This window comes from Enhydra lutris, unplaced genomic scaffold (assembly GCF_002288905.1).
Source record: "Enhydra lutris kenyoni isolate GAN:26980312 unplaced genomic scaffold, ASM228890v2 scaffoldscaffold19, whole genome shotgun sequence".
NCBI lineage: Eukaryota > Metazoa > Chordata > Mammalia > Carnivora > Mustelidae > Enhydra > Enhydra lutris.
In genome coordinates, this window is record NW_019154103.1 from 318,557 (window position 1) to 390,645 (window position 72,089).

Sequence of the window (72,089 nt, forward strand, 5' to 3'; positions counted from 1 at the left end):
AAAATGTGTTTACTGGCAGGCACCAGGCTGGCTTAGTTGGTAGAACATGTGACTCTTGATTTGGGGATTGTGAGTTCGAGTCCCACCTTCAGGATAGATGTAAAAATAAGATCTTTAAAAAATGTATTTCTTGGGGCACCTGTGTGGCTCAGTGGGTTAAAGCCTCTGCCTTCAGCTAGGGTCATGATCCCAGGGTCCTGGTATCGAGCCCCACATCGGGCTCTCTGCTCTGCAGGGAGCCTGCTTCCTCCTCTCTCTCTCTCTCTCTCTCTCTCTCTGCCTGCCTCTCTGCCTACTTGTGATCTCTGTCTGTCAAATAAATTAAAAAATCTTAAAAAAAAATGTATTTCTTGGGATGGCTTCCCACTCCTCTTGATTTTGCGTGCTTGTAGTACTGCATCCGTCTGGAGGCGAATCCTTTTCCTTCTGTACGCTGGCAACAGAGAGTGGAGCAGCCAACACACAAAACTACTATTTGCGCATGGCTAAAGACAGTGGTGATTTTTATAGCATTCTGGGCATTTCACATCATATGAAGTAGGAATTGGAGCTCTGCACCAGGGGGGTCCTCTCTGTGCTTCCTCTCTCTCTTCTGGGGATGGGTAGAGGAGGTCCTTGGCGGGGGTGTGTTTCTACGGGGAGGATGCCATTGCACCAAAGGCCAAGTACACTTATCTTCATGATCACTGAGTAATGCATAGAGCTGCTGAATCATTATACTGTACACCTGACACTAATATAACACTGTGTGTTCATTATACTTTAGTAAAAAACATTAGGTCTGTGAACAATTTCAATAACTTGAAACAAATCTTAAGACTAGAGTAAATGAGGGCCGCCTGGGTGGCTCAGTGGGTTAAAGCCTCTGCCTTCCGCTCAGGTCCTGATCTCAGGGTCCTGGGATCAAGCCCTGCATCGGGTTCTCTCTGCTCGGCGGGGAGCCTGCTTCCCCCTCTCTCTCTGCCTGCCTCTCTACTTGTGATCTCTCTCTGTCAAATAAATAAATAAAATCTTAAAAAAAAAAAAAAGACTAAAGTAAATGAAAAATCCAGATAGAAAATTATACATAGTATTTTAACAATTTTTAAATATACTAGACAGGTAAATAGTATGACTGGAAGGAAACACAGTAAAAAAAAGTCGATTGGTTATTTCTAGGTGGTGGGACTGTGGGTGGTTTCTATTTTGTTATTTCTATTGTACTTTCCTGTTTTCCTAATTATTCACATTGTGCAACTTCCAAATTGCTAAGTTGTGACACCTGAGGAGCACAATTAGTGTAAAAGACTACGAATGGAACAGTTTATATTATCTGAAACAATTATTTGAACAGACACTGAGAATTTTATTCTTTTTAAAGATTTATTTATTTATTTGAGAGAGTGAAAATGAACTGTGGTGAGGGACAGAGGGAGAAGCAGACTCCCCGCTGAGCAGAAAGCCTGATGCAGGGTTTAATCCCAGGACCCTGGGATCATGACCTGAGCCGAAGGCAGATGCTTAATGACTGAGCCACCGAGGCACCCCTGTAATTTTTATTTTTATTTTTTATTTTTTAAGATTTTATTTGTTTATTCGACACAGAGAGAGAGAGACAGCAAGAGAGGGAATACAAGCAGGGAGAGTGGGAGAGGGAGAAGCAGACTTCCCACTGAGCAGGGAGCCCGATGTGGGGCTCGATCCCAGGACCCTGGGTCCATGACCCGAGCTGAAGGCAGATGCTTAACGACTGAGCCACCCAAGTGCCCCTGTAATTTTTATTTTTATGTTTTAATTTTTTTAAAGGTCCTGGAGCTTTTTAAATTTTTTTCAGCATTACTGAGGTATAACTGACAAGTAATAAACTAAGAATTTTAAATAAGCATGATAAATATATTAAGGAGAAACAAACTTATTGATAAGATCAAGCAAGAAAAATAATTAAAAACAAAAACAAAAACGAACCCAGGGTAAGTATGCAATTGATGAAATAAAGGACAAACAGACGGAATAGACAGCAGAATGGATACAGCTGAAGAATGGAGTGAGCTTGGATATCAGTTTGAAAGAGTCTCCCAAAAGCAGCTGGAAAGGGCAAAATTCTAGTTCAAGGAATTTTATATATTGAGCAGGAGAGAGACAGACCCCAGAAATAAGCAAAATGAGGGGTGCCTGGGTGGCTCAGTCAAGAGTCCAACTCTTGATTTTGGCTCAGGTTGTGATCTCAGGGTCCTGGGATGCAGCCCCACATGGCGCTCCCCACTCAGTGGGGAGTCTGTTTGTCTCTCTTGCCCTCTACCCCTTCCCCTGCACACTCGCTCTCTCTCTCTAAAATAAATAAATAAATCTTTTAAAAATGAATACATTAGTTAATTACTTCTATAGTATGCTAGAAGGTAAGAGATACTGGGGCGGAGGGAATAGAAGAAGAGGTAAGAAGGGTGGGAATGATGGGTATAGTGTGGAAAGGGACCCATAGATTACAGTTTTAAATAATGAATGAAGACTGGAAGAGTGGTACAGTTGGATATTTAGGGGAGGAGAAGTCCAAGCAGAAGAACAATTAGGGCAAAGGCCAGTTTGCTGCCTAGTCCTTTCAGTACTACCTGCTACAAGGCCTGACTCAGATGCTACATTCTTGGTGGAATCAAACCTAATCTCAGTATTTTAAAGTAGTTTCTCCTCACAGCTTTACAGTTTTAGGCTTTACATTTATGGAGGTCAGTGATCCATTTTGAGTAAATGGTTTTATGTGGCATGTGGTTAGAGGCTTATTTTTAATTTTTTTATTCTTTTTTAATTTAATTTTAATTTTTTTTCCTATGTCTATCCAATTGTCCCAGCACTGTTTATTGATGGGGTATCCACTGAATTTCCTTAGTATCTTTAGGTGAGAATGGGTACAACTACTTTGAAAAACAATTTGGCAGTATCTTAAATATCTTCTAGCAATGTACCCAAGAGAAACAAAAGTATACGGCTATTCAAGGACCTGTATCTGAATGATCACAGCAGCTTTACCAGCAATAGCCAAAAACTGGAATGTCCATCAACAGGTAAATGAAAAAACAAACTGTGGCATGGCTATGCAGTAGAATACTACTCAGCAACAAAAAGGGATGAACTAAGGATACATGCAACAATGTGGACACGCCTCAAATCATTATGGACGTGAAAGCAAAATGAGTATGCCAAAAATGAGTATGACTCCATGTATATAAAATTGTAAAAAAATGCCAACAAATCTAGAGTGACATAAAGTGTAGCAGCGTTTGCCTAGAGTTGGTGGTGGGACTGGAAGTAGGAATAACTCAGGGACATAAGGAAAATTGGGGAGTGATGAATACACTCCCTATCTTGACCTTGGGGACGATTTCATAGATGTAGACAGGCCAAAATGTGCCAAATTGCACCTTCTCCTCCCCAAATTTTACCTTTTAAATTCATCTCTTCTATATCTTCTGTTGCATCTGTAACATACTGATTTGGGTGAGTTAGAGGTGACCTCTTTTGGAGGATATACAGTAGCCATCTTTGTATCCATATCCAGTGTTTAACACGGTTCCTGACCATGCTGTGTTCAGCAAGGCTTTGCTGGGACGAAACAAATACAAATAAATCAATGGCTCTGCTTTAAAAAAAAAAAAAAACAAACTGTAGTCCATTAGACAGACATAGGACTATTTTAAAGATGTTAACATTTAAAAAATATATTTTATTTATTTATTTGACAGAGATCACAAGTAGGCAGAGAGGCAGGCAGAGAGAGAGAGAAGGAGGCAGGCTCCCTGCGGAGCAGAGAGCCCAATGCGGGGCTCGATTCCAGGACCCTGGGATCACGACCTGAGCCGAAGGCAGAGGCTTTAACCCACTGAGTCACCCAGGGGCCCCAAAGATGTTAACTTTTTAATGCAATTTTAATTAAAAAATTATCATGGCTTTTTAAAACTTCATTCAGACTATATCACAGGGAAAAAATGAGTAACCCAGGAAGTTTTGGAGAAGAAGAGTGGTTGGGCAATGGGGATTATCTTACCGGGTATGACTAAGTAGCTGCAGTAACCCAAATAACAGGGATCTCACGTAAGAGTAAAGCGATGGTGCAAATTATAATGTCCACAAGCAAGCCACAAACTGTGAATAAGGGCTTAGTATAGGACTCAAATGTGGTACCACAGGTTAGAGGGAAAATGAAGGAATCATTCAGTAACTGGTAATGGACAGCTTGATAACTTTCTTGGGGTGGAAAAAAGAAAAGTTAGACATTTAGCCCATATACCAAAGGAAAATTTCTGTAAATAAAACTGGTGTTTCTTTAGAAGTAAGGAGAGGAGGGCAAGGATATCTCACTTAGGGAGGGTGTTTCAAAATCCAAGTACTTTCTCCTCCTAGCATCCCCCAGCTGCAATCTTTTTTTTTTCTTCCTCTTTTTTTTTAAATTTAATTTCTTTTCAGTGTCAGCTGCAATCTTTTAACTGAAAGTCAATGCAAATATTGAAACCCCTTCTAGGGCACCTGGGTGGCTCAGTGGGTTAAGCCACTGACTTCGGCTCAGGTCATGATCTCGGGGTCCTGGGATCGAGTCCCGCATCGGGCTCTCTGCTCGGCAGGGAGCCTGCTTCTCTCTCTCTCTCTCTCTCTCTCTCTCTCTCTCTCTGCCTGCCTCTCTGTCTACTTGTGATCTCTCTCTGTCAAATAAATAAATAAAATCTTTAAAAAAAAAAACCCCTTCTAATGAAGGAAAATACAGGAGTTATTTACTGGATCTTGGAATGGGCAAGGACTTTCAAGTATCAGAGAATGGAATGAATCATAAGGAAAAGAGTGGACAGATTTTGCTACATAAAGGTTGTACACAAATATTTAAGCAGAAGCAAAGGGAAAAGACCAAATGGGGAAAATAATTGCAACAAATGTGACCAGCAAAGAGTCAATAAAATGAAAAATTATCCTTATGAATTGATTTTTTTTAGAAGACAGAAAAACATTTGAAAACTGTTTCATCTTGTCTATAATTACTTTAACTGCTGGTAATTAAAGAAACTCAAGTTAGGCAAATACTATTGTTCCCCCAAATGGGCAAAAAAGTAAAGTAAGGCTGGCAAGGAATGAGGAAATCCTCCAAATGTCTATAGTGTTGTTTGCCCTGTGATTCCACTTCTGGGAACCCATCCCAAAGAAATAATCATTTATATAAAAAGTCCTTCCTCCAAACAATCCCTCCCCAGGAATGTGAGCTCTGTAAAGGCAAGGATCCTATCAGTTTTATTTATTGTTGTATCCCAATGATAAAACAGAGCCAGGCACAGAGAAAGCACCCCCCAAATGTTTGGTGAATAAATGTTTTCCATTTCTAAATGTTTTATTATGAAGTATTTTTGATAGATGAAAAGATATATGCTTAAAAAATACAGAACTCCGGGGCCCGTGGGTGGTTCAGTCAGTTGAGCATCTGCCTTTGGCTCAGGTCATGATCTAAGGGTCCTGGGATTGAGCCCTGCATTGGGCTCCTTGCTCAGTGGGGAGTCTGCTTCTCCCTCTCCTTCTCCCTCTGACTGCCACTCCCCCTGCTTGTGCTTTCTCTATCAAATAAATAAAATTGAAGAAGAAGGAGGAAGAGGAGAAGAAGTAGTTCTCAAGTAACAGAACCATAACCTCATGAGGTATTTCCAGGGTAGTCAAAAAAGGGCTTATAATGCACGCACAGAAGTGGGAACGTGCACACGTGCACGCACACATACACACACACACACACACACACCGTTGTACAGAACTTGCAACTTTCTACTTTCCTTTTTTTTTAAGATTTTATTTATTTATTTAACAGACAGAGATTACAAGTAGGCAGAGAGGCAGGCAGAAGGGGCGGGGGGAAGCAGGCTCTCCACTGAGCAGAGAGCCCGACGCGGGGCTCGATCCCAGGACACTGGGATCATGACCCTAGATGAAGGCAGAGGCTTAACCTGTTGAGCCACCCAGGCACCCTCCACTTTCCTTTTTATCCAGGATATTTCTTCAGCAAGCCAGTGGGCACTACCACTAGGGACAATATGCTTCCCAAGCAAGGCTGAAGTGTATGGATTAAAACTCCCCCAGTCCTGAGCAGGGCATGAAAGGACACAGGCAGGGACTTAAAAGAGCCACGGAACTTTTGGGAGTGGTAGATAGGTTCACTATCCTGATCACAATGATGGTTATATACATATGTCCAGATTTATCAAGTTGTACACTTTAAATATGTGCATTGTATTAGATAGCCACTATTCCTCAATAAAGCTGTTTGTTTGCTTTTCAATTCTCCCAACCCCTGACAAAATTTAGAATTGCTCAAAATGAATTCTATCAAAACCACAATGAAAGGCAAAGCAAAAATCTAAAAAGAAGAGCAAGCTAGGAAATAATTGGGGAGATTTACAACCTGCATTTTCCTTAGGTTTGATACCTTAAGCCTGGTGAACACAGCTCCTCAGAGAAGACTGGTCCATATCTTCTTTCCAGACCCTGATTATGAGGCACTCAGACACTTACCTTGTAGGTCACCAGCTTGGCAGTGCTGCCCAGTTTCATTGAGATTTCAGATGCTGCCACAATCTGCTTCCCAATTTGTTCTTCTGGAGCAGCCACTATTTTTTGCCCCCCAATAGGTCGGCACTTTTGCTTTATTTTTTCCTGGATTCTGTGCCTTAAAAGAGGAAAGTATTGCCTTGAGGTTCCAAGATTCCTCCCCTGCTCCAGACAAACCGCACTAACCTTGCTAGTAAACGCTTACTCATCTCAGAAGTTGTTCTGAAATTCCTACCTTCAACCCTGAGCCACTGTTGTCTGTCCTGTTCAGACTGTCAGAAATCCATTCATTGGTGTTCTGTTAAATTAACTTAAGGCAGAGTCACCTACTGTTTCTAACATCTGAGCCTAATGTCATTCATGACAAGAAAAGTGAGGGGTGACCAACATGTAGGATCTAAAGTATCTGATGGTTTCAATAAACATACCAGCCATGGAAAGTAAAAATTTGTGAACAAAGGTAATTTTAAAGACTTGTTACCATCTACTAGGTAACAAATTGTCTCAAAACTCATTGGCTTGAAACAGCATTTTATCATGTTTGTGACCTCAGGGAGTCAGAAATTCACAAGGGGCATGTTGGGGTTGCTAGGTCTCTGCAGTACAATATCCAAGGACTCAGCTAAAAATATCTGAAGGCTAGGGTGACCCAGGGCTGGGAATAGGTATCATTTGGAAATACATTTATTTACATCTCTAGCAGCTGATGCTAGCTGTCAGCTGGGACTGTCAGAACACCAATATGTGGCCTGAACTCATCACAACATGGCTGGCCAGTCTCCCCCAAGAGAACCAATGGAAGCTTTATTGCCTTCTATCATCTAACCTAGGAAGTTACAAAATAGTATCATTTCCATTGTAGTGACAAGTCCCCCAGTTTCAAGGAGAGGGAACTGTGTTCCTTTGTTGGGGCTGCCATAACAAAGTACCACTGACTAGGTAGCTTAAACAACAGAAATTCATTGTCTCACAGTTAGAGACAGCTAATACCTGATACCTTGTGGACAGCTAGATGTCCACAAGGTATCAACAGGGTTGGTTCTTTCTCAGGTTTGAGAGGAAGGATCTGTTCTAGGCCTCTCTCCTTGGCCTGTAGATGGCCATCTTCTTCCTGTGTCTCTTCATGACCCCCCTTTTTTACACAAGTCATACTGGTTTAGGGCTGAACCTAATAATTTTAACTTGATGACCTATGTAAGAACTCTATGTCCAAATAAGGTCACATTCTGAGGTGCTAGGACTTCAATATATGAATTTTGAGGGAGCCACAATTTAATTCATAAAAAGAACATAGACTCTCAGGGTGCCTGGGTGGCTCAGTGGGTTAAGCCTCTGCCTTTGACTCAGGCCATGATCTCAGGGTCCTGGGATCGAGCCATGCATCGGGCTCTCTGCTTCGCGGGGAGCCTGCTTCCCTCTCTCTCTGTGTCTGCCTCTCTGCCTACTTGTGATCTCTGTCTATCAAATAAATAAATATTTTTTTAAAAAAACATAGACTCTCAACTCTCAATGGACAGAGTGTCAAAGTCACCACATAAAAAGTGTGTGATGGAGATATTATTACTACAATCTTTGGAAAATATAAGCTATTACATCATGATATAAAATGTTTAGGGGTACCTGGGTCGCTCAGTGGGTTAAGCCTCTGCTTTAGGCTCAGGTCATGATCCCAGGGTCCTGGGATTGAGCCCCGCATCGGGCTCTCTGCTCCGCAGGGAGCCTGCTTCCTCCCTCTCTCTCTGCCTGCCTCTCTGCCTACTTGTGATCTCTGTCTGTCAAATAAATAAATAAAATCTTTTTAAAAAATTAAAAAAAAAATTAAATGTTTAATAATTAGACTCTACAATAACTTACATTATTCATTTCAGATAAGTCAGCACACCACATAATAAAACATATAATTTTGGTAGAAAACTATTTTCATGTGTATCGTATTTTTATGGTGGTCAGAGAGCTCAAATACTACGTGTTGGTTCCAAACAAGACACCTGGAAAATCTATGGCTGACTTTTCCAAGGCAATGAAAGGATGTGGTTCAAAAGCTGGTGCTTCCAATAGAATTTCCAGCAGAGTATTATTTCTGGCCCAAGGATTTGCTCTACTTTAAGCTCCTTTCCTGATTTGCTTATTTGTAGTAGACACTCACTATTAGTGCCTGTAGTTCTTCCTTGAGCAATCTTGTCCTCACTCAGAGGAATTTGTGTCTGTTAATTTTATTTTGTAGGCAAAGTAAATTTAAACATTTATTTTTATCAAGTTTTAGGAAAAACATATTATTAAGTACCTGCTATAACAATAAATCTTATCATGCTTCATTTGTTGCCATTACTATTACTACTCGACTTACAGCACAAAAAAATAGATGCAGCTCCTGCCAAACCCATTAGCAATTTTCTTTTTTTTTTTTTTTTAAGATTTTTTTCATTTTTAAGTAATCTCTACACCCAACATGGGGCTCGAACTCACAACTCCAAAATCAAGAGTTGCGTGTTTTCCTGACTGAGCCAGCCAGGCACTCCAGCTAAAGGGTAACACTCTTTTTGGCCCAATGCACGTCAGCAAATGTTCTCCAACAATAACCACTGAATAAGGATTACACAAAAGCCAGTCTCAAAAACTTAAACATTTCTTTTAAAAGTGGGTAGACACTGGGGTGCTTGGTTGGCTCAGCTGGTTAGGCATCTGCCTTCAGCTCAGGACATGATCCCAGGGTCCTGGCATCGAGCCCTACACCAAGCTCCCTGCTCATTGAGAATCCTGCTTCTCCCTCTCTCTCGGCCTCTCTCCCTGCTTGTGCTCTCTCTCTCTCTCTCTCTCAAATAAAAAAATCTTAAAAAAAAAAGTGGGTAGACACCTAGTTATTCCATAAGCTACTGAGCTAACCCCCAAATTGCTTTTTCACAGTATTGTCTACTCTTGCCACTTTGCTTTACTCGGTCAGCTTCTCTCTTCCTGCCTACTTGGGCAGCACACATCACAGGGCCCACCCAGACCTACTGAATGAGAATCTCTCGAGGTTTCCCAGGTAATTCTGGTCATCAGCTAGGTCTGCTAACTACAGATTAGCGTGATCAAATTCAAGTTTGTTAAGCTTAGCCTAAAAAGTTGTCAGCCCTGTTCAACTCTACAGTCGCATACCTTCTTACTCCCCACCTTATGATTTACCCATTAACAATACTCAAGCGGCGGGGCGCCAGGGTGGCTCAATGGGTTAAAGTCTCTGCCTTCGGCTCAGGTCATGATCCCAGGGTCCTGGGATGGAGCCCCTCATCAGGCTCTCTGCTCGGCAAGGAGCCTGCTTCCCTCCCTCTCTCTCTGCCTGACTCTCTGCCTACTTGTGATCTCTGTCTGTCAAATAAGTAAATAAAATCTTAAAAAAAAAAAAAAAAACAACACTCAAGGGGCACCTGGGTGGTTCAGTTGGCTCAGTATCCAACTCTTGGTTTCAGCCCCAGTTATGATCTCAGGGTTGTGAGATTGAGCTCCCCCCCACTCCCTACTCAGGCTCCATGTTCAGCACAGAGTCTGCTTGAGTTTCTCTCCCTCACTCTCCCCTTCTACCCCTCACTCCCCTCAAAAGAGAAAATCTAAAAAAAAAAACCAAAACCCCCAAAATCATACTCAGTATGTTGTTTCCCCCCACCTCAGGCCCTTCCCAGGCTGAAAACCCTCCACCCACTTTGATTGCCAAACAATCTATTTTGCCTCCAAAATCCAGCTCCAGGGTCTGCTTCCATGAAGCCGTCCCTGACTACCTCACCTTCACTCCCACCCAGGATTAATCCTTCTCTCCTCTGTGTTCTAACTGCACCATGTTCAAGCAGTAATTAGCACACCGTGTAGAATACACTTGCTCACCTCTCTTCCCTGCCAGAGTATGATCTGCTTTAAGGCAGCATCTGTGCCATTTCCCCCTTAGTGCTCTAGCATCTAAGCCTGGGCTGAATTGAATCAGAATCAAGTGGTTTATGGGAGTCAGCAAAGGAGTCCTTTGTCAAACAGGTTAAACCTCCTTTGTACAAACTGCTTGATCTCACCATGTTCTGTCAGGCTGCTGTGTGTTTGCTCCTCTCCTGGCTCTGGCATGATCAAGGATATTTATTTTCAGTATTAACACAGTACACACAGTTTCTTTCTCTCAGCAAGAAAGCAGGGCCCTATAAAGAGGAAAACAGACTTCACCTGCTGTGCCGACAAACTTGAAGGGCATTAGTATTCAAGGAAAAACCTCCCAAACCAGGGCCCTCCTGGTTTCTCCTGGCGCAGGTGCTTTTGCTCCCTCCTTTCCCCTCATATTTCACGCCCTTGTTTCCCAGCCCAGACAACAGGGATCGACGTTTGCTTTATGTTGCCTGTCTTCCGTCTGTTATTTGGGTCTTTGCTTGTCATTTTGACCAAGATTGCAGCTGTGGCCCATTACTGACCCTCCCATTTAAATGCCATCAGTTTCCAGCCAACAAAAGCTTCACAGATTATATAAGAACTCAGTCACACCAAGAAGTTTGGCTTTGCTCATCCAGAAGCTGGGGATTTGCTGTTGCCTCACAGTCAGAGGACTGAAGTCTTTGCCTCTAACGCTGGCTGGTCTCTGGGAGGATGGCAAGAGGAACTCTCAGATAACAGACAGGATGATACGGCAGGGGTTCTCTGACTCAACGGGGCATCTGAGTTTCTGGGTTAGGGGCTTGTTAGAAGCCGATTCCTGATTCAGTGGTCAGGAATGGTGATCCAGGGGAGAGGCATCGCCTGAACACTGCATTTCTAAAAAGTTCCCAGGTGATGCTGATGCTGGTCCAGGGACCACATTTTGAGAACCACTGTGGTAGAATGTGTCTAGAGAGGGGGACCAAGCCATCAATCTGACTTGTTAAATCTAGAATAGATTGATCAGCATATGACTGGAAGAGATTTTAAAGCTCTGGCTGCCCAAGCTTCATCCCATTATAAATCAGAATCTTTGAAAATGGGACAGAACTATCAGTATTTTTTAAAACTTTCCAAGTGCTCCCCAACGTGTAGGCAGATTTGAGAACCAGTGATGTAGACCTGCAGTTCTCAGACCCAGGTACAAATTGAAGTCCTATGGGAGCTTTTAAACCAGGTTCCTGCCAGGACCTTACCCTGAACCAATTAAATTGGAATATCTGGGTGTGAGGCCTGGGCGGGCTGCCTTCATTCCTTTATCCCTTCCTTCCCCCTTGCCCTCCTGTTCAGTTTTCCAGATATTTCCAAAGTTCAGCAGTCTTAGGGATTACTTTTTTTTTTTTTTAGCTTTTCAGTGATAATTGTGATTTTTTAAAAATATTTTATTTATTTATTTGAGAGAGTGAGAGAGGGAATACAAGCAGGGGTAGTAGAAGAAGTAGGTTTCCTGATGAGCAGAGAGCACGATGTGGGGCTCAATCCCAGGACCCTGGGAATCATGAACTGAGCCAAAAGCAGATGATTAACAACTGAGCCACCCAGGCACCCCCAGTCTTGGGGATCACTAATCTGGACTTCAATGTATCTGTATTATAAACTGTCATTTTTGCTGCAGTTGATAAATCCCTTGGTTTTGTTTTTTAAAGAATCGTTTATTTGAGAGAGAGGGAAAGAGTGCGGGCACACACTTGAGTTGGGGGAGGGAGAGAATCTCAAGCAGACTCTGCACTGGGCACAGAGCCCCACTCAGGCTCTATCCCATAACCCACAAGATCACCACCTAAGCTGAAACCAAGAGTCAGATGCTTAACCAACCAAGCCACTTAGTCACCCCAATATCCCTTGTTTTAAACAATGGAAATTGAGATGATGATTTTTATTTTTTTGAAACTAGGGAAGACTGGGTACCTGGGTGGCTCAGTTGGTTGGGTGACTGCCTTCGGCTCAGGTCATGATCCTGGAGTCCCAGGATGGAGTCCCACATCGGGCTCCTAGCTCCATGGGGAGTCTGCTTCTCCCTCTGACCTTCTCCCCTCTCACACTCTCTCGCTCTCTCTTTCTCAAATAAGTAAAATCTTAAAAAAAAAAAAAAAAAAAAAAGAAACTAGGGAAGACTGATCCAAGTGGGGGTGGGTTCAGGGGAACAAATTAATCTTCAGGGTTAACCCCCTAGCAACAGGGCCATACCTTCTCTAAAAAATTACCTTGGGTATTTACCCTAAAGATACAAATGTAGTGATCCAAAGGGGCACCTGCACCCCAATGTTTATGGCAGCAATGTCCACAATAGCCAAACTATGGAAAGAATCTAGATGTCCATCAACAGATGAATGGATAAAGGAATTGTGATATATATATATATATATATGGAATACTATGCAGCCATCAAAACCCCCCGAAATCTTGCCATTCTCAACAATCTGGATGGAACTAGAGGATATTATGCTAAGCGAAATTAGTCAATCAGAGAAAGACATTTATCACATGATCTCTTTGATATAAGGAATTTGAGAGGCAGGGCAGGGAGTTGTGGGGGGTAGGGAGGGAAAAAATGAAACAAGATGGGATTGGGAGGGAGACAATCCATAAGAGATTCTTAATCTCATGAAACAAACTGAGGGTTGCTGGAGCGGGGGAGGGATAGGGTGGCTGGGTTATGGACATTGGGGAAGGTATGTGCTATGGAGAGTGCTGTGAATTGTGTAAGCTTGATGACTCACAGACCAGTAGCCCTGGGGCAAATAATACATTATATGTTAATTTTTAAAAATATATCTATTATGGGCATAAAAAAATTATCTCGGATGGCTCTTCTCAGGGCCCACCTGGACCTGCAGCCTTGGGAGCACCTAGGAGTTTATTAGAAATGCACATTCTCGGGCCTATACCAGAAATCCTGGGGGTTGGGCTCTTGAATCTGGATCTTGGCAAGCCCACCAGGTGATTTTGAGGCATGTGAAGGTTTGAGCACCTCTAACCAGCAAGGCAGCAGTGGGGAAATTAACATCTTGATCTTCCATTTCTGATGTTGATCATTTTTTTTTTTGACACACCACACTACCTGTCAAAAGACAACAGTAACAACGGCAGCAGCAGTGCCAGAAACCCCCTGACCCAGTGCCATGTGTCTCAGTGTGTGATGAAACCATCACACCTCTACCAAGCCCTGGTTATGGGCTTCCATCCCTGACCTTTCTGTTTGGCCTTACCATGTGGTTTTGTGTCCTTGGTAGGATGGCCATGGATAATCCCCAAACTCTGAGACCCATCTGCATTTAGTAGATGGCTGCCACTCCAATTTGATTAAAGCAACTTAGAGGGCTCTTTGGGGCTCTTGTTTGCCTGCCTTCTGCTCTCCATTTCCTCACCAGATGGGGTCACACAATCTCTAAGTTTTATGCAGACCAACAACATATGAGGCTGTGCATCCAGGGAGATGAGGGAGGCACTGCTAGATTGAACCCATCAGTATTTTACCAGAAGTCACAGCCTTCCTCTCAGCCTGAACAACAACAAAACAGGAAGCAGGTTTTTTTTTTTTTTTTTTTTTTGGTCTTGGTCATCAACTTTTATCAAGTGTTAGCAAGACCCTCAGGCAGCATGAGTCCTCATGGCCTGTCTGGGATGGAAGCAGACCACATAAGAAATTTGTGGTGACACCTGTAACCTAAGCAGTCCCTTTGCTGCTGTTCTCAACAAGGAAGGGAACCTACTTTTATTGAGCACATACTAATTCTCAGGATTTCACATATGTAATTTTACTTGATCCCAACAACATTGTAAAGTGAAGCAGTATTATTCCTACTTACAGAAATACAAATATATAGGAAACAAGAGAGATTGTTGTTCCTTAAACCCCACAGCTAGTAAACTGAGATCGGAACTCTCATTGTTACCCCACTCTGCCCAAATGGGGTGCCTTCACTATCTGCACCACACTTAAATGTTAGTCCTTGCTTGTTTTTACCACTGTGTTACACTTCCTGATATATATGTTGAAAATAAATACAATTTTTAAGAGTATAAATGTGTGCTGGTTCATGAGTTGATTCTTGGGATGCTCTGTAAAAATCAAAAGCATGAGCAAAGAAGAATTCATCAAGGGAAATATAGCTGTAATGGCATCAGAAATCACTCTTTCCTAGTACCTTCTTGGATCTGTTTCTCCCTTGCTCTCCCAGCTCTCCTGCTGTCCACCTTCCTGCCTACCCCAAAAAGGACTTTCATAAACCCTGCAGCTAGGCCAGGTAGGTCTAATACCATGCCCAGGCTCTTCCCACACTGTGCTCTTCACTGCTGACTAATTCCACACCCTTCTCCCACACTCCATCCTCATTCCCACCTGTGTGGGAACAATCCATTTAACACAGGAGAGTGCCTGCTTCCCCACTGCCTGGCCAGGATCGAGCACTGTATTCTTTTAAAGTTTTCATCATGAATATAAGAAAAATAAAAATCTCATTTTAAATGGCATGTCCTCAATTACAGTTGAGGTCGAACACACATATTCACTTGATCTTAGCCAAAGGCCGAGAAGTGATGAACACACATATTCAAAAAACATTCCTTTGTGAATTGTCCTTTCTTTACCCAACTTCTTTTTGGGAGTGGTTCTTTTTTTTTTTTTTTTTTAAGATTTTATTTACTTATTTGACAGACAGAGATCACAAGTAGGTGAAGAGGCAGGCAGAGAGGAGGAAGCAGGCTCCCCGTTGAGCAGAAACCCTGATGTGGGGCTTGATTCCAAGATCCTGGATCATGACCTGAGTTGAAGGCAGAGGCTTCAACCCACTGAGCCACCCAGGTGCCCCAGGGAGTGGTTCTTATTGATAGGTAAGAATCTTTATTTAGTATTTTTTTTAAAGATTTATTTGTTTATTTGGGAGAGAAAGAGAGCGGGAGAGAGAGTGTGTGTTACCAGGGGGGCAGCGCAGAGGGAGAGTGCCCCTTTTAGTGCCCCTCATGTGCTATTTCATGTAGATCCTACAAGAAGGAAAGATATTTCCTCCACCCCTTGTTTTTCTTTAAACCAGCTGGCTCAGTCAGTAGAGCATATGACTCTTGATCCCGAGGTCCTGAGTTCAAACCCCACATAGAGCTTACTTTAAAAAAAAAAAAAAAAAAAAAAAAGCAGGGGTATGTGCCTGAGTGGCTTAGTCAGTTAAGCATCCAACTCTTGATTTCAGCTCAGGTCATGATCTCATGATATGAGATCGAGCACCGTGTCAGGCTCTGAGCTGCATGTGGAGCCTGCTTGAGATTCTCTCTCTTCCTCTCCCTCTGCACCCACCCACCACCCTCTTTTTATCACTCCTTCTAAAAAATAAATAAAATAAAAATAAAAATAATAACTGGGACAGAAGATTAATCTGCAGCTCTTGCAACTGGGCCTTTCATTACTGCAGCTGAGACTTAAAGAGAGGAGGACTTTGGGGTTAATGTGGGGGAAATAGGCTGGATGCTGCCAAGATTAACATTAGGGATGGGTGGGGGCTGAGAACAGTTGTAGGGGAGTGTTCTTCCCTACCTCACCCTCCAGACCTCACTCTGGACTAGCTGGAGGGAGTGAAAAGACAGAGGAAGTAGGGATCTGGGCCAAGGAAGGGGAAGGAAAGAAGGGAAATTTTAAGTCAAGCAATTGGGAGGGAATTCCTATAGCAAATTCCAGGGTCAGAGGAGGGAGGGTTTGGCCTCTTGTGCACATGTGTGTTGGGTGGACAAGGGGTGGGGGGGTAAGGGGGGGTGGTGGTTAAGTGACCTAGGTAACTGAGCAAAGTCAGACTTGTAAGGCCACTGCAAAGCCTGCTTTGGCAAGTAATGTGTATACCATCTGTCTCTCCATGCCAGTGGAAGCACTAATAAATGTTACATGTTGAAACTTTTGCATAACTTATACATAAAAATTCCATATGCCAATTGACTGAACTACATGAACACATCTGTCAAAAACAGGTCTCATAGGTACAATTTAGGACATTCCGAAGCAACTTTATAGCTGTTTCAACCTCCAAATGGTATGAATTAACTCTCATAAGCCAGGTCTATTCTGAGTAAAGGACTGGGCTAACCAACCAACTAATTCAAGTCTGAAACACTCTTTGGCCTTCATTATAGAAAGTATCACTAGCAAGGTCTTTTCTCCCCCCCAAAATTATACTGTTGATTAACTCAGTGTTTGATGCTACATTGTTGACATATGTTAATATGGCCAAAATGATAAAATGCTTCATTATGGGCTTGGAAAGAACAATATTTTACATTTCTACAAGATTGTTTCTCCAATAATATCTGTAATTTCCAATGTACTCTGACAACCGGGAGGTGATTAGATCTCAGGTGCCAAGTATATTTTATTTTGTAAAAGTCATTATATAAGAACTCCTGAGATAATGTAAACTTAGTTTACAACCATTCTCTCACTCAATGGGAGATGCATGAAGGAGGAATGCAATCTCCCTTTAGGACAAAGCTTAGAGGTACACTTCATGTGCTCGGTCTCAGAACTCATATTAACTCTAAGGACTGGAACATTTCCTTCTTCTTTTTACCTCATATGGACTTTTTGTTTCAGTTCTCACTTTTACGAAAATATCTTTAGAAAAGCAAGTATAAGTAATGAATGAATGGATGGAATGAATGTATGAATGAACAAGAAAAATGAATCAGCACCTTCAAATGTCTCGAAATGATGGAATAACTGGAAGAGCCCAAGAGAACGAAGGGTGGCAGGTGTGAGTGAAAATCACACCTCAGTCTCAGAAAACTAGAAATGGAAGAATTCAATCTATTAGCAGGATGTATGAGGAAAGGCTTAGAGATTTCACTTTATTACTTGATAGGCATCAGCAAGCTATTCAGGCTGAATTACTTTGCTAATAGGTGAATACTGTCCAAGACAGAGGAAGAAAGAGCCTTTGACTCTGGCTTGGATACTATGTTCAGCTACACACCTAATTTTAACAACAAATGGGAGTGGATTCAAACAGGGCAAGGAGAGGGTTTTGGAGGGGAGGGGGTGGGGGTTGCGTGAGCCTGGTGGTGGGTATTTTGAGGGGCACGTATTGCATGGAGCACTGGGTATGGTGCATAAACAATGAATTCTGGAACAATGAAAATAAATAAAATTAAATTAAAAAAGACATAGGGACTGCCCCTAAAGAATGTCTAATGCAATAGGGGAACTGAGTCAAAAGAATGCCCGTTCAAGAATCCTGTGGTCAAGTTCAGTCTCAGAAAGGAAAAGCTTCAAGAAGCTGTTCAGTATAGAGGGAGTAAAATTTCAGTTATCAAATATTTGAGGATCTGTTATATGAAAGATTAAGTCTATTTGGTATGGAAACAATAGAACCAATAAGTAAACTTCACTAGAAGCAGAGTTCACCTCAACATGAGGGGGGGGAAGCTGATCTTTAGGCCCCCTGTTAGTATATCCACTCCTAATGGGTGCTGTCTAGGGAGCAAAAGTTTGTTCTTAGAGAGGGTGAGGTGTCAAGAATGGGATTACAATGGTTTCAGGCCCTTCAAAGTTCTAGCCTACTCAACACAATCTTACTCCTTAGTATTTAATTTCTCTTGTTGAGATTTCTTGGGCATTGCATGAGCCACATTGGCACAAACACAGAAGATACCCAAACAGATGCTAGATCAATACTACAACAAGATGGTGAAGAGGTGGCTGTGATTTGAAGACTGTCTTTCAGTTGATCGGTCAAAGTCATACCGTGAGCGATGTGGCCTGCTGGGCTGTTAGCTGCTGTTGGCTACCTTAAGGATGTTGTCTTTGTTCGATCCTCAGTGCTACTGTATGACTGGAACTTTGAGAAGAAAATAAAAATGGCTTGTATTTTACTATTTAATTCTACGAAAGTTAGTCAACCTAGGGGAGCCTGGGTGGCTGTCCATTAAGCTTCCAACTCTTTTTTTTTTTATTTTTTAATTTTTTTATTAACATATAATGTATTATTAGCCTCAGGGGTACAGGTCTGTGAGTCACCAGGTTTACACTTCACAGCACTCACCATAGCACATACCTTCCCCAATGTCCATAACCCAACCACCCTCTCCCTACCCTCTTACCCCCAGCAACCCTCAGTTTGTTTTGTGAAATTAAGAGTCTCTTATGGTTTGTCTCCCTCCCGATCCCATCTTGTTTCATTTATTCCTTTCCTACCCCCAAGCCCCCAATGTTACATCTCCACTTCCTCATATCAGGGAGATCATATGATAGTTGTCTTTCTCCGATTAACTTATTTAGCTCAGCATGATACCCTCTAGTTCCATCCATGTCGTCGCAAATGGCAAGATTTCATTTCTTTTGATGGCTGTATAGTATTCCATTGTATGTATGTATGTGTGTGTGTGTGTGTGTGTGTGTGTGTGTATATGTACACCACATCTTCTTTATCCATTCATCTGTTGATGGACATCTAGGTTTGTTCCATTAAGCTTCCAACTCTTGATTTTGGCTCTGCATCAGGCTCTACACTCAGCAAGGAGTCTGCTTGAGATTCTCTCTCTCCCCACTCCCTTCTGCCCCTATCCCTGCCCCCACCCCCGCCACTCTTTCTCTCTCTCTAAAGTTAAAAAAAAGTTAACCCATCATTATTTCAAGTGCAGAAAAGAAGTGTCAACAATATCTGAATAAGTATCTAGCATTTAAAAGCCATTTTCTCATATCACACAAAAGTTGGAAGTTAATACTTAGGAGATTTAATTTTCTTCAGTTGTTTCTCTTTTGCTGAAAAAGTAACTATTTTGAATGTTTTTATATCAATTACTTTGCTATTATTATATAATTCCAAAATTGCTAACATGTATATATTATTTGATACACTGCAGTTTATAAGTAAATAATCTATTAAAAGTTACTTGGCAAATACAGTTATAAAGTTAAATGTGATAAGCTTTGATTTTTTTTAAAAGATTTTATTTTTAAATGATCTCTATACCCAACATGGGGTTCAGACTCACAACCCAGAGATCAAGAGTCACATGCTCTAATGACTGAGCCAGCCAGGTGCCCCTGATTTTCAAGTTAACTAAAATTTTTAACTTAAAATTTTGTTGTTCTTAATCCTGCATTAGATAAAAAGAGTAAGCTTTATACTTACTCTTCTCATGTATAAAGCACAGATATACATATAGTAAATAAACGTATACAGTAAATCTGTGGTATTAAAATCTCACACGCAGGTGACTAGGCAAAAACATGTCTAAAAAGGCTCTTCAGGGAAATGACTCTTTTTGAATGATAATTTTTTAAAAATCAAGAAACTCTGGGGGCGCCTGGGTGGCTCATTCAGTTAAGCGTCTGCCTTCGGCTCAGGTCATGATCCCAGAGTCCTGGGATCGAGCCCCACATCAGGCTCCCTGCTTGTGCTCTTCTCCCACTCCCCCTGCTTGTGCTCTCTCTCTCTCTCTCAAATAAATAAAATCTTAAAAAAAAGAAAAGAAAGAAACTCTGAACTAAAGCCATCTAAGCTTTCTGGCATGAAAATATCTTGCTGTTGGTTTGCCAGGATGAATCTCAGCCAAAATTTGAAATAAGAATGGATTTATTCATATTCTTTTCTTGTCCTCATGTCCCCTCCTTTGCTTTTTTCCTACCCCAGGTAGTGGTATATCTTCTAGAGACAGAATCATTCTTTTCCTTTTGGGGCCAGAATTCCATTCCTTGGCTCCAGAGGTGGTGGTAGATGACCCAGGTTTGCCTAGCAGTGGACATGTCACATGAGTCAGACCAATCAGTTAGTCCTGGGACTTTTGTTGGAACTGAGAAGAAATGCTTTCCTGCAAGAGTTAGCATTTGCCAGACTGTGAGCCTGGGGCTGCTAACATCTCTCTTTGTCATAACCTGGGGCAACTGTACTGGACAGTAAAACCAACCTAGCAAAAAGCAGAGCCAGAGAACCAAAGGAGGGGGCAGTATTCAGTGATAGCACCTAGAACCTAGATTCAGTCATACCTAAAGCTATCAGAACCCCTCAAGTTCTTGGTGTCTTTTGTAGCTTAAGCCAAGTGGAGTTCTGTCTGTTAGCAGCAACCAGAAAGGTTTTTACTTCATAAAACAACATCGCCCAGTTCATTAATTCCATGACCCTCTGCCCAGAGTCCAGGAACCTCTTTGGTTCCTCATTCAAAGTCTGCTTTTCCCATTTGAGGCCTTAACCCCACCACCTACCCCTACTCAGAACTCCATTCTCAGGGGGACTGTTATAATTCTTGCTGGGTATGGTTTTGAATCTGAGGCACTAATCTTATAGTAGTATTTTTTGGCGTCACTTTTAATTTCTTGGTTAAATTGTGAATTATTGTTTATTTGAAATAATATGTTTTATTTCCTTTTGTGGACAACCCCAAATGTTGCCCTGTATGTAACTATATATATAAATTATGTGACAGTCTATCATCAGCTCACTTATCATTAAGTATGTACCATTAAGGTATTACTCACTGAAAGGCAACAAACATGAATCTATACTTATGAAATTCTACTCTGACCTCCATGAAAAATGTCTATTGTTAATTTATGACAGATAAACAGAAGGTGAAACTGATTTTGCTAATTTTATTATAAAACATGTAAATATAATTTTTAAAAATTCAACTATAGTATACTAGATAATATATTTTGGAACTTTAAAAGTTCTAAGTAGTGCATTTGCTAGCAACTGAAGTTGTTCAGTATTCCTCATAAGTATTCCTCAGTAATCTGAAATTTAATGATTTTTTAATTTTCAACAACTCCATTCCTGAATGCTTTCAAAGGAAGGAAGGAAGGAAGAAAGCGAGGGGGGGCAGGGGGGCAGAGAGGGAGGTAGAGAGAGACTTGGAAGCAACAAAAGATGGCTTTCTTAATTCTATGGGTGCACAATCAGTTAACATTGTCCATTCTTCTGGGGACACAAAAATTTGAACAGCAGGGGCACCTGGGTGGCTCAGTGGGTTAAAGCCTCTGCCTTCAGCTCAGGTCATGATCCCAGGGTCCTGGGATCTAGCCCCGCATCAGGCTCTCTGCTCAGCAGGGAGCCTGCTTCCTTCTCTCTCTCTCTGCCTGCCTCTCTGCCTGCCTCTCTGCCTACTTGTGATCTCTGTCTAATAAATGAACAAAATCTTAAAAAAAAAAATTTGAACAGCAGACCAACTAATGGGAGGTGAAGTCATAGCATGGAGTGTGTCATTTTTATCAGCCTCAGTAACTGATAGTCAAAAATCGGATCACTTAAGGAGATTTAATTCACTAGGAAGATCTAGGTTAGCATACATTACATTTGAGGACATCCAAATGGATTCAGGAGGCATCTGAACATACTGAACTGGGAATAAGAGGCCAGGGTTTGTAATACAAATTCTAAAGTCAGCCAAAACTTAAATGAGGAGGCTCAGAAAATGGCTGAGCTCTTTGGATCAAACAGAGAGAAAAGGAGAGAGGGTCCTGTAGAAAGTCTAAGGACAAGGAAAGGAGGAGAGCCTAAAAAGTATGTGAAAAAATAAGGCAGGGGCACCTGGGTGGCTCAGTGGGTTAAAGGCTCTGCCTTCGGCTCGGGTCATGATCCCAGGGTCCTGGGATCGAGCCCCGCATTGGGCTCTCTGCTCAGCAGGGAGCCTCCTTCCTCCTCTCTCTCTGCCTACTTGTGATCTCTGTCTGTCAAATAAATAAATAAAATCTTAAAAAAAAAAAAAGGAAAAGAAAAAATAAGGCAGGCCAGCATTAGGAAAAAATGAAGAAAAAAACAACCAAGAGCAAAAGGCTATATTGCAAATACCTGTATCATCATAGCGACTGAGAAGGTGGGAAAGAAAGTCTTGCAATTGAGATTTTACTCTGTAGGCAACAGGGCAATCTTTGCTTAGGTCATATGTTATATGTTAAATCATCCAGTGGGGAGGGCTTAATTTTGATCCTAGTTAATAGAAGACAGATGTCTGGCATCTGGCTCCATGATCAAATAGAGTCACTGCTTGGGAGCAGCTGGCAGTCATGCCTGGCCCAATCTCTGTGGGGGAACAATGACTTGACAACACTTGTGTGTCCAGATTTCAAGGGAGTGGGCTACCAGAAGTATGAAGTATTTCACCCAAATTACATGGAAGAAGAGTTTCTTGGTTTTGATTTTTTTTTAAGGTTTATTTTAGAGAGAGAGTGGGGTGGAGAGGGGCAGAGGGAGAGGGAGAGAAGCTGACTGCCCACTGAGCACAGAGCCCCACAAAGGCTCAATCTCATGGCCCCGAGATCATAACCTGTGCCAAAACGAAGAGTCACATACCTAATGACTGCACCACCAGGCGCCCTTCTTGACTTTTTAAGATAGTTTATTTTAAAGATTTATTTATTTGAGATGAGGGAGGGAGGAGGTGGGGGGCAGGTAGGGGCAGTGGGAGAGGGAAAGCAGACTCCAAGCTCAGCACAGAGCCCAACACGGGGCTCAATCTCAGAAGCCCAAGTTCACGACCTGAGCCGAAACCAAGAGTCAGATCCTCAACCAACTGCACCACCTGGGTGCCCCTAAAGATTTTATTTTTAAGTAATCTCTACATCCAGCATGGGGCTTGAACTTCCAACCCTGACACCAAGAGTCTCATGCTCTCCCAACTGATCCAGGCAAGTGCTCCTTTTTGCTTTGATTTTTATTGGTACATATATTCGGTACTGATAATCAGAGAGCAGTAATTTTGTTATATTCCAAATTTCTTATAAAATTTTTACAGGGAGGGGGCGCCTGGGTGGCTCAGTGGGTTAGGCCGCTGCCTTCGGCTCAGGTCATGATCTCAGGGTCCTGGGATAGAGTCCCGCATCGGGTTCTCTGCTCGGCAGGGAGCCTGCTTCCCTCTCTCTCTCTCTCTCTCTCTGCCTGCCTCTCCGTCTACTTGTGATCTCTCTCTCTGTCAAATAAATAAATAAATAAAATCTTTAAAAAAAATTAAAAAAATAAAAAAAAATTTTTACAGGGAATATTACCTTTATAACTCTGTAGAGTTATAGTCTGTATAATTGTCTTAGTCTGTAGAATTGTCCTGCTTTATATTCCTAAATTAGACATTTAGTTCAAACCTAAGCTATAGCTATCAGCTAAATGGGGCTGAAGGCCCTTAAAGGGATCAACCTCACTCATTTCTGAACTCTCCACTGACTTAATGAAAATAGACAAGTCCATCAGGAACAGCTTTGGCGGGTGCCTGGGTGGCTCAGTCAGTTGAGCATCTATCTGCCTTTGACTCAGGTCATGATCACATGGTCCTGGGATCAAGTCCTGCATCGGGCTCCTTGCTTGGCAAGAGCTTTCTTCTCCCTCTGCCTGCCACTTCCCCTGCTTGGGCTCTCTAACAAATAAATGAATAAAATCTTAAAAAAAAAAAAAAAAAAAAAAGAACAGTGTTGGATTATCTTTAGCCAAACCTATTTGAGAATTCCCTCTACTTACCACTTTCTAGGGTCTCTCATAATTTCTTCTTCTTCTCCTTCTTCCTCCTTTTCCTTCTCTTCTTCTTCCTCTTCCTCCCCTTCCTCCTCTTCTTCCTTTTTCTTCTTTTTACTGCTCTGGGCAGTGGAAGGGAAACTTTATTGACATCCCAGGACCTTGGGGCTCCAGCTGGAGACCGCCCTGAGGGCAAAGGAAGGACCGATGGAGGGGCCTTATTTGCCCTTCTGCTTGGGGCACGGTTGTTGGTGTGGCCACACTTCCTCTCCCGGCGGGTGACAGAGTGGGGGTGCAGACGAGCATAACGCTTGCGGCAGATCTTGCTACTTATCTCCATGCTGAGCTTCAAAATTTCAGTCATTCATATACCTTCTTCACAATTTCGGGCATACTCAAGTACTAAATGAACTAGCTACTTAATATTTTTTATAGACCAATTTTAACTACTCAAATAGATTTTTTTTTAAGATTTTATTTATTTATTTGACAGAGAGAGATCACAAGTAGGCAGAGAGGCAGGCAGAGAGAGAGGGGGAAGTAGGCTCCCCACCGAGCAGAAAGCCAGATGCGGGGCCTGATCCCAGGACCCTGAGATCATGACCTGGGCCGAAGGCAGAGGCTCAACCCACTGAGCCACCCAGGTGCCCCTCAAATAGATTATTTTAAAAAGGAAACTGTATTTCTACCAAAAATAGCAAGTTAGTTTCAACTGCCAGAGTGAAGACAAATGTTAATTCTACCTAGATAATGTTGCCAGCTCTGAGATTAAGGCTACCTTCTCTAAAAGGATATTAGCAAATGTTACAAAAGATGTTACCTCCTAGAACCAAAAAAGATGTTCTCCTTACAAAAGATGTAGAAAAGAATTGGAAAGCATATAATTCTATCACTAAGTAATGACTTATCTCAACATGAACCACAGAAAATCTGATTAAAGTGTGCTAAGTGAGGGACGCCTGGGTAGCTCAGTTGGTTAAGCGGCTGCCTTTGGCTCAGGTCGTGATCCCAGCGTCCTGGGATCGAGTCCCATATCGGGCTCCTTGCTCGGCAGGGAACCTGCTTCTCCCTCTGTCTCTGCCTGCCTCTCTGCCTACTTGTGATCTCTCTCTCTCTCTCTCTCTCTCTCTGACAAATAAATAAATAAAATCTTTAAAAAACATAATAAAGTGTGGTAAGTGTCCCATGGTTTAAGAACAAATACTATACCTTGTCAAACGGCTTGTGGTTCATGCCTCCTTATTCTTCTGTGCCTAAAATGCTCTCCTCTCTTTCTCACCTAGTTGATTCCTCTAGTTCTTCAAGACCAAGGACATGTTCTGTGATATGCAATTCCAGGCCAAGTGTGACACCCTTCCTTCTTGCTTCCTCAGCATCCAATCAGCCTGTTTCAGAGCATATAACAACACACTGCAATTAACAGTTTGTCTGCCTCTTCATGAAAGGGAGAGTTTTTTTTTTTTTTAAGATTTTATTTATTTATTTGACAGAGATCACAAGCAGGTGGGGGGGGGGGGCGGGGGAAGCAGGCTCCCTGCCGAGCAGAGAGCCTGATGTAAGGCTTGATCCCAGGACTCTGGGATCATGACCTGAGCAGAAGGCAGAGGCTTTAACCCACTGAGCTACCCAGGCACCCCAAGGGAGAACTTTTTCAGGGCAGGGCTGGGTCTGTCATCTCCATGATCTCACGACTATATGACAATCCCTAGTTAATACATGTTTCTTTCTACATACATGCATAAATGAAAAAAGGTATGAATGATCCATCAATCCATAGAAGCATACTAAAACAGCAACTGTCAAATTTCTGGGAAAACTTGATTAAAAATAGATGCCTAGGCCCCTGCCCCAGTCTACTTCAGTGAGCCTGGGACTCTATCTGCATTTTTTTTTTTTAAACTCTCTAGTGGGGGGCGCCTAGGTGGCTCAGTGGGCTAAGCCGCTGCCTTCGGCTCGGGTCATGATCTCAGAGTCCTGGGATCGAGCCCCGCATCGGGCTCTCTGCTCAGCGGGGAGCCTGCTTCCTCCTCTCTCTCTGCCTGCCTCTCTGCCTGCTTGTGATCTTTCTCTGTCAAATAAATAAAATCTTTAAAAAATAAAATAAAATAAAATAAAACTCTCTAGGGGACTGTGACTCACAATAAAGTTTGAGAACTTTTATAGGTGAGTGAACAGTTTCAGAGAGGGTGATCTATTTGTCCAAGAACTAAAGTAGAAATGAAACTGGAATAATTCAACCAAAGTTTGTGAAGTCTTCCAATTCAGTCTTAAATCTTTCTCGTTTTTAATATATGGAACATTTCATGAATTTGCATGTTATCCTTATGCAGGGACTGTGCTAATCTTCTCTGTATTGTTCCAATTTTAATGTAAGCACTAATGAAGTAAGCACCCAATTCTGTCTTTATAGTGTGTACGAAAAGGCAACCTTTTTTTTTTTTTTTAAAGATTTTTTTTTTTTTTTTATTTGACAGACAGAGATCACAAGTAGGCAGAGAGGTAGGCAGAGAGAGAGGAGGAAACAGGCTCCCCGCTGAGCAGAGAGCCTGATGCGGGGCTCGATCCCAGGACCCTGGGATCATGACCTGAGCCGAAAGTAGAGGCTTTAACCCACTGAGCCACCCTGGCGCCCCAACCTTTTTTTTTTTTTTTAAGACTTATTTACTTATTTTAGAGGAAGAGAAAGAGAGCAAGCGGGGGGAGAGGCAGAGAGTGAATCCAGAAGCAGACACCCTACTGAACATGGAGGCTGGTCCCCAAGGACCCCAAGATCATGACCTGAGCCCAAATCAAGAATCTGGCCATTCAACCGACTGAGCCACTTAAAAGTCTACTTCTAATGGAAATATGAAGGTTCTGTTTTAGTCAGTATAATCAATATATACAACCACCCACTCCTCATTTGTTTGAATGGAGAGTGAAGAACAACATCTAAAAATTAGCTGCAATATTTAAAAGAACAAATAATGTTTATAATTTAATATTTAATGCAAATGTCATTCTCTTCATGTGTTCAGCAAATCTGAGCTCAAAATAGACTGTAGCTAAAAGAAAATAATGAGAGAGGATAACATTTAAATTTTCAATTCTGTAAAACTACAGGAGACTGAAAAATACTATTCTTTACCACCCGCTTTGTAATTTATAGCAAAAAATATATATCATTGGAACAGAATAGAGACCCCAGAAATAAACCTACAATTATATGGTCCAATCTATGATAGAGGAAGCAAGAATATACAATGGAGAAAAAAGTCTTTTTAATAAATGATGCTGGAAAAATTGGGACAGCTATATGTAATAGAATGAAACTGGTCCACTTTCTAATACCATACCCCAAACCAAGCTCAGAAGGGATTAAAGACCTAATCATGAGACTTGAAACTATAAAAAATCCTAGAAGAAATCACAGGCAGTAATTTCTCTGACATCAGCCATATCAACATTTTCTAGGTAGGTCTCCTGAGGCAAGGGAAACAAAAGCAAAAATAAACTATTGGCACCACACAAAAATTTAAAAAAAAAAAAAAAGCTTCTGCACTGCAAGGGAAATCATCAATAAAATAAAAAGATACCTGGGCGCCTGGGTGGCTCAGTGGGTTAAAGCCTCCGCCTTCGGCTCAGGTCATGATCCCGGGGTTCTGGGATTGAGCCCCACATTGGGCTCTCTGCTCAGCAGGGAGCCTGCTTCCTCCTCTCTCTCTGCCTGCCTCTCTGCCTACTTGCAATCTCTATCTGTCAAATAAATAAATAAAATCTTAAAAAAAATTAAAAAATAAAAATAAATAAAAAGATACCTATAATGAATGGGAGAATATATTTGCAAATGACATATCCTATAGAGGGTTGATATCCAAAATAAAGAACTTATACAACTGAACATCAAAAAAAAACACAAACAATCCATTAAAAAATGGGCAGAGGGGGCGCCTGGGTGGCTCAGCGGGTTAAGCCTCTGCCTTCGGCTCAGGTCATGATCTCAGGGTCCTGGGATGGAGCCCTGCATCGGGATCTCTGCTCAGCAGGGAGCCTGCTTCCCTCTCTCTCTGCCTGCCTCTCTGCCTACTTGTGATCTCTGTTTGTCAAATAAATAAATAAAATCTTTAAAAAAAAATGGGCAGAGGATATGAGTAGATACTTTCCCAAAGAAGATATTACAGATGGCCAACAGATACATGAAAAGATGGGACTGTCACTCATCATCAGGGAAATGCACATCAAAATCACAACATCACTTCATACCAGTCAGAATGCAAAAATCAAAAAGACGAGAAAGAACAAGTGTTGGTGAGGATGTGGAGAAAAAGGACACTTATGCACCGCTAGACGGAGTGCAAACTGGTGTAGCCACTGTGGAAAACTGTACGGAGGTTACTCGAATAATTAAAAATAGAAATACCGTATAATCCAATAATTCCACTACGGGGTATTTACCCAGGGAAAACAAAAACACTAACTTGAAAAGATATATGCACCCCTATGTTTACTGCAGTATAATTTATCATAGCCAAGACATGGAAGTTACCTGAGTTACCTAAGTGTCTAAGTGTCCATTAACAGACAAAGGAATACAAAAATGTGGCATTATATATGTATATATATATATATCTGCCCACCACATAGACATGATGGAATATCACACAGCCATAAAAAAGATGAAAGTGTGCCATTTGAAACAACATGGACAGACCTAGAGAACATGATACTAAGTGAATAAGAGTGAGGAAGACAAATGCTCTATGATGTCCTTCACAAATGGAATCTTTAAGAAAATGAATAAACAGGAGCTCCTGGGTGGTTCAGTCTGGCATCTGACTCTTGGTTTTGGCTCAGGTCATGATCTCAGGGTCCTGAAATTGAGCCCTATGTGAGGCTCCTGCTCAGCACAGAGTCTGTTTGTCCCTCTCCCCCTGCTCCTCCCCCCCCATAAATAAAAATAAAACCTTAGAAAAAATGAATAAACAAAAAGCAGAATCAGAACTATAAATACAGAGAACACAATGATGACTGTCAGAGAGGAACATGGGTGGAGAGTTGGACAAAATGGCTGAAGGGGAGATACAAGCCTCCAGGTCTAGAATGAGTAAGTCTGGGGAATAAAAGGCAGAGGATAAGGAATATAGTCAATGATATTGTAATAGTGATGTAACCAGACAGATGATAGCTATACTTGTGGTAAACACAGCATAATGTACAAATTTGTCAAATCACTAAGCTGTATACCTGAAACTAATGTAACATTGCATGTCAACTATACCCAGATTAAAAAAAAAAAAACACGAAATAACTAAAAAGAGAAACCTGAGATACAAAGAGGTTTCAGCAAAAGAAAAAAAAATATTATTCCACAGGTACTACTCAATAATTAAAGACTAATTAAGAAAGCAGATGCTAGAGCCTAGATCTTGGTGCTACTTTAGATTTTGATTTAAAGATGTTGTTTTGGGGGCACCTCGGTGGCTGAGCTGATTAAGCATCTGCCTTTGACTGGGTCATGATCTCAGAGTCCTGGGATCAAGCCCTGAGTTACCCTGCTCATCTGGGAGTCTGCTTTTCCCTCTCCCTTTGCAGGTCCCCCACCACTCATGCTCTCTCTCAGTCTTTCTCAAATAAGTAAATAAAATCTTTAAAAAATTATATTATTTTGGGGGTGCCTGGCTGGCTGAGTCAGTAGAGCATGCAACTCTCAATCCCAGGGTTGTAAATTCAAGCTTCATGTTGGGTGTGGAGATTACTTAAAAATTAAATCTTAAAAAAATAATTAAAATTTTAAAAGATGTTATTTTTGCAAATGAATGACAATAAAACCCTTTAGCAGTAGAGGATCTGGGAAAGCCGAAATAATTATGGGTGCCCCACCTACCACTTATATACTTTATCAGGTTTAGTAGAACCCTCTAGATATAATGATCTACTTTATATTTTTAACTTACTTTAAAAAATCTTTTTGCAGTGACCTCAACCATGAGTTCTTGTTGAGCTAAGGTCAGAATCCATTTCAAAACTTTTTCTTTCTGTTCTTGGGGCACCTGGGTGGCTCAGTTGGTTAAACGTCTGCCTTTAGCTCAGGTCATAATCTCAGGGTCCTGGGATCGAGTCCCAAGTGGGGCTCCCTCCTTGGCGGGAAGCCTGCTTCTCCCTCTTCCTATGCCACTCCCCCAGCTTGTGCTCTCTCTCAGAAAAATAAACAAAATCTTAAAAAAAAAAAAAAAAAAAAAAACCTCAGGGATGCCTGGGTGGCTCAGTGGGTTAAGCCTCTGCCTTCAGCTCAGGTCATGATCCCAGGGTCCTAGGATTGAGTCCTGCATCGGGCTCCTTGCTCAGTGGGGAGCCTGCTTCTCTCTCTGCCTCTGCTTGCTTGTGTTCTCCCATGCGCACTCTCTCTCTCTCTCTGATAAATAAAATCTTAAAAAAAAACAAAAACAAACACTTTACTTTCTGGTTTTTTTTTTTTTTTTTTTTTTTTATCAAGGGTCTTTCTAGAATCCATGTGAGAAAGAACAAAAACAAAACCAAACAAAACCAAAAACACTTTGACCTCTACCTTATATCACAGCCAAAAATTAGAGCTGGATCATAGAGTTAAATGTGAAAGTTTAACTGCAATAAACAAGGGAGAATATCTTCATGGGCTGGATACAAATTTTGTAAACAGAAAAAAAGCACTAACTATAACATTAAATAATAATATCTTTTTTCTTAACCAAAATTCTCAGCTTCTATAGGCATTGAAGTATTTGCTCACTGCTTTATCTTATAATATATAGGAAATATTTTCTAATTTACAATACCAATGTTGCAAATAACAATAAGACTACTGAGTGAGGTTTACATTTTTTCCAGTTCTTTTTTCCTTTAAATATATTCTATTAAGATTGGAGAACCTATATAAGGTGTTCTGGGTGGCTCAGTTGGTTAAGCGACTGCCTTTGGCTCAGGTCATGATCCAGGAGTCCTGGGATCAAGTCCTGCATCAGGCTCCCTGCTAAGCAGGAAGTCTGCTTCTGCCCTTGACTTCCCTCCCTCCCATGCTTTCTCTCCCTCACTCTCTCTCACATAAATAAAGTCTGAAAAAAATCATTTGAAATAGGTTTTTTTCTCCATATGGCTATTTTCACAATTTGATACAGGTAGGTTCTTTTGTTTCAGTCTGTTTTCAATTTCAGGGTTTTCTTTTTTCTTTTTACTCTGATGATATTTTCCAATATACAGAAGGTTCAAAAGTCAAAACTAACTGAAAACGTATACTCTGAGAAGTCTTGCTTCCATTCCTATCACCTCTATTTCTCCATTTTATTTCTGCTCACACCATATAGGTGTTTCTGTTTTAAGTCTCTGGTTTCTCATTCCAGTGAGAACGAGAAAAAAATATATTTTTTTACAAAAATAACAAATATTCATAATTTTCTTTTCAAGGTACCATCTTCTACATGTTTTGCTTCATTGCAGAGTACTCTAATGCTTTGCAGAATATTTACTATTTAATTTTTAACTATTTTAAATTTATACTCAGAGAGAAGTTATATAAACATTAGCCATCATTAGCACACTGTTATCTTCAGTCCAAGCAAGGCCCTCTCCTTTTTCCTTCTTCCCTGATCTTCATTCCCATTTTCCTCCCCACAAAGGTACACACTTCAGTGGGTTTTTTTCCATACCAACAACTAATTCTCCAGACACCAACTAGGTGTCTAATAAATCACTTCAGTAAACACACTATCTACCTGGAACTGGCATTAGATCCCACCAGTTAAAGGAACACAATCCCATAAGACTGTCCCCACTTTAGATGTCAATCCCAAATCCAAGGCCACTCTTACCAACTGGCTATAAATTGGAGGTTTCCATGACCCTACCTCAGGTTTAGTAACTTGCTAGAGTGGTTCACAGAACTCAGAAAAATACATATGTTTGCCAATTTACAAAAATACTCAGGAACACCCAAAGAGATGCATAGGGCCTAACATGGAGAAAGGGGTATTTTTGGAATGTGTAAACCCTCTTTTGGCTGTGTTACCCTCCCAACACCTTGATATAATCACCAACCTGGAAGCTCTCCAGTTCTATTATCTAGGTTTCATCACTTATGCATTACTGATTAAATTATTGGCCACTGGTGATTGAACTCAACTTCTAGGTCCTCTCCACTGCCTGGAAGTTTAGGAATGGAACTGAAAGTTCCAGTCCTCAACATTCTAACCATGCCTTGATCTTTTGGCAATCTGCCCCATCCTGAAGCTTTTCTAGTAGTCTCCAGCACATTAGTCATCTCGTTAGCATACAAAAGACACTCCTACCACTTCTAGGGTTTTAGGAGCTATGGCCCAGAAACCTGGGACAAAGACCAAATAGTTATTTCCCATTACAGTACACCTCTCTAATGTTGAAACATGACCTTAAATACGCATATATCTTTGTATTATATATTTTGTTCTGTGTTGCTTTTTTAAAAACTTTGTTAAGTAGAACAAACACAGAAAACCACAAAGATCACAAGATAGACCCTTGCTTACCATCCTAGCAACCTCCCATGTGCTCCTTCCAATTACCTCTTTTTTCCTCCCAAGAATAACATTGTCCTGATATTTATAATAACTTCCTTTTCAGTGTTATCACCTAAGCACACAATCCTATGCACTATAGTTTTGCCTGTTTTTTTTTTTTTTAAGACTTTATTTATTTATTTGACAGAGAGAGACACAGCAAGAGAGGGGACACAAGCAGGGGGAATGGGGGAGGGAGAAGCAGACTTCCTGCTGAGCAGGGAGCCCCAAGTGGGGCTCCACCCCAGGACCAGGGGATCAGGACCTGAGTGAAAGCAGACGTTTAACAACTGAGCCACCCAGGTGCCCCTCCTTTGTCTTTTTTTTTTTTTTTAACACGTTTCTTAGGTATCTTTTTACCCACAGTCCCCTTTCTCTCTTATTTCTCCCTTCTTCCAGAAATGTATTGGTTGAAGTCCTATCATTTCCCATAATCTGAATTTCATTGAATGTATTATGTGGAATATATAATAACATATTTAAAGATTTATTTATTTTGGGGGGGGTGCAGATCATCCCAAGCAAATTTCCCACTGAGCCCAGAGCCTGATGTGGGGCTCAATCTCATGACCCAGAGTCGGATGCCCAATGAGTTCAGCCAACCAGGCACCCCTGCCTTCTGTGGAATAATTTAACATGTTTTTCTATCTTTGAATTTTCTGTAAATTGATGGCTGGGTCACCCATGGTCAAAAATTAATTTTTTTTATTCAACAAAGGTAGTATAGACAAATGTGACATACTTGCAATATCTAAAGTGAAAGAGATTAAAAATAAAGACTATAAACATTGTATACCAACTACATGTAATAAAAATTAAAAATAAAAAAACCTATGGTATATCTGGAAATCCAGCCAACAAAGCAGGTCCAGGATCTTCAGAAAGTTTTCTCTATTAAAATACATAAAATACAGGCACCTGGCTAGTTCAGTCAGTAGAGAATGCGACACTTGATCTTGGGGTTTTAAGTTCGAGCCCCATGTTGGATGTAGAGATTGCTTTAAAAAAAAATATATATATATATATGTATATATATATATAATAAAACACAGAAAATATTTGAAACAATAGTTGTACTATGTTCATGGATAAGGTAGATTGGTACTCAGCATCCATTTAAACTTTTTTAAAGCTTATTTCTCTGTACTATAAATCTTGAAAAGTTAAAAACTACATTTCCCAGGGATACCTGGGTGGCTCAGTCAGTTGAGCAGCTGACTTTTGGTCTTGGCTCAGGTCAGATCTTCTGGTCAGAACTAGGGTTGTGAGATCAGCTGGTCACTTGGTGCTCAGTGCACAGTCTGCTTGCCTCTCTTCCTTCACTTCGATCCCCATCCCCTAAAATAAATAAAATCTTTAAAAATTTTTTTTCAAAAACTATATTTCCCAATACTCGAACAGTTAGTGTTCTAGAGGTAAATGATTTCTGCCAATTAGGCACATTAAAGTAAGATTTGGTATGGAAAGCCAAAACCTTTCTCCTGCTACTTTGTTCTCTGGCTGGCAAGCATGGTGGCCAATGTAATAGTATTTTCTGCAGCAGCTTTCAAGAGCATAGTCATTGGCTTTGTGGGTGTTGAGTAATACAGTATCTTCTTGATTCCTACATTGTAGCTACAGTAGTCTATTCTTTTTTTTTTTTTTTTTGGAAAGATTTATTTATTTGAGACAGAGAGAGAGAACACCAGTGGGAAGAGGGGCAAAGGGAGAGGAAGAGCAAATCATCAAGCAGATTCTCTACTGAGTACACAGCCCAATGTGGAGCTCGATCCCAGAACTCCAAGATCATGACTTGAGCCAAAATCAAGAGTGAGATGCTTAACCAGCTGAGCCACCCATGCACCCCTACAGTAGCCTATTCTTAACATAGATAATTCTAGTCATGGAGTCTTATTTCTCCATGCTGATGGGTAGTAGACACTTCTGTAACAGTCTAGTTTTGCAGTATTACCCTGGGACTCGTTTCTGATGGTCTAGGCTAAAGCCCACTCTTCCAGCCCATTAAATAATTTTCTAAGCACCAATTCCCTAAATTAAATCTCTATACCCTTAAAATAGTCAGATCTATTTACTGCAACTGAATGCAGACTGAATGCAACAATTAGTAAAGATACAAGATCTTCCCAAATTATCTGTACTATTTCAACAAAATTTTAGAATAATTTGACAAAACCTGACATGTATATGAGATAGAAGTCTCGAATATGTCAACTTTAAAAATGAAAAAAAGGGGTGCCTGGGTGGTTCGGCGAGTTAAGGTTCTGCCTTTGGCTCAGGTCATGATCTCAGGGTCCTGGGATCAAGCCACACATCAGGCTCTCTGCTCAGCAGGGAGCCTGCTTAATAAATAAATAAAATCCTAAAAAAAAAAAAAAAAAAAGAATACTGAGTCTCGCTCTTCCGGGGACGGCAACCATAGACATTCAGAAGGGTCTAGTGTTTGACCTACCATCATAGGCTGTCCTACAGTACAGCCTCTAATAAAACTAGGCTGTCCTGAATTGTTTACCTTTATATCGAGAAGGCTGGGAAAGCACCAAAATCTGCATGTGGATTGTGCCTAGGCTAACTTCCAGGAGTTCGTGCTGTGAGACCTCAAGTCCTTATGAGGTTGTCTAAAATGATAAAAACAAGTCAGCAGGGCCTATGGTGGTTCCATGTGTGCTAAGTGTGTTCGTGACAGGATCAAGCATGCCTTCCTTATTGAGGAGCAGAAAATCATCATGAAAGCATTATAGGCAAAAGCACAGAGCCAGAAAGCTAAAAAAAAAAAGCTTTTTTGAGTAACAAAAAAATCAAAAGGCTTAAAAAAATAAAGAATACTGCATCTAGGGGCACTTAGGTGGTTCAGTCAGTTAAGTATCTATCTTCAGCTTGGGTCGTGATTCTGGGGTCTTGGGATCAAGCCCCATGTTGGGCTCTCTGCTCAGCAGGGAGCCTGCTTCTCCCTCTCCCTCTGACTGCCACTCCACCTTTGTAAGGGCCTATTCAGCCAGAGCAGCCCCACCCCGGTTGAACTGCCATTTTGCTATAAAGCTTAAACTGACCTTGCCCCCCACCCCCAGGGGAACTTATTTAAAAGCAAGTCCAGGAAACCAGTCCTAGGTAACAAAGTCCAAGTACAAGGGTGGGTCAGGCCAGGTGGAGGTATTCAATCAGAGGGTGCGCATATTGTCTCCTAGCTACCAAGGAGTATGGGCCCCCACCCTTTGGGAGCCTTTTGGCGCCAATCCTAACCAAGGTGTGATAGGCTGGTTCAAATGTCTACTAGGGTAAATTGTAATTCAATTTGTCGCCTAGCATCACTGTGGAGTTTCCTGTGTGTGTGTTACAATCTCATTGGCCACCTGTGTGTGGCCAGGCCCAACCACATGGCCTATGCTCTATAAAAGTTAGTCTGGAAAGCAGGGAGGGGTCGTCCTCTCTGGAGGGGCGGCCCTGACCGGTCTGTTTGACGCTTGGTATGATTCCTGATGCTTGGCGCGAAATAAAGCTTTGCTTGACCTTCGCTTTGTATCAGTCTTGCTCCTTTAATCACGGACCCATTATTGGGGTTCCCCAATTTTGGGGGGACCCAACACCTTCTTGTTCTGTCAAATAAATAAATCTTAAAAAAAAAAAAAGAATATTGAGTCTATCACCCAAATGCAAACAATTAAATAATTATTTCCGGATTTTTTTTCACTCTTTTTTAGTATTTATTTATTTATTTATTTATTTATTTTAAGATTTTATTTATTTATTTGGCAGAGAGAGAGAGAGAGAGATTACAAGTAGGCAGAGAGGCAGGCAGAGAGAGGGGGAAGCAGGCTCCCTGCGGAGCAGAGAGCCCGATGTGGGTCTCGATCCCAGGACCCTGAGATCATGGCCTGAGCCGAAGGCAGAGGCTTAACCCACTGAGCCACCCAGGCGCCCCTTCACTCTTTTTTATATCTGTGACAAATGATACAGGAATATACAAAATGAAACCCCTTCCAGGTTTGAAATTTGGACAGTTTTGTTAACCAAATGAAGTTACTAATTACATGTTGGTCTTTCAATTATTTTCTACCCTGACAACTTGTTTTGCTTAAAAAACAAAAAATAAAAAATAATACACGCGCAGTGTAATGTATCTGACAAATGAACACTGGGTGTCCTGAGAGTAAATCTAAAGGATGTAGACTTCCAGACAACCCACCAGCCAATGGAATGAAATACCCCAGGGGGGTTGTAATGGCCCTGGTTAGCACTGATTTGAGCTTGGGGAAAAGATAAGGCACTGAAACAAGAAACTGAGCCAGTTACAATTTGGTAGTCACCAAGTTATCCCACAGTTTAAATTTTAAAATGCCTATAGATTTGGTTTCTGCAGTCACATTTTCTTAGAGCAAATGAAAGCTTCAAAAGAATTTTCCCCAAGAAACTGCACAACACCTCTTAAAAGGCACTCAAATGTAACCTAAAATAGAAAGGGCAAAACCACTTTTTTTTTAAATTAAAAAAAAAATCGTGTTGAATTAAGGACACTGTGAAAATCTTACTTATAAGCAGAGAGAGGATGTTAGGCTGGACTCTTTGTCTCTATAAACTTGGTACAATGCTTTATTATAGCAGCTAACTTCTACGGATAATTTTAAAAATCTACTAGAAAAATTTAAGCTCTGCTGGCATTCTCTGCCTGACAAGAAAGGCTGCTTTAAACTCTTTAGTGATTTACTTTTCCTTGCTAAATTTGCATTACCCCAGGACCCCAGGATCAGGACCTGAGCCAAAAGCACTCTTAACCAACTGAACCACCCATGTGGCCCAGTTTGAAAGATTTTATGAAGATAATAGGATTGGGGAGGATTTCACAGCCAAGAAAGGCCTTAAAAATATTTTAGTGTGGTTAAGGTAAGGTGTGGTAAGGTAAACTTCTCACTAAATAGATGATCAGCAAAATTTGGATAATGTAGACTTCCATGCTTTGCTTTCATGACACTCCAGGATCTTTCTACCCATATATCATCCTTGTCTGACTGTAGACAATGTATATTCTAAGAGCAACTTATTTTCAGTGGGTTTTTTCCCACCAATTAAACATTTAAAGCTTTTTTTTTTTTTTTTAATTATAAAAAAGTTATTGACTGCCTTGATTCCATTCTGGTCTCGAAAATACAGAGTATATTGGGTGACTGAGATTTTAAAAGATGCTTTGGGGGCACCTGGCTGACTCAGTCAGAGGAGCATGCTACTCTTGATCTCCACGTCTCAGGGTCTTGAGTTTGAGCCTCACGTTGGGTACAGAGATTACAAAGAAAAATAAATAAACTTTAAAAAAAAAGATGCTTTCAATAATTCCTGTGACTTCAATTAATCTTTCCCTTTTAAGAATACTTTAGCACGGGGTGCCTGGGTGGCTCAGTGGGTTAAGCCCCTGCCTTTGGCTCAGGTCATGATCTCGGGGTCCTGGGATCGAGTCCCGCATCGGGCTCTCCACTCAGCAGGGAACCTGCTCCCCCCCGCTCTATCTCTCTCTCTGCCTGCCTCTCTGTCTACTTGTGATCTCCCTCTGTCAAATAAATAAATAAAATCTTTAAAAAAAAAAAAAAGAATACTTTAGCACAATTTTCTTTCCCCATCTTCATACAAGTGTTTCTCTACCAGGGTTCTCTACAAAACAAACAAACAAAAAAGACATTGTCTCCTCCTCTTCCTCCCTTCCCCAGCACTCGACTTTCTGTTATCTTTCTTCTAGCATGACCTTATATAAGTTTTCTGAAATAAAATTGTTAAGATTGAATGAAAAAAAGCTGAGTATGCATGTATTAATTTAGTAACTGTTGGTGCTGTGTGGTGGGTCTATGGAGGCTCATTATATTATTTGTGCTCCGGTGCACTTGGAAGCTTTCCACGATAATGTAAGAAGGATATTCAGTCTGATATCCAAAAAATTAGGGTTAGCATTATAAATTTGGGACCTCATCAAAATAAAGATGACAGTTAAAGCCAAGGGACTGGATGAAAACACTTAGGAAGAATATAGGTAGAAAAGAATATAGAACTAAAATGTAAGCAACTCTAATATTTAGAAGTCAGAGAATTAAGATAAAGTGAAGTACACTGAGCTGCCAGTAAGAGGAAACCAGGAAGTGAGATGTTCGTGAAGCCTAGAGAAGAAAATATTTCAAAAATGTGGAAGAGGCCAAGAGTGTCAAATGCCACCTAAAGGCTAAAATAAGAACTAAGAATTTACATTTTGGATTTGTCAAGATGGAGGTTTAGACAATTCTTCAGACAAATTTTTTGCTATAAAAGGGAACACAAAAATTAAGTAGTGGCTGGAGGAGAACAGAGGTAAAAAAAATTTTCATTTTCTTCTGTTTTGAGATACTTGAGACTGAGGCTTATTAGTACACTGGTAGAATGACTTAGTTGAAAGCGGGAGAATAGATACAGGAGGGCTGTAACAGAACAATCAAGGTCCTGAATGAAATACACAAAAGTACAAGTAAAGGGAATAATTCTGTGTGTAACAGAAAAGAAGTCAAAATTTATAGATTCAGATATATAAAGATGGTAGAGTAATGGAGTGTAGATGAAGTGGTGTCAGTCTTCACACCTTAACTCTCTAAGCTCTAGTTAGATGGCCAGTAGTGAGAAGTACTATGGGATGAACCTACCTCATAAGATTTCTATGAGGATCCAACTGTCAAAGAGCCAACACTCAACATCATCCTGTAGAAATTGTTATTAAGACTCCTAGTTCAGTTCTCCATTAACTCAATAAAATTATCAATCTATCATTCTGCATTTAATAAAGTACCACAATTAAAAATAACAAAGATGGATGTAACTTAATAAGGTTGAGGATGTCAGAAAAGGCTTTCCTGAGACATTTAAACCAAAAGCTACGTGTAAGTTGCAGGCACTAACTTGACAAAGGTGGGGGTATTAGAAGTTTAAGGAGGTTTAGAAACAAACAAAAGTTCTATTGTGTCTATCAGTCAACGGCCAGATCACAAAGCAACTAAAACCATGGGAACATTTATCCTCAGTGATTTCCAATACCTTCTGTGGGTGAAAATAGGCTCTTCATAAACATTATGTCAAGTATGTATTTTAGTTCATGCTGAAGCCAACTCAAGTCCAACTGAGAGGTGAAAATAATTCATCGACTTTGATTAGACCACAAACTATAAAGCAAGGAGAGCAAACAGGTTTGCCCTTTCTCGCCTATTCTATTGACAGAGGTCATGTTGAATCCTCGAGTTTGTTCAGGCTAAGCAGTTAAATGTGGGAGCTAGTAATTCTTACTTGCCATAGATATCATAAATTACTGTTTGGTCATCACTGACCTAAGATAGCAACTTAGTTACTTTTTTTGGAGTTAAAAAAATCCCTTCAATTACTTTTTTAGAAGACTGGTGTATAAATATTAGCAGAATCTGAATCTCCCCTCCTCCCTTTTTTTAGATTTTATTTATCTGACAGAGACAGAGAGCACAAGCAGGGGGAGCAGCAGGCAGAGGGAGAAGCAAACTCCCTGCTGAACATGGAGCCCATCCCAGGACCCTGAGATGATGACCTGAATAGAAGGCAGCCACTTAACGAATGAGCCACCCAGGTGCCCCAGAATCTGAATTTCCTAACCATTCACAAAACAGCGGCAGAAAAATTAAAAATGTCTTTTCCATTAGAGCAACTTTCATGATTTTCAACATAATTAAAGTCTTAAAAATTAGAAAAGAACAAGACAGAAAATTGGGAACCAAGGGAAAATAAAAAATAACCTGGGATATTTCCAGAAAACAGGTATATATAAGGTAAATCAGGTGACAGGTAGGTGGAAGAATGTTATGTTGCTGTAAATGCTCAAAAAACATTATATGACGAGAGTTTCAAATGCCCTTAGTATAACATGGTAGAAGGGGGAAAGATGTGTTCTGGAACAAAGACATACTGTCAAAAAGGGAAGTATTTCTTTTTCTTTTTTTTTTTTTTTTTTAAGATTTTATTTATTTGACAGAGAGAGAGATCACAAGTAGAGAGAGAGAGGAGGAAGCAGGCTCCCTGCCTAGCAGAGAGCCTGATGTGGGACTCCATCCCAGAACCCTGAGATCAGGACCTGAGCTGAAGGCAGAGGCTTAACCCACTGAGCCACCCAGGCAGCCCCAAAAAGGGAAGTATTTCTATGCATTCTGTAGTATTTCTATAGTACTGAGTGATGTTGGCACAGTCGTTTTGACTTTTACAGTAACCCACAGAGCATAATAGTTCATCTTTTTCTATACTAAACCTTGACTCATATTTAAGAGGAGCAACATTGTTTTTTAAGAAAATACCAACAGTTACAATTACCCTAAAAAGCAATGTGGCTGTTCTCACTATTTTCTTAGAGAACTCACATTTTAACAAATTTACCAATGAAAAGTATTAAAAAACAAAATGATTAATCTTAACTGGAGGGAAATCTGCACCTACACAAGTTTCCTTGCCATATAAACTTCTCAAAGATTTCGGACTCATTTTTGAGTCTGCAAAGGCTTTTCATAAATAAGACCACAAAAAGGCTGAACAGCTAGCATTCCGACTTTAAGCTTGGCTTAAAGCTTGCCCTACCAGTTGGAAAATTTAGCCTCTCTTAACACACCAGGCACAAATGCTCCTTTGACTGCATTACCGAGTTAAGGAACAAAATTTGTTCAACTGTGAATCACTAACTGTAAAATCCATGCCAACTTACATCAAGGAGTCAATTTTTGTCTGTTTAAACAAGAGACGTAAGGTAATTAAGTACAGGGGTCTCAGGCGGTAGGTGCTACGCTTGCTGAAATTCAGATTACCCGGTTCCATCCCCAGTCCGACTGAACCCCCTTTAAGGATCGGGCCTCGGGGATACATTCTGAACGCGCTCGCCAGAAATTGTGAACCATGGTCCTGCAACCCACCAAACCACTTCATCCTGGAAAGTAAAAGTAGTTTACTTCGGCAAAGTGGTGACAAAATGTTTCGGTAAAGGCCAATATGGGCCGGAAAGGAAATTCTAAAACATCCAGAGAATTGCTCCAATCTACACCAAAAAGTGAGCTAGAGCGAATGAAGAGGTGAACACACGCGGGGCGCCCCAAGCGTTTCCGCAAATGTGAACTGCCCTTTCTTCTGAGGGTAAAGAATTTGGGGATCAGGGCCGACTTACTCAACCCTAACTGCAAAGAACCGTTCTTTCTGTCTCCTCTATGGTCTTTCCCAGGACTACACGCAGCGCCGACAGCACGGAGTACCTCGCGCGGCCCCAAACCCGCCCGCGCTCCATGACAAATATCCCACCAGGCCGGTCACAAACGCCGGGGCCTCAGGCCGCGCGTGCGCAGCAAAGCATTAAGCTCGCGGCAAAGTCCGTTTCCTGACTTTTGGAGGAAGCAGCGTTGCATCACTTCCGGCCTCCCTCTAGCTGCCATCTTGCGTCCCCGCGTGTGTGCACCTAATCTCAGCTGGTCCGCCCGAGACCCCCTGAGCGCCAACCCTAGTCCCCCGCGCGGTCCCATTTCCGCTCCAACAAGGTACAAAAAGGCTCTGGACGCCGGCGTGGGAGGAGGACGGGAACGGGGGCGGGAAGTGCCCGGAAGGAGCGAGACAGGGAGGGACAGGGCTGAGGAGAGGAAGGCGATGCGACGGACAGGCGCACCCGCTCTGGCTGACTCTCGGGGGCGAGGTCGAGCCAGGGGCGGCTGCCCTGGGGGCGAGGCGACGCCGTCTCTTCCTCCACCTCGCGGCGGAACCAGAGGACAGGAGCCTCAGGTACCGCGAGGCTTGCGGAGAGTGGCTGGGCCGGGCCGGGCAGGCCCTGGCTAGGCCGAGGCCGGGCCAGGGCCGGGGGTGGGGGGTGCTGACCAGGCGTGGGTTAGAGCCCTTTTCGGCTTGTAAGGGGGCGGGGGGAGTTGAGGGTAGGAAAGTGGGTGCTCTTTACGCTCCCTCAAAACTGAAATTGGGAGCTTTGCGGGGTGGATTGGGAATTCAGGCCTCGGCCTGTTTAGGACCTTTTTTTTTTTTTTTTTTTTTTTTTTTGGTTGCTGTCTTGGGAAATAACGAGCGTGGAATGCTAGAGTGAACCAGACCTTTCCTCGCTGAGGGTTTCCTGTTTTTCTAGATGAAAGAAACTATCATGAACCAGGAGAAACTCGCCAAACTGCAAGCACAAGTGCGCATTGGTGGGAAAGTAAGTTTTAATAGTTTTGGGAGCTTTTTGAAGTTTAAAGGTTTGGGGTGGTATTTGCCTTTTGTTTTTTTTGTTTTTTTCCCCCTTGGATTTGCTTTTCTTGTGTTATTGGCTTGTCACTGTCTCTAGAGGGCATTTCATAGAGCTAGCAAAGCGGGTGTGGGGGGAGGAGGAGGCGGGGTTAAATGATGTACAATAGAGTGTGTCAGTGGGACTTGTATGTTGTAGATTAAAAGAGAAAAGTGAGTCTAGACGAAAAGAGAACTTAAACAACAGACATTACTTCTGTATAAGTACGTTTTGTGTTACAGTGCTTAAGTAGAACAAAAGTGTTTCCTAGTTTAATCAGTAAGAAAATGTGTCAATTCTGTTAGGTAATCATGGTGGCCATCATACTTCTAACTTGTTTGGCCTAAGTTGTATACATTCGGTGCTTTGCCTTTTCTCTTTCTTTCTTTTTTTTAAATAACTATGCTAACTCTGAACTTTAGTTCCACCTGTCTTTTGAACTGTAGTTTATATTGTAAGGTTCTGGATAATTGTTGTGCTTAATAGTTAGAAGTTTGTGTCTGTTTTAAGACCTGTAATTCTTTCTTAAATGCAGTTTAGAGTAGTTGTATGTTTTCTAGGATATTTGGAAGATACGTATGTTAGAGGCACATCATAGAGTTTAAGAGCCGTGACTGTGGATTTGAAAACACTACCTAAGCAGCTATCTTTCAATTTTGGCTTTGTTAATATGCTAAAACTGAGAGAATGAGAATGATTGGTAGGTTTTTAGGTAAGTTTTTGGCTGTTTGGTTTTTCCTGCTGGATACTGATTTTCAAGAGTATTCTTTTTTGAACTTGGAAGTGTTAGATTGTTTTCTGAGTGATGTACTTAAGTCAGATGTCTGCTCTAGACAGAGGTCTGTCTGCTTGGTTGTATTTTGCATCATGTTAGCACATTCCTAGTATTTAACAAGGTGTGGTAGCCTGTTGGAACAAAGCATGTCTTTACTTGGTAAAACTTGTAAAGCTTCCCTAGGACAAGTTTATTACCTATTAGTTTTTCCCAATTTTAAGCATTTGCCTTCAAGTAGAATCTTCTGTGAAATAGCCAGAAGTTGCATGTAGGCTTAAACAGTGAGATGTGTATTTGTTAAATTACTGGACTTTGCCAACAATGAATATATCATGATCCTTTTTTCTTTCCTGAAGCTAGTAGTCTTGAGCATCTGCACCTGCCCATTAACAAATGGTAGGTGTTTCTTGTTCTTAGCAATTGTTAAAAGCTAGGTGTGGCCTTCAGGTCCCAGAAAAACTCATTATATCCTTTGTGGTCAGTGTTTCAGTGTTCTTATATTAGTGTTTTTAAAAAAGTGTCTTTTAGTACAGGTTAGGAAGTATTGTGGATAATGTGCTTGTGTGCTGTCTTTCTTTGGTACTGATCATTAGTCTTTAGCTATGAGAAACATTCTAGGGCAAGGAAAGTGTAGGTTTTTTAGATTATTAAGGCTGATGTAGGATTGAACTTTGTTTAGGTGACATAGAAAATACTTATGTCCTTGTAATATGGACCTTTTAAAAAACTTCTTTATTATGGAATATGAAATTTGGTGAGTTAGTTTTGCCTTAGAGAAGCCTGTGTTAGATACTTTCAGATAAGTAGTGTAAAGTGCTTTATTCAATATCTGGTCAGAGCATTGATACTAAATTATATCAGTAAAAATTGAACTCTATGGATGTGAACTGTATGGAATCTATAGAAGGTGTGTCAGTTTTGTTTTTAGAATCTTATAGTAGTCGTTTAGAATGTCTTTTAGAGAGAATTCTTTGAAAACCAGGTATCTATATGACTACATCAGTGATTTTTATTCTTAAAGGTTTTTGGGGGGGTTGGTAGCCAGTATTTTTTTTGTAGCTATGATATGTTACTTGGTTCAGCTATCATTTACTTAAGCCTTTAACTGTGCTCAGTTCTGAGAATATGAAATTTAAGAAATTTATGGTCCCTTAGGGGACTTTAATGCCAGTAGGGGAGGGGTTTTTTTGTTTTTTGTTTTTTAATTTGTTTTCATAGTGTAATATACATAGTGCAGTAGAAGCATTTTCTCTCTCTCTCTCTCTCTTTTTTTAAAGATTTTATTTATTTATTTGACAGAGAGATCACAAATAGGCGTAGAGGCAGGCCGGGGCGGGGGGCGCAGAGGAAGTATGCTTCCTGCTGAGCAGAGAGCCCGATGCAGGGCTCGATCCCAGGACCCTGAGATCATGACCTGAGCTGAAGTCAGAGGCTTAACCCACTGAGCCACCCAGGTGCCCCTAGAAGCATTTTCAAAATCTAGAAATGGGAATGATTTTGCTTGGGGCGGTTTATGGCAGAGTTTAGGGATGGCATGAAAGAGATAATGGTTTGAAAAGGGTTTTAAAGGACAAATAGAAATTGGTATGTAGGTTGGGGTATTTTGAAATAGGTGGGTGGTAACCTTTCCATAAAGAGCTTTATGTATCATGTAAAGGGCTTAATCTATACATAAGAGTTCTTGAGTTTATTAAGTATTATGGAGAGTTAAGCAGAAAATGAGAGCCACATTTGCCTAGTTGTGAAAGTTTATGGTATATATTTGAGAAGGAGGAGATTGGAAACTTGGTATATATGAACAAGTGGCCACAAACTTGCTTGAAGCCTGTATTCGTTTGTTCATTCATTCAAGTTACTGAGTGCCCTCAGTGAGCCGGATACTGTTCTCAATACTGTTCATGGCAGTAAACAGAATGGAATCTCTTAAGGAGGTTACATTCTGGTGAGGGGAGACAGAATAAAATACATTTATCTCATAGTAATAATTATGAAGGAAAATAAACCTGGATTGATAGATGATAACTGTAGTAGTTGCTTTTTTACATAGGGTGGCTGGGAAAGACCACTGATAGGGTGATGTAAGAACAGAGATCTGTAGTAAGGGAGGGAACAAATGCAGATGGTAGGGAAGAAAGGAATAGTATGTGCAAAGGCCCTTTTTGGCCTGTTGAAGGAACTGTGAGGAGGTTTATTTGGCTAAAGATGAGAATGTGTGTGTGATAGAAGATGTGGTCAAGAATAGAATAGTAGGGGCAGAGCAGATCATATCATGTAGAGGCTTTGTGGTTTAAGATAAAAACTTAAGATTTTGGGCGCCTGGGTGGCTCAGTGGGTTAAGCCGCTGCCTTCTGCTCAGGTCATGATCTCAGGGTCCTGGGATCGAGTCCCGCATCGGGCTCTCTGCTCAGCAGGGAGCCTGCTTCCCTCTTTCTCTCTGCCTGCCTCTCTGCCTATTTGTGATCTCTCTCTGTCAAATAAATAAATAAAATCTAAAAAAAAAACCCAAAACTTAAGATTTTATTCTTAGGTATTATAAAAGTCTATTATAAACTCATTTAAACATGTCCATACACTGTCTTGCCTGTGAATATTAATGGATGTTGATTTTTCATTAATGAAAAACAGAAAAGGTTAATAGTTCTGGACATAGAACTTATACATGAGGCTTAATTTAGGTTGATACATGCTACCTCTTTGATCACTTCTAGAGCAGATAATTTAAAAAATAAGACTTTGAAAAGATCGTTGTTTTATATATGACAAAACTAGAAGTTTAGAAGTTGTTAAGGATTTATAGACAATTCCTTTGTTACCCTCTTTCTGCTTCAATCGTTCCCTACTTGCTGCCTAAAAGTTTGTGCTTATGGTAGTTTTCTTAAACAGATCCAAAGGTCAGAAAGGAATTAGAAGCTTTCCTTTGAAAATGTCTGTTATGGGTGCCTGGGTGGCTCAATGGGTTAAGCCCCTCTGCCTTTGGCTCAGGTCATAATCTCAGGGTCCTGGAATCAAGCCCCGTATCAGGCTCTCTGCTCAGCGGGGAGCCTGCTTCCCCCCACCCTCTCTCTACCTACTTGTGATCTCTCTCTCTCTCTCTTTCTCTCTTTGTTAAATAAATAAATAAAATCTTTTTTAAAAAAAATGTCTGTTATGGTATATATGTGGTGAGGTTTTCTTTTCTCCTCACTAGGGAACTGCTCGCCGAAAGAAGAAGGTGGTTCATAGAACAGCTACAGCAGATGATAAAAAACTTCAGTTCTCCTTAAAGAAGTTAGGGGTAAACAATATCTCTGGTATTGAAGAAGTAAGTATCAAATTTTATTTCTTTATAAAACAAGTTTTGGTCGGAAAAAGCTTCAGTGGTCATGCATTAATTTTTTTTTTCTACTCCCAACAGAGAATTTCATATCCCTCTAAAATAGGTTTCTACTCCACTAGTGAATATTAGGGAGTGCTAAGTCTGAAAGTGATTAGATTGCACTTTCCATTCCAGGCAAAATATCCCTGTGCCTCACAGTGAAATAGTGGATTAGTTAGCCAGACTTAAGCTTTTCCTTAATAGAATGTTTGGTTTTTTTGGGTGTTGCTAATTAATTTTTTTTTCTTGATAGGTGAATATGTTCACAAACCAAGGAACAGTGATCCACTTTAACAACCCCAAAGTTCAGGCATCGCTGGCAGCGAACACTTTCACCATTACAGGCCATGCTGAGACAAAGCAGCTGACAGAAATGCTACCCAGTATCTTAAACCAACTTGGTGCAGACAGTCTGACTAGTTTAAGAAGACTGGCTGAAGCTCTGCCCAAACAATGTGAGTTTCCTGTAGTGATTTTGCCCAGGGTTACTGATTTATCAGGAAATTTCTAAGATCTCATGTAGATATGAATATCTTTAAATTTGAAAATGACAGTTTTCCTCTAAAAAGTGACAATTTTTACAGTGACTTTTAAGCATGTGTTCTTAGTGTTTTCAGTGTGTTAACTAGTTTGCCGTGGTCTTTATACTTGATTCAGTGGAATGTATTTTGCCAACTTGCTTTGGGTCAGTGGTTTAAAATTTTTACCTTTATCAGCTGGAAATGATAAATGTTAATTTTGGGGGGTTTTCTTTGGATAACTGTTTAGAATTGATTAAAATATATTATAAATTGTCAATTTTTTTCAGTGTATTTACAGCTGGTATTACCAGTAATGTTTAAGAATTGGTCTGGCATTATTTGGGTGTTTTTCATTATAGTACAAGGATTTTGTTCAGGGCAGAAAAATCTTGTAGTTGAGTAAGTGCATTAAGAGATGTAGCTACTTTATGCTGTGGTTCTCTGATTAAAATTTTGGAGAATGGCAATGTAGAAGCAAGACAGGCTTATTATATGGTCCAGTATTTAGTCTTCCATGTTTTTCTAGGCATTTTTCTGCTTTTATGTAGATAGAGTTTGGGGGGTTTTGGGGGAACGGAGTGTCTGTCAGATGGAGAGGCATAAGAAATTCTAGAAAGTCTTGGGCCTTTAGAACTAAAGTAGGCTTTGGAAATACCCCACTGAAAATCTGATAGGGATAGTACTGGGAGGTCTCAAATCCATGTGTAGTTCACTTTTTTGTGTATTAAAAAGAAAATGGATGCTTACCACCAATCAGAGGCACTTAATTTTTTGATCATTTTATTTTCATTTCAGTAAAGGTTTGTTAAGCATCTCCCATATGCCATGCACAAAACATTTGAGAAAACAGTGTCTTAATTTTTGCCTCCCAAAAGAAATCTTCCCATAATTTGGTATGTGGGTTTACTGCTACCCTGGGGGCACTCTGTTTTCATACCACTTCAGGGCCCGTGGTGGGTCAGAGGATTGAAAATATGGGTATGAAATTTGTTCTGTTGGCTGTGAACAGCATTCTAGTTCATTTGTAGACATTAGGCTACCGTGTTATTATTAGTACTTAGGGATAAAATCCCAAATGTCATTGTTGTCATAAGTTCTAACAACACTTGGCCTTTCATCTGTTCTTCTGGTTAATGTTTTTAAAGACTTAATGAATGTGTAACATACTCATTTCACTCACAGCTGTCGATGGAAAAGCACCACTTGCTACCGGAGAGGATGATGATGATGAAGTTCCAGGTAGGAACCTTCATTTATGGTTAAACTAGAAAATCTTAGAAGGAAGAATAACAAATCTTTGTACTATAGGAAAGCCTTACCTTGGCGGAAGGGGTAATAACGTAAAGGACAGGAAAGGAAGACATGAACCTTGCCCAGAATGAAAAAAATAGTGCAGTATTATTTAACTAGGAGTTATGTTTGTAGACTTGGCTTTTTCTAATTGGAGACTTCATATATTGAATAAGTATGTATGTTATCACATAAATAGAATACTAGTAGATCACAGAGACCTGTTTCCTACTTAGAGATTAATAAGTTCATGATAAGGCATGGAGAAGTTCAGGTATCTTGGGATATGGTATAACCATTCTAAAATCAGAAAAACTGGCCATCAGGAGGGATTTTGCTGTCTTAGCTGTTACTTGATAATTTGTTTTGGGGGCTCCTGGGTTGCTCAGTTATTTAAGCGATTGCCTTCAGCTCAGGTCATGATCCTTGAGTCCCACATTGGGTTTCCTGCTCAGCGGGGAATCTGCTTCTCCCTCTGACCCTCCCCCTTCTCATGTTCTCTCTCTCTCATTCTTTCTCAAATAAATAAATAAAATCTTTTTTTTTTTTTTTAAAGATAAATTGTTTTGTTATAAAACATGTTCATTGAGCAATAGAATCACTAGACTGAAATACTTCCACTTTGCCTAGATAGGTGTCCTTTAGGAATCCAGGTAAACTTCATGTTGTTTGTGATGGTGTTCTTTGGTTTTGACCACCATGTTGACTAATATATCACTATTGCTCAGTTTTAATTCTTGGGGTGAAATGGAACTGGGGAGGGCATGTGCATATTTTTAAGCATAGTATCTGTGTCATTAGATTAATAAATTTCCCTCTTTTCCTTGTTTCAATTACATCCCGGAACCTAGACTTGAAAATGTGCCAAATGGGTAGTGGTCTCTTTGGAAATAAAGTTTTTAAGTATATATCTTGATTTTTAACTGTAAGATATATTTTGAGAGCATTTTTTAAACCTCTTTTTAAAATCTGTTGATTTGTAGATTTGGGATTTTTCAGTTTTTCTTTTTTTTTTTTTTCTTTTTTTTTTTTTTCCCCCTAGATCTTGTGGAGAATTTTGATGAAGCTTCCAAGAATGAAGCAAACTGAATTGAGTCAACTTCTGGAGAAGATAAAACTTGAAGAAGTTACTGGGAGCTGCTATTTTATATTATGACTGCTTTTTAAAATTTTGTTCATGGATCTGATAAAATCTAGATCTCTAATATTTTTAAGCCCAAGCCCCTTGGACACTGCAGCTCTTTTCAGTTTTTGCTTATACACAATTCATTCTTTGCAGCTAATTAAGCTGAAGAAGCCTGGGAATAAAGTTTGAAACAAGATTAATAAAGTTCTTTGCCTAGGATACGGTTTTATTTTTTATTTCATTAACACTGATTTGTACATGGAAAGCAAAGTTGTTTATAGAAAGCTAATCATGGCATGTAATATGGCTGGTAATCTTTGGTGAAATTTGATTAAAGATTTTAAATGGCCATATAATATAACAAAGGTGGTATAAAGTTCTCATATTTTAAAACTTGTCTCTAGCAGCCCTCAGAGCTACAGTGGTGTAAGTAATGGGTATAATTATAAGGGATGGAATATCGCTTAGTGGGTGAGAAAGAGTTTCTCTTAATATTGTCTATATTATAAGTATATACCAAGTGCCTTTAACATATTATTGCACTTAATTTTCTCTCATTTAATTCTCAATCTACGAAGTAGGGTTAGTAGCTCCACTTTCTAGTTGTAACGCAAGGTTACCTTAAAAAAGTGGAAGTAATCTCTTAATGAAAAAGTGATTTTTTTCATTATTTCAGCTTTCTATTTCAACTTCATTATTTCATTACTTCAACTCTTGTAGGATATTCTGTAAGACCCCTGAAAAAACTAGTGTTTGTATTAGGAATGTCACCTCATCTTAAATTTAAGTTGTAACACTTTAATAGGGCTACTTTTTTCTCAAAAAAAAATCTTTGAAATAACAGTAAAGTTGACATGTATACATTTGAAAGAAATTTAGCATACAATATTTGTGCCTGGGCCCCAATCAGGATACTGAACAGTTCCATCATCCCATCTATAAGGCTACTTAAAAAAAATTTGTATTAGCAATCATAATGTTGAAGAAACTTGAAAATTTACAAATGATAATTGAAATAAATGTGTCATCTGCATCAAGGCAAATGAGAAAGAAAATTGTCTTAGTTTCTACTTGTAGCCTTAAGAATTCGTTTTAAGTTTACATAACAATTTTAAGTACTTTCTGAGGGTACTATGCAGCTATATCTAAAAGTCACTGTAAGTAAACTACCAAAAATGAAATACTTGTATAAATAGTATTTGCACATTTTAACATTGTGTTATTTTCAAAGGACGTGTATCCGTCTTGTTAAAGTACACTGCTACAGTAGCAAAGACTTCAGTGTCAATGATTTACAAAATTGCAAAGTAGAAGTACATGTTTCCAGACTACTGTGGGTCTGGTTGGACTCTGCTACATAATCACTGTAGCCCCAGACTGCAACCTCTACCTGGAACACTCAACTTGGGCTTCTTTGCTGGCTTAGAAAGCTGTGACACACAAATGTCACTTATATGTAACTGACCAAGTGGAATGGCTAAAGGAGGGCAAGAGATTGGGAAGGCTTGGAGTAGGGCCTGCAGTGATTCTGATACTGCCGGTCCACTGGCTGTACTTTGAGGAAATGAGATTTTAAGTTAGAGATTTTCTCAGCTCATTCCAAGATACCGAGGTGAAAGTTATAGGCTGGCCTGGGCATGTGAAGAATGTCACTCTGAATATCCTTGTAGGTGTTTGTACAAGATCCGTACAGGAATGGGACTAGAGAAGTACAATGGATTTCCAAGTCAGGCAACTTGCTTTTTTTAGCAGATGCTGACTAGGGTTAATCCTGTTTTGCTTGTACCCAGAGTCTTTCTCCAACAACCTAGAGAAAAGTTTTTTCATCATTTCATTTTTTAAATGGTCTGTTGTGTGTTAGGGGCCATAGATTAGTAAGAAAGGTTTTTCTTGTAATACCTTAAAAGACCGTGATAAACAGGGTTATGCTACAGTTGCAAATGACTTAAAATTTTAGTTGCTATAAAGATTTATTTGACACACTTGATGTTTGTGGTTTGCCTGTGGCTGGGCTCCACTTTACTCCAGGAGTAGCATCTGACTGGAACATTGCTGGTCTCAGGATTGGGAAAAGAGGGCAAACCACCAGCTGGCTCTGCAAACCTATGTTGGGAAGTGATGCACATCATTAATCCGATTTCGTCAGCCAGAGAAAGTCACGTACATAGTCAAGTCTGCTGGCCATGAAGACTGAGGAAATCTAATACTCCCTCAGAGCAGGGCAGCAAATACTATTGAACAATACTACAACCCACCATATCCTTACCTTTTTTTCTTTAATTGCCCACAATCCTTCTGGCTATTAGATGTTCTGCTCTGTTCCACTTGTTTTATGTAATCTCATTGGTTATCATAACAATCCTCCCTCCCCCCGTCCCCGCACCCAAGAGACACGTTGTACAAATAAGGAAACCATCTTCAAGAGGTGAGTCTCAGGGACGCCTGGGTGGCTCAGTTGGTTAAGCAGCTGCCTTCGGCTCAGGTCATGATCCCAGCGTCCTGGGATGGAGTCCCACATCGGGCTCCTTGCTCGTCAGGGAGCCTGCTTCTCCCTCTGCCTCTGCCTGCCATTCCGTCTGCCTGCGCTCGCTCGCTCTCCCTCTCTCTCTCTGACAAATAAATAAAATATTCAAAAAAAAAAAAAAGGTGAGTCTCAACACAGCTTGTTGTGTGGCAGCATAAGATTCAAACCCAGGTCTGATCTTTTGATCTCAGGCACTGCTAGAAAGAATGTTGAGCCCCTGGTTGATCTTTCGGATGTTGTCACTACATGCTGGCTGTTGTCCACTGTTTTCAAGACTAGCCCTGGGCCAAACAAGCTTTCAGCTGAATCTGAACCAGGGCTATGCTAATGAAGAGATAATACATCTAATTTTGATCTGAGAACTCTTAGGATTAATACCTTTTATTTGTTGAAATAAACTAGGGTAAACTTGTGTCATCCCCATAATTACCCGGTGGCACACATGACAGAAAGTTGCATTCGAAAATTTGGAAACGGGGCGCCTGGGTGGCTCAGTGGGTTAAAGCCTCTGCCTTCGGCTCAGGTCATGATCCCAGGGTCCTGGGTTCGAGCCCCGCATCGGGCTCTCTGCTCCGCAGGGAGCCTGCTTCCTCCTCTCTCTCTCTCTCTCTGCCTGCCTCTCTGCCTACTTGTGATCTCCGTCTGTCAAATAAATAAATAAAATCTTAAAAAAAAAAATTTTGGAAACAAGTTTAGATATGGCTAAAGGTCACTAAAGGTTGGGTCTCATTTCTACTAATCAGACTTTTCTCCATTACATAACACTGGATTCATGCTCTAGGAGGCTCCTCTCTCCCCAGTAAGATACACATGTCATTTTTTTTTTCTTTTGGAGAGAAGTCTTAAGGTAACTAGTAACAGTTTTTAGCTTTTCCAAAACATGATTAGAGAAGTCTTCTATTCACATAAATTTTCATCACTCCAATCAGCACAGTCTTGAATGCCATTTCTGCAGTGAGTTCTGGGAATGCAGGCCCAGTCAGCAAAGAAAACAGTATCACATCCAGCCTGAACACTTTGAGCACTGTAAAACTAGACAATGCTGTTTATTTTTAAAACCTGTTAAAATGTCAAGGTGGACTGGAAAAGACACTATTGGAAAAGAAATAGCCCTTTGGGTCTTAAAAATATTAGTGAAAACTGTCCAAGTAGAAAATGGCAGATGTCTGTTAAAAATTCTACATGTTTGGGTGAGAGAATCTGTATTTTGAAAAGCCAAGAAGAGAACTACCTCTCTCCATCAGTCTGAAAATAAACATAATGACACACTACATAAATAAGCAAGGGTCCATATGAGTTTGTATGTTCAAAAAGCAGGGAAGAGAATCAGTATTTGCTAATTGTCATCAAGAAGATAAGGATCTGTTTATACTCTTAGCCTTTTGTTGTCAACGCATTGTTAGGTAACATGCAACTCCTAGGAAGCTTTTATCTTTCTACCTTCCATAATGACCAGACAAAAGGTAGGAAATGGTCTGTTAAGTGTACAGTATTTCTGATAAGTCTTTCACATAGTGACTGGGGCCCTGAGGTATTAGAATTGTATCTACCACCATGTTTTTAATGCACCCTTGCCTGCTTATAAAGTGGTGGGGGTTGCTGCAGTGTTAAACTTCCATACAGAGCACTGCAGGAGGCAGAGAGGAGAGTGGTGGAGAAGGAGGAAAGAACAGTAAAGGTTAAGTTAAAAAAAAACTTTGAGAGAGTGTTCAATGGACTTTTCTTTGATCTTTACAAAAATTCCCAAAGAAATCTGGTATCAGACAAGAGTTGCCCACCAAGATTATTTCCTTTGTTAAACTTTGCAAATCTGACTGTATTTACTTCTTAGCTAGAGAATTCACCTACTTTAAATATGCAACTACTGGAAATGATAGAATTGCTTAATCATGAATGTAAGTATCCTTAGGAAGGTTTCCAAGTATATAACAATTTATGTAGTTGAAACATAAGGGTATCTAGTCCAAGAACTCATTAAAACATCAATTATGGGGCACCTGGGTGCCTCAGTGAGTTAAGCCTCTGCCTTTGGCTCAGGTCGTGATCTCAGGGTCCTGTGATCGAGTCCCACATCAGGCTCTCTGCTAAGCAGAGAGCCTGCTTCCCCCTCTCTCTCTGCCTACTTGTGATTTCTCTGTGTGTGTGTCAAATAAATAAATAAAATCTTTTTTAAAAAATCAATTACAGGTACCTGGGTGGTTCAGTTGGGCATCGGACTCTTGGTTTTGGTTCAGGTCGTGATCTTGGAGTCTTAGGATTGAGATCTGCATGGTATCCTTCCTTGGCAGGGAGTCTGCTTCTTCCTCTCCCTCTGCCCCTCTCCCTGCTCATGGATGTGCTCTCTCTCCCTTTCTCTCTTAAATGAATAAATAAATCTTTAAAACAAAACCCAACAACATCAATTAAGCAGGGCACCTGGGTGGTTCAGTCAGTTTTAAGTGCCTGCCTCTTGATTTCCCTCAGGTCATGATCTCAGGGTGGTGAGAACAAATTCCAGGTCAAGCCCCGATTTGGGCTCTGCCCTTAGTGGGAAGTCTGATTGAGAGGCTCTCTGCCCCTGCTGCTCCAGCTGTGCACTTGCTCTCTCTCTCGCTCTCTCTCAAAATAAATAAATAAATAAATAAATAAATAAATAAATAAATATCTTAAAACAAAACTTCATTTAATCCAAAGCATTTTGAGAAAGAAGAACAAAGCTGGAAGCATCAAAATCTGATTTCAAGATATACTACAAAGCATAGTAATCAAAACGGTATGGTACTTGCACAAAAATAGGCACATAGGGGCGCCTAGGTGGCTCAGTGGGTTAAATCCTCTGCCTTCGGCTCAGGTCATGATCCCAGGGTCCTGGGATCGAGCCCCACATCCGGCTCTCCGATTGGTGGGGCGTCTGCTTCCCCTCTCTCTCTGCCTGCCTCTCTACCTACTTGTGATCTCTCTCTCTGTCAAATAAATAATAAAATCTTTAAAAAAAAAATAGGCACATAGATCAATGGAACATAATAGTCCAGAAATAACCCGCACTCATATGGTCAATCTACAAGAAAGGAGACAAGAATATACAATGGGGAGAAAACAGTCTCTATATCACATGGTGCCAGGAAAATTGGACAGCGACATGCAAAAGAATGAAACTAGACCACTTTGTTTTTACATCATACACAGAATAAACTCAAAATGGATTAGAGACCGTCAAATGTGAGACCTGACACCATAAGACTCCTAGAAGAAAATGTGGGCAGTAATTTCTTTGACATCAGCCATAGAAACATTCTTCTAGATATGTCTCCTGAGACAAGGAAACAAAACCAAAAAATAAACTATTAGCGCCACACCAAAATGAAAAGCTTTTACACCATCAACAAAACAAAAAGGCAACCTAATGAATGGAAGAAGATATTTGCAAATGACACAGTAAGAAGTTAGTATCCAATTTAAAAAATAGGCAGAGGACGTGAAAAGATATTTTCCCAAAGAAGACATATAGATGGCCAACAGACACATGAAAAGATATCCAATATCACTAATCATCATGAAAATGCAAATCAACCCACAATATCACCTTACACTTGTCAGAATGGCTAGTATCAAAAAGATAAGAAATAACAAGTGTTGGAAAGGATGTGGAGAAAAACAGAATTCTGCATTTTTGGTGGAAATGTAAATTAGTGCACACACTGTGGAAAATGGTATGGAGGTTCCTCAAAAAAATTAAAAAATAAATACCATGCAATCCAGTAATTCCACTACTGGATATTTACCCAAAGAAAACAAAAACACTAATTCAAGAAAGATATATAGACCCCTATATTTGTTGCAGCATTATTTACAATAGCCAAGGTATGGAAGCAACCCATGTCCATAGACAGATGAGTGGATAAAGAAGATACTGTGTATATACACAATGGAATATCAGCCATAAAAAAGAATGAAATCTTTCCATTGTAACAACATAGATGGACCTAGGGGGTATTATGATTCATGAAACAAGTCAGAGAGAGAAAAACAAATACCATATGGTTTCACTTACATGTGGAATCTAAAAAACAAAACAAATGAATAAACAAACAAAAAGCAGAAACAGATCCATAAATACAGAGAACAAACTGATGGTTGCCAGAGGACAGGGGGAGTAGGGGGATGGGTGAGGGAGAGCAGGAGGTACAGGCTTCTAGTTATGGAATGAATAAGTCACGCAGTTGAAAGGCACAGCATAGGGAGTACAGTCAGTGGTATTGTCATAGCCTTGCATGGTGACAGATGGTAGCAACAACTGTGGTGAGCATGGTGTAACATACAGAGTTGTGGAATCATTATGTTGTACACCAGAAACTAATGTAACATCGTATGTCAAGTATACTTCAATGAAAAAAAAAAGTTATGGAAAAACAAAAACACCATCAATTACCATATATGTAGAGTGGGAACATCCACAATCATGGAACTATGCAAAGTGAGGCATTTTTTCCCCTAAAATATTGTTCTGGAAAAATATAAACATTATCAGGAATTTTCACCACATCAGTAGTATCTGGCAAGTTGGACTTCTTAATCACCATAAAAAACAGCAATAACATAAAATAAAATAACATTTTCAGTTTTACCTGAATTCATCTGAACAATCTTTGTCACATTCCTTGTCCGTGTATTTCTGGTTGGGACCCTTGAATATCAAGTTTTGTGGGAGAGTGCTGGGCATTTGGCCTGCATTAGATAGTGGCATTATTTCTAATAGAAAACATTCCTGCATGATACTGTTTTAAGTATAATTCTGAATTTTAGTTATTAGTTGCTGGTGACTATTCTTTAATCTTGATTATCTGACCACCTCACCCCAGCAGGTAGCAGATTCATTTTCTCCATGACCACAGTCCAGCTTGCTGTTACAAAGCAGGGAGGGTGGCAAGCGAGTGGTGAGATCTTCACACGAGAGGCCAAGTTGCTGTGAAGATGTTTTACATGGCCCACATGGCAAATCTGGAAGATTTATAAGACAAGTACTGCATGTCAGCAGATGCGTCCATGACCAAGAACATCAGGCTTTAATAATACAATAACCTGCTTCCTCCTTCTTCTTCTGCTTCTTTCCATTGTTCTTTCCCCCATTATTTCTCCTCATCCTTTTCTTTTTTTCTCCTCTCTCATTCTCCCAAACTCTCTAGGCTTTACTAAGTTTGCATTTCTTACAATACGATTGGCATTTGGGCAAGCAAGTATGGACTCACTCCTGTCTGAGAAGCAATTAAATGTGACTGAGAAGGAGTCAACAAAGCTGGGCTCTGGCTTGAGCTTTGCCTCAGACTGGTTCTATGTGGCCCCCTCCACTATTTTCTTAACTAGAAATGGGAACCAAGAAAACTTGCTACAACAACTTTAAGGGGATGTTGAATTAAATTGGCATCATTGTTTAAATGCAATGGGTCTACTTCCTCAAAAATGAGTGGGAGTTTCTCAGAATAATGTGATGGTACTTAAAATTTTTAAATTATAAAATTTCAAAGCCAAGATGTAAATAGCAGATTGATAATACTTAAATCTCAAATATATCTACACCTAAATGACTGTATCTCCAGAAAATTCTGGTTTGGTGTATGGAGTGGTACACAGGCTGGAAATAATTTAGATCTAGGTGTAGAGTTGACGAAGACTTTGTGAAAGTGCATTTTGCATGTTGAATGTTTTATAGCTGGAACTAGGTGGATAAGTAAGAGGCAGATAACACTACAGTTTGTCTTCCCTTAATCCACGAGGTGCTTGGCATTGTGATTGTAGTTTACTGCTCTCAAATCACCAAAGATATTTAACATCACACTCACCCAATTGAATACTAAATTATATGCTCTTTCATATTGTTCACCATTTCCCTAGTGTCCCTCATTATCTCAGAAACTCCTTAAAGGTAGTATTGATGTTCTGTGTAAACTTCAGGGTTGGGCAGCCCTGGATTGGAACCTTGTCTTATCATTTTACCAGCTCTATGATCTTAGGCAAGACTCTCTGAGTCTCTGTTCAGAATGGTGATAACAGCTACCTCTCAAGACTGCTGAAAAAAATGAAATAAAGATGAGATATATTTAATGTTCAGAGCAATGGTTGGCACATACCACATGCTAATTGCCCATTATCAGTAGACTCACCCCCAAATCACCCATATCAGGAGACTCAGCCATTTGGGAATTATATGGGGATTATATTCTTTTCTTTTTTTTAAATTATTATTATTTTTTTTTATTAACAAGGGCCAGGCTAAGCAATCTGCTTGCTCGGTTTTGCTCTCAGGAGCTTTTGTTCCCTGAATGCTTTCCGTAGAGCTCTGGAGGACGGGAATGAAAATGGCGGCCTCCCAATCTCCAGCCTGGAGGAGCCAAGAGCGCGGGGCCCCATTACTCAGTGCGCAGTCAGAGAAAAGCGCTCAATCTCTCCCGTCTCCCTGGTCTCCGGCCATGCTCCGAGATCACCTGGCCTGTGACTGAGCATTTCTATCTCTGGTGCTCAGCCCTGTTTGGAGTCTCCAAACCCAGCAGATTCCTGCTCCGTGCCGCTTCTCCCCGAGAAGGAAGGTGAGTGTCCCCGGATTTGCCACTTGTGGGGTCCCTGCTAGAAGAGCAGTGGCCTTACTGTGCCTCGGATTACGGTTTAGGGTAACCTAAAGCCGAGAACTCACTGCTCGGCTCCGTCTCTGCAGCCGGCTTCCCCACTCTAATACCTGCGAGCTCTGCTACACTCAGACACCCCGGATCCTTCTGTGACCCCGCAGGACCTGAGACCACACTGTCCCCGCGAGGGCTCCACCCCCGCTTAGCCTCTGGAGCAATGTCCCTCCCTGGAGCCGACCTCTAAAAGTTCTGATTTCGTGCTCCACTGCTCTCTCACTTGCCAGTAGCCGGGTGACAGAACCCCTCCCCCCGCCCTCGCCAACACCGTGGTCTACCTTCCTGAATATTGCCTCAGATTCACTTCTCCACATGTCCTACCTTCCAGAAAGTGGTCGCTTTTCTGTTTATAGAATTGCTGCTATTCTTTTCTTTGATCTCCTGTTGAGTTTGTAGGTGTTCAGAATGGTTTGATAACTATCTAGCTGAATTCCTGGGACCAGACAAAATATAAGTCTCCTACACTTCCCCACCATCTTGTTCCTCCCCTCCGGAAATAAATATATTCTTGTTTGTTGAGGGAATTATTGGCAGATCTGCCACGAAGGGGGGAGACACACACTTACAGGTTTTACAGTTGTCCCAAATCTGATCCCAAGACCAGTCACAGCAGCCATAACTCTGAGCACAAGGAATGCCATGCAGAAAATCTGGAGACACTGCCTGGTGGGAGGCCAGCATTGCCTGGTCCCAGCAGATCACAAGCAAAAAGAAGGCGTCTGCCTCTCAGGGCAGAGACTTATGTTGAGGGCATTGTTAACTAGCTAGGGGTCGTCCATTGTTACCTTAGTGTGAAAGGCAATAGCCAAAATGACAGGACCTCAAATCTATGCTCTGAGTTATAGTGGTGCTTTTAGTGTCTACAGCCTCTAATTTGATCTTCTGGGTGACCAGCCTTCCGACAAGTGAGTTTTGCTTTCCCAGTTGTGCAAATGAAGATTTAAAACGAAAAAATTGGTGAGCACCCAGTGAGGAATTGTTGAATCACTATATTGCACACCTAATATAACCAAATAAACTGATATAACAAAAAAACTAAGCTATAAACTAATATAACAAAAAAGAAAGAAAGAAAGAAAGAAAAAATAAATAAATAAAACGAAGAAACAGAGCCAGTGAGGTGAAATAGCTTCTGAGCTATTTTATGAGGTTTATGCTGGTATAAGTAGAATGATGTCACCTCAAACCCAGGTCTTCTCTTTCCCTACCGAGGGCTATTTGTACTATGCCAGTGTTTTCCAAACCCTGGTTTTCAAACTATCTACATGAGAATCACTGAAGGAAGTACAGATTCCTGTCCCCACACCCAGACCTGCAGAATCCAAGTGTCTAGTGAGCGGGGCGGGGGGGTCTACATACGTTTGAGCTTCTAGGATCATTCTTATCCACACCAAAGCTTGAGAACTAGAGCCCTATACCCAAGATGACACGCAGTCTTTGGTCTTGGGTACTAACCAGACATTCCAAAGGCTGTCGCGTGGCGGTTTCTGGAGTTGGCAGTCCTTGAGGAGCAGGAGAGGCAAGCTGTTTTCCTTGAGTGGCTTGGCACCACAGGAACTGGTCTGACAGGTTTTATTGGTGTGTTCTAAAGAGAAAAACAGAATGCTCAGTCTCCTCCTGATCATATTTGTCCGAGTTCAGCAGCCCTCGCTTCCCAGACATGGAGACCTTTGGTGTTTCTGAGGCAGCAACTGGCCCAAGTTCCTGAATATCTCTAAACCTTCTTCAGAGGCCTGCATCTGCAGTTGTGGCATTTCTGGACCCCCACCCTAGGGAAATTAGCATTCAACCCCCCCTTGTGGGCAAACAGTAGATTTTAATAGAAGAGAAATGGGATGGCATCTTTCCTTGGGAGCCACTCCTAGACTCTAAAGCTTTTGTCCCTTTGGAACTATATCAAGTACAAATATTCTTTTCTAACACCTAATAGTGTTAACAGAATCAACAGCCCTGTCATGTGGCTGTGAACAATGACTTTATTGGTGAGAAAACTTAAGCTTAAAGACACTCAGTGTCATAGCCACTAAATGGTAGAAACAGAGACTAGAACTCAATCAGACCTCCATGTCTTCTGGCCACACCACAAAGCTCCAGAAGCTTCCCTCTGCTGGATCACAAAAACCCTGTCAGCCCTTGCTCCTTAAACCAGAGTCTCCAGGTCCTGAGATCAGTGGTAATTTGTCCTTCCCAAATATCTACAGCCTTTAAAATGTACTTACTCTTGGGCGCCTGGGTGGCTCAGTGGGTTAAAGCCTCTGCCTTCAGCTCGGGTCGTGGTCCCAGGGTCCTGGGATCGAGGCCCGCGTCGGGCTCTCTGCTCAGCGGGGAGCCTGCTTCCTCCTCTCTCTCTCTGACTGCCTCTCTGCCTACTTGTGATCTCTCTGTCAAATAAATAAATAAAATCTTAAAAAAAAAAAAAAAAATGTACTTACTCTTTGATTTAGAAATCCCACTTCTAGGACTCTCCCCTATGCATATAATAGGATATACAGAATAAAGTTATATGTAGGAAGTTTTTTTTTTTTTAACATACTGTAATTTATAATAGAAAATACTACATGTGGGGCACCTGGGTGGCTCAGTTATTAAGTGTCTACCTTTTCCTCAGGTCATGATTCCAGGGTCCTGGTATAGAGCCCTGCATTGAGCTCTCTGCTCAGCAGGAAGTCTGCTTCTCCCTCTCCCTCTCCCTCTCCCACTCCCCCTGCTTGTGTTCTCTCTCTCGCTGTCTCTCTCTGTCAAATAAATAATTAACATCTTTAAGAAAAATACTAAATGCTGAACAGTGCTGAAGCACTTAGTCACTGTAAATATTAAATACCTGTTTACTAAAATTGATTTAAAAAGCCACTCAATTTTATATATGGTGGGTTCTCAAAAACATAAAACTATTATATAAATATATTGAGGATGAAAAAAAAAAAGCTAGAGGAGCTATCCATGGCTGTCTCTGGAATTGTGGTTCATTTGTTTATCATTCAGCAAATATTCTGGAACACCTATGTCAGGCAGTGTGTTAGACCCTATAGATACAAAAAATGGAAAAGATAAATCAGTATAGTTTGCCCTTCGTGAGCTTTCAGTTTGGAGAACGATGTGATTTTTAGCAGGAGGGTTTACGTCAAAATCATTAGGGTCTACTTTTTAAAAATTCATATATTTCATGCTTCATTCCTGAAGATTGGCTCACTGAGTCCAGGATGGTTTTGGGGCAAAATAAAAATTTGTGAAAAGCTCCCTTGGTGACTGTGAAACACAGCTAGGATTAATAGGATGATAAATACTCTTCTAGAAGAGAGTCTCCAAACTTTTATGATTGTATATCCCTTCAATAACAAAATAAATAAGTGAAATAAAATTAGCATTCTCCCACAATACGCAAATACTTATTTACAAATCTATACCTGTACTCGCCCACTAATATATTATATGTATTGTAAAACACTGTCCAAAACTGAAATTTAAGAAAGATGAAATTAAATATACTATATATAAAAAGAAAAGTTCTAATACATTCTTTTCTCTGACCCCACTGGATTCTCTTGTGCACCCTATGTGGTTCATTTGGAAATTATTTCTCTACTCTAAAGGGTAATGAGGCTGTGAGTGGCAAACAAGAGAGGAAGCTACTTTTAAGAAGTCATTGCTTATTTAGTGTGACAGTCCTGAAAGGTATTCAAAAGCAAATGCAAAAACTAATTATTAAAATAGAATTAGAATTAACATACACCTGTCATTAAAATGGAATTAGAGCAACAGAGCATGCCTTCATTACCTCAGTGGCTAATATGCAACTGGAAATCACTCCATCACAGGTCAGCAGACATGAGGAAACTTTATGGGGTTTCAGGGCCCTAAAATGCATCTTAACTAAGCCAGAACACCCAAGTGGAAATGAGAAGGAATTGTGCAGACTGAGAGATGAACAGAGGGGCTTGCATAAGACCTGGAGGCCTGAGGGCCTGCAGCAGCTTGGGACAAGCCTCAGGCAGTGGGATTCGGAGGTGCAAAGGGGCTAGAATGCTGAGCTGGAGCACCCACGACCCTTCACCCTGCAGTTTCCTCATTTGTGGCTGAGACTCCGTCTGATGCAAGACCAACTTCCAAACTGAAGAGGGCAGCAGAGAGCAAGAACAGGCCATAATTCTTTTTAGGATCTTTTCAACCCACTAAGTGATGGCCACCACCCTAACGTGCTCAGGAGTGGGGCTGACAGGGAGGACCAGAAGGACTGGGAGCCACTCATGCTTGTCCCATGCTACCCAGACTGGCTGGCTGGGACATTTTAAAACATTTGGAAGTAAATCTGGCACCACATGCCACTGCCACTGTGACCGTGTTTCCCATTTGTAAGCCGCATGAGGATGGATGGTTTAAGCACTTTCGTATACACTTCAGAGTAAGTTGACGTATCAACTTCAGAGTAAGTTGTTGAGGTAAATGGCATTTGCAGGACTATTTCATAGTTGAGGAAACACATGCCCAGAGATGTGAACACCTGTCCAGCCGTGGGAAGCTAGTTAGTGACGGAGCTGGACTTCAACACATGTGTCTTTTTTTTTTTTTTTTAAGATTTTATTGATTTATTTGACAGACAGAGATCACAAGTAGGCAGAGAGGCAGGCAGAGAGAGAGAGAAGGGGAAGCAGGCTCCCCGCTGCGCAGAGAGCCCGATGCGGGGCTTGATCCCAGGACCCTGGGATCATGACCTGAGCCAAAGGCAGAGGCTTTAACCCACTGAGCCACCCAGGCGCCCCAACACATGTGTCTTAAAAGCAAATAGAGTTTAACTTCTTCTTATCTCACCTTTCTCAGAGTTCATGGACAGTTTCCCAAGAATCGGCAAAGACATCCCGTTTTAAAAAAAAAAAATCTAAATTTTTGTTTTCATTGTGATGATAATTTGTAACAGTCATAACAATCATATTCTCAGTTATCTGGAGGACCACAACTGAGGACTGGAATTCCTTCACCAGAATCCTAGTTTTTTTATCCTTCAATTTGTGCCTCTCTTTGAGTTTATACTGAGCAAAATTCAGTGGACTTCATGGTATGCTCTGTCACTGAGATTTGTTGCAGCAGCCTGAACATAGAAATCTGGTGGGAGTATTGAGTCATCTCAGGACACACAAAATACAGGCATGACAGACTAAAAAGTAACTTGCCCCATAATATCCATGTCCACATTTCCAGTAGCTGTGCACTGAGGTCTCAGTCTTTGATAGTATCATCTTTTAATTATTAAATGAAAAAAAATTTAGTAGGAAGTATGCCCTGAAGAGTGGTTCTGTTCTGGAGTACAGTGATAATTGGGTTAGTTGTCCGCTGAATGCAGACTAGTATCTTCAAATGAAGAGAGAACTTTAAGAGTCTTCAAGTGACATCTGCATTACACACTTACAGAGTGTTCATTAAGGGAAAGTTTTGTTTCTCCTGAACTACAAACAAAGCAACTTATTAACACTCCTGTTTTGCATGCAAACAGGCATTCCCAGGAGGTATACTTTCAAACTCACAATATGGAAACTCATAAAAACTGAACTAACTTTTTTCTACCATTAACCCCAAATTGACATTTTTTATTATTCAAAGCACTACTACCACCTTGATGGTAATTGATTTCTATTTTTTCTTCAGTTACATAGTCATCTATAAAGATGGAGTTTATACATTGTTTCATGGTTCTACAGATTGAAATCACATTTTTATAAAAATTAAAATAAGAGTAACCTAGTGAGTGTTGGGGTCTACAATCATTTTCCAAGAGTGTGAAGGGGTTCCTTCAGTCCCCAGGGGGCCGGAACCTACAGCAGAGGAGCTGTCCTATGTCCCCACTGTGTCCCCTTCCCACTCTAGGATGGCTCACCTCTGAGAGCTGCTTACAGATTCCTTTCCTTCCTTTCTTCTTCTGCACCATCAGCCCCAACTCTTCCCTTACTGAAACTCCTTTCTTGGCTCCTGGGCTCATCAGGGGACTCTATTTCTTGGGAAAAGTTCTGAGATCCTAATCTAGTCCAATAACCTTATTTTACACATGAAGAAGCTGGAGCCTAGGTGGATAAAATGGCTCTAGTTCAAGGTCACTGGAGGTGACTGCTGGCATTCCTGGTCTGTATCACAGGGAACGGGCCCACAGAAAGAGCATAAGGAAGTAGCAGTCATTACTTCCCACAGGCCTGCTCATCTCCTGTTTCTAACATGGGAGGGAGACTCCACTGGCGCATGACGTAAGGCACTATGAGGGAGGTGATTACTGGTTCCCACTGGCTAACATGGAGCCTGCAACTCCCAGTGTCCCAGCCTCCTGCTTCCTCCAGCAGAGGCCTGTGACACAGGGGCCACACAGTCACTGCATTGGGTGGGAAACCTGAACCTAGACTTGGGTCTGCTCAGGTGGCAGTCAGCGCCCTGTGTGAGCCTTTGCTCTTCTATGGGCCTCTGTGTCCTCTTCTACAAAACTATCAGGACGACAGGAGAATTCCAGTGTCTCCCAATCTTCCCTAAATAAAAGAATCCCTTGGAGTGTTTCTTAAAAACCCAAATTCCTGGGCTCCAGCCTAGATTTGGAATATCTAGGGGAGATGCTGGCAATGTGTGTTTAACAAGGGCCCCGGCTCATTGTTATCAGCAGGAAACACAGAAGCAGTGAGCTCTCCAAAACTGTGAGTCAGCAAAAGCCCCCACCATACTACTAGTGCCACTGTTAAGAGGAGGACCAGACAGTCACAGTCAGCTTTCACCCCTAACGGGATCACTGTCATAGCTGTGAGTGAGTCAGCCAGCAAGTCTGAGGGACTAAGAAAACAAAATGGGCCAGTTTGTTCCGAGGAATTAATTGACAGGGGGCAAGTGTAGGCTTTGTTTTTTCTTTTCTTTTCTTCTTCTTCTTTTTTTAATTTAAGGACTTTATTTATTTGAGAGAGAAAAACAGTGTGCACAAGGAGGCAGAGGGGCTGAAGGGAGCAGGACAAGCATGCTGAGCTCAGAGTCTGACACTGGGCTGGATCCCAGGACCCTGGGATCATAACCTGAGCTGAAATCAAGACTCAGATTGCTCAACCGCCTGGGCCACCCAGGCACCCCAAAGGTAGGCTTTCAAGGAGGGACAGAGACTCTTGTGGAGGAGCAGGAGGAAGCTTTCCTGGGTGACAGGGTCTCAACCTTGTAGAGGAGGTCTGGCCTGGAGGGAGCCAGCTACACTTCTTTCAAGGCTCTGAGTGGAGCCAGCCCTGTGGTTCAGCGTCAGAGGATGGTTTATCCAATGTGGCATGTAGATTAGCGGTGGCTGGACTTCAAGGGGATCTTGTGTTTCCCAGGTGATGCATCCCAACTCTATGGGAGACCGAGTTCCATTTTTTGTCTTTATGGCCAATGATACCATTCAGTCAGAAATAGGTATGTGGACATAAAGTGTATAAAAGAAAAATTATTCTGACACTTGTTAAAATGTTGAGGAAGACTTCACTTGAGACCATTGCAGCAGGGGAGAGTGAACTCAGTTCCAACTATAGCCAAAACAGTGGAAGATTTATAGCCAATGAGCAGAGTGAGGGGCTCTGTGAATGGAAAGTTATTATGGGGAACTTGATTAGCCATCAAGGGTAGGGGTACCCTTGCTAAAGCAGGCCAATACGCATCAAGGGCAAGGAATTCTTGACAGACTGGCTTAGTAGATTTGTGCTAAGACTGGATTCAGCAGGCCAAGGTCAAAGGCAGTAGGCCAAAGCCTAAGTCAAGGTCAGGTCAAGAAGATGGCTTAGAGGAGCCTGATTAAAGTTTGGTCAAGAAGAAGTCTTTGTCAGGGAGTGAGATCTCCTATGGTTGAAATGAGGTAATAAAAAGCTAGTAGGAGGGGTGCCTGGGTGGCTCAGTGGGTTAAAACCTCTGCCTTCGGCTCAGGTCATGATCCCAGGGTCCTGGAATTGAGCCCCACGTCAGGATCTCTGCTCAGTGGGGAGCCTGCTTCCCCCCGACCTCTGTCTGCCTTTCTGCCTACTTGTGATCTCTGTCAAATAAATAAATAAGATCTTAAAAAAAAAAAGCTAGTAAGAATGTGAATTTTTCCCTGTCAGGCTAAAGAAGCTGGCTGAGAGGAAGAACCATCCTTAGGTAAATATGGGGAATTGAACTGGGGGCTTGTGTTACTTGATAGGGATAATATTAATAATAATATAACAGTAATAATTATAGTTCTCATTTATTAAGAAATTATCATGCACCAGTAGTTGTATATGCATTATTTCAGATCCTTAGAAAACCCCTCAAATAGATTATTATTATTTTAACTTTTATAGGTGAGGAAACTGCAGTTCAGGAAAAGCACTGTCAAAGTCAGGCATTGAATTCAGGTTCACCTGATTTGAAAATTCTGGTTACTTTCACTGTGGCGTAACTCTTACAAATAGCAGTTTGTAGAGTGAATGAAACAACAAAGAGAATGAATAAATGAACACACAAGCTTTGTTTCAAGACTAAAATAATTTTCCAGATAAAAAGACTTTTCATCTCTGACAAGCCATAAAAACTGCACGAGCCTCTTATCCACACTAACTTTGCCTCTCCCCCCACCTTGCTGCAAGGCCCCAGGTTCAGTACTATAGTTCTGTTTTTTGTTTTGTTTTGTTTTTTGTTTTTAAGATACTTGACAGAGAGAGAGAGAGAGAGAGATAGCAAGAGAGGGAACACAAGCAAGTGGAGTGTGAGAGGGAGAAGCAGGCTTCCTGCTGGAGCAGGGAGCCCGATGTAGGGCTTGATCCCAGGACCCCAGGATCATGACCTGAGCTGAAGGCAGATGCCTAACAACTGAGCCACCCAGGCGCCCCCACCTCCTTTTTTTTTTTTTTTTTTTTTTTTTTTTAATGTGACTGAGATGCCTAACCGAAAGGTTAGTTGGCTCTGAGCCTAGAAAACTTAGTGGACAGCTGAGCACCTTGGAAAGCCTGAAAACTGAGGAAGACCGAAGGGTATTACACAGATCCCCTTGGTGTGTTGGTGTCCTAGGCTTACTACTTCCCTTTGCCTATTTCGGACTAAAATACGCTGGTCAAAGTGGTAAAAGGAGAGAGGTCTTGTGACTTGTATGGAGAAGCTTCGTTCGTTCCCTTGTTGCTGTTGTCTGTGGAGAGACAGTTTGTTGCCAAAAATGCACCAGTGATTTGAATACCCTGATGGCTAGAAATATTAAGAGCTAATCCAAACCATCAGAGTTGTTGGCTCCAACTCTAGCAAAGAAGGGTAAACAAAATCTTTCTAAACTGGGAAATGGTTCAGGATTATTTTCTTTGCTTTTCCAACTCATCAAAGATAAGCTTTCAACACCAGAGCATTTTATTAAAAATTTTCTAATTGCCTTCATTGTTTTGTTAATCAAGTGTAGCCTCTTTGATCTGTATTGTTAATCGGGTTCTTTCAAACCATGTTGACATTTTGGTTGTTTTTGAGCCCCACCCCCACCCCACCTTTTCATGCAATAGGTCATGTCTTACTAACCTCTTTGAAGATTGGCTGTCTCTTTAGGGATATTTGAATCATACTGATTTGTATGCTTATAAAATATGCAGTGAGGACAGATGGACAGAAGGCTGGAGTGGAAAGAAGGAAATGATTATCTTCCAGTGCAAAATGTGTATTGTAAGTTTCTATCTATGCCACAAACTAAGAGGTCACACATATAAAATAATGGTATGAGCTATTATAACATAGTTGTTTTCTGTTAGTCTCAGTCGATTGATAGTGATACTATCAGCTAGGAATGCCTGCACCCTTTCTACCCATGACAAATCCTCTCAGACCTTTCCCCAACCAAAGCTGTAGCTGGACCTGCCCTGGGGCTCCTTTTATGACTGCAAATTGTACCTCAACAACAAACAACAGGGCACTTCCAAAATAACTAACTAACTAACTAACTAACAAGGTTTATTACTCACGAGTCCTGGAGGGTACCAGGCACACCCCTGAGTCATAGACCCAGGTCATGGGTAGAGAGAGAGAGAGAGAGAGAGGGAGGGAAGGAAGGAAAGAGGGAGAGAGCCTTCTGCCTTTATGCATTTGAGGGTGGTGTCTTTTGTCTCAAGGTTTCCCTTTCGGTGAATCCTAAAGCTAGAATTAAAATATAACCTAGTTCCTGGTATTATATCTGATCCCCCATTTAAGATCAACTCTTGTTGTAGTTATGTTTTGTTTAAAACAAGGTCTTGTATATTTCATGAAATTCAAGGTGCTTTTGAGGTTGACAATTTCCGGATCCTATGTGAAGGGGTTAATGGAAGAGCTCACATTATACTACATCATGACTGCCACCTGGTGGCCAGTTATTGTATGACACATCGACTGCATCGCGCTTTCACAGAAGCATGGTGATTTGAGAGAGGTTCAAATGAGAACAAGAAGAGGGGCGCCTGTGTGGCTCCGTGGATTGAAGCCTCTGCCTTCAGCTCATCGGGCTCTTTGCTCAGCGGGGGGCCTGCTTCCCCTCTTCTCTCTCTGCCTGCCTCTCTGCCTACTTGTGGTCTCCGTCTGTTAAATAAATAAAATCTTAAAAAAAAATGAGAACAAGAAGATTAACATTATATGTTAATAAAAAATTTTTTAAATATGAGAAAAAAGTGCACCTTAGAATTGTTGAAACACGTATATTCACATAAAAGAAAAATTTGAGATGCTAATTCTACACTTTGCATAAATTTTCCGTAGTTGGCCCTCAAATAACAACTTTGGTCCTCTAAAATATTATTTGATTTATGAAATCCTAGTTGATACCCCAGTGGTGACAGAGTATCACTATTGCACAAAGTCTGTGACAGCTATGCAGGGCACACTGTGCTTGTGACCACCATCAACCTATTGAGAAAAAAAAAGTTCTTATATCAGTCCATAATTTAGTCCTGATAGTCAATCAATCTCTCTCTTTCTCCGTCTCCCTGTCTCTTTTCTTTTGGAAACTGTAGAAAGAAAATTATTTATGGTGAGCATCTTCTTTCTTTCTTATTTATTTATTTATTTATTTAGAGAGAGAGAACACACGTGCACTGTAGGAAGGGGCAGAGAGAGACAGAGAGAGAGAGAATCTTAAGCAGTTTCCACACTGAGATCATGATCTGAGCCGAAATCAAGAGTCAGGCTCTTAACCAACTGAGCCACCCAGGTGCCCCAGGGTTAGGGGGTTCTAAGCTAGGCACAAGTTGTGTCCTAGACTGGCAGTAGGACTTGTCTGAACAGAATGGATGAATTATTAGAATGGTGGCCCCAGGGGTCTGTTTATAGAAGTGTGCATATTGTGTTGGGTGGAGGCTCTTCTCAGAGAAGGTTTATGGAAGAGGTTGAGTAGTGAAGGACAGTGAGAGAGTGTGGTGAATGTCTCTGATATCTGCCCCAAGGCTGGTCTTCTGAAATCTGGAATCCTAGCTGAGCCCAGGAGAGAAACAGGAGGGGAGAGGAAAGGGAAGGGAGGAGAGAAGGGAAGAGAGGAGAAGGTAGGTGGGGGGGAGAGGCAAGGAGGGGTTGGTGAAGGGGAAGAGGAGAAAGGACGTGGATGGGGAGGAGAGAAGAGAGGGGAAGGGAGGACAGGAGAGAGGAATGGGGAGGCATGACCTGAACTAAGGGGCCTGTTTTCATAAAGCACTCGTGGTTCTCAGGTGGTAAGATGGGACACAGTGTGTGGGAGAGGGCTATTCTCCTTATTTATTGTAACTATCAACATTCTTAGCACCAGAAACCCACTCTGGTTAAACAGAGAAGGAATCAGCTGAAAGCTGCTGGTTCACAGAAATACCAGGAAGTCGTAAGCAGCTGGCTGGAGGAAAGCTAGGGACAAGCGAGACCAGGCAACTGCAGGATCACACTCAAAATCTTGCCAGTGACAACATGGCTATCATATTTCACGTAACAATCGCTGCTCCCAGAACCTGGATATTGTTGGGGTCGGTGCTCTCACTCTTGTGGACACCACTGCTCTTAGTGCTTTGGGTCAGTAGCTACCCGGTCAAAAATCTGGGTTGGGAGCATCTGCTTAGTTAAATCTCCATCCCAAGGAGGCTAGGAGGAAGAAGGCTGGAAAGCGGAGGCCAGGAATGAAAGCACCTGAGCTTTTCTGCTTCTCTAAAGGGAGGCAATTTGAGGGGCACCTGGGTGGCTCGGTCAGTTAAGTAGCTGCCTTTGGGTCAGGTCATGATCTCAGAGTCCTGGGATTGAGCCCCACTTGGAGCTGGGCTCCCTGCTCAGTGGGGAACCTACTTCTCCTTCTCCCTCTGCCCTTCCCCTGCTCATGTGCTCTCTCTCTCTCCAAAATAAGTAAATCAAATTTTTTTTTAAGATTTTATTTATTTATTTATTTGACAGAGATCACAAGTAGGCAGGAAGGCAGACAGAGAAGGGGGTGGGAAGCAGGCTTCCCGCTGAGCAGAGAGCCCGATGTGGGGCTCGATCCCAGGACCCTGAGATCATGACCTGAGCCGAAGGCAGGGGCTTAACCCACTGAGCCACCCAGGCACCCCAGTAAATCAAATCTTTAAAAAAAAAAAAAAGGGGATGCGATTTGAGACATTGTTTTGGGAGCATAAAACTATTGGTGAACTTAACTACACAAAAATAAAATGTACATGCTCTGAAAAAATTACCATGAAGCCAAAAGCCAGAATCCAAATGACTAATCAACTTTTCAAAGAAATTGGAACACTTTAACATGAATCAACTAGTTATCTATTTACTTACCGTATGCACAAAAGAGAAAAAGAGGGAGTTCTAAGGCTGTTATTTTTTTTTAAGATTTTATTTATTTATTTATTTGACAGACAGAGATCTCAAGTACGTGAAGAGGCAGGCAGAGAGAGAAAGAGAGAGAGGAGGAAGCAATCTTCCCGCTGAGCAGAGAGCCCGATGCGGGGCTCGATCCCAGGACCCTGGGACCATGACCTGAGCCAAAGGCAGAGGCTTTAACCCACTGAGCCACCCAGGTGCCCCCTAAGTTTGTTATTTTTAAGAAATAAGTATGGGGGCGCTTGAGTGGCTTAGTCATTAAGGTCTGCCTTCGGCTCAGGTCATGATCCCGGGGTCCTGGGATCAAGTCCCACATTGGGCTCCCTGCTCAGTGGGGACCCTGCTTCTCCCTCTCCCTCTGCCCCTCCTCATCCTGTCTTGTTCTCTCTCTTTCAAATAAATAAATAAAACCTTAAAA

The 72,089-nt window shown here is 41.2% G+C and overlaps 1 protein-coding gene across 2 annotated transcripts; it reads left to right on the plus strand.

The window, feature by feature from the left end:
* Positions 1–41,816: 41,816 nt before the first annotated feature.
* On the plus strand, positions 41,817–49,960 carry LOC111148381 (basic transcription factor 3). 2 transcript variants are annotated; one of them, XM_022504887.1, is made up of 6 exons: positions 41,817–41,949; positions 42,537–42,605; positions 46,637–46,750; positions 47,058–47,259; positions 48,508–48,564; positions 49,658–49,960. In XM_022504887.1, exons 2-6 carry the CDS (start codon positions 42,537–42,539, stop codon positions 49,702–49,704), a joined length of 489 nt encoding a protein of 162 aa, XP_022360595.1. In that variant the 5' UTR covers positions 41,817–41,949; the 3' UTR covers positions 49,705–49,960. The 2 variants fall into 2 exon arrangements, with proteins under 2 accessions (XP_022360595.1, XP_022360594.1); XM_022504886.1 differs by having other exon boundaries at positions 41,835–42,187.
* Positions 49,961–72,089: the final 22,129 nt, after the last annotated feature.

What these genes read in the sequence shown, in the direction of transcription:
- LOC111148381 (XM_022504886.1), top strand. Translation starts at nt 42,056, where the DNA reads ATGCGACGGACAGGCGCACCCGCTCTGGCTGACTCTCGGGGGCGAGGT. An exon ending in CCAGAGGACAGGAGCCTCAG is followed by an intron (nt 42,188 to 42,536) that starts GTACCGCGAGGC and finishes CTGTTTTTCTAG; the next exon opens with ATGAAAGAAACTATCATGAA. An exon ending in TGATGATGATGAAGTTCCAG is followed by an intron (nt 48,565 to 49,657) that starts GTAGGAACCTTC and finishes TTTTCCCCCTAG; the next exon opens with ATCTTGTGGAGAATTTTGAT.